The 66,187-nt window shown below is 35.3% G+C and overlaps 5 protein-coding genes, 1 long non-coding RNA gene and 1 other non-coding gene across 7 annotated transcripts in view; 6 read left to right on the top strand and 1 right to left on the bottom strand.

The window, feature by feature from the left end:
• Positions 1-20,122: 20,122 nt before the first annotated feature.
• On the top strand, positions 20,123-24,554 carry LOC116116812 (protein NRT1/ PTR FAMILY 8.3-like). Its single transcript, XM_031402865.1, has 5 exons — positions 20,123-20,277; positions 21,578-21,683; positions 21,758-21,975; positions 22,074-22,630; positions 23,535-24,554. The coding sequence occupies exons 1-5, from the start codon at positions 20,125-20,127 to the stop codon at positions 24,355-24,357; spliced, it is 1,857 nt and encodes a 618-aa protein (XP_031258725.1). The 5' UTR covers positions 20,123-20,124; the 3' UTR covers positions 24,358-24,554.
• Positions 24,555-31,700: 7,146 nt separating this feature from the next.
• LOC116116817 lies at positions 31,701-33,707 on the bottom strand. Its single transcript, XM_031402871.1, has 3 exons — positions 33,007-33,707; positions 32,313-32,652; positions 31,701-32,225 (listed from the first exon to the last, which is right to left on the bottom strand). Exons 1-3 carry the CDS (start codon positions 33,705-33,707, stop codon positions 31,701-31,703), a joined length of 1,566 nt encoding a protein of 521 aa, XP_031258731.1.
• A 2,608-nt stretch (positions 33,708-36,315) lies between these two features.
• Positions 36,316-36,422, top strand: LOC116116823. Its single transcript, XR_004125871.1, has one exon. It is a non-coding gene; the product is annotated as a small nucleolar RNA R71 (small nucleolar RNA).
• An 8,240-nt stretch (positions 36,423-44,662) lies between these two features.
• LOC116116809 lies at positions 44,663-44,946 on the top strand. The gene is made up of 3 exons (XR_004125869.1): positions 44,663-44,679; positions 44,765-44,824; positions 44,903-44,946. It is a non-coding gene; the product is annotated as an uncharacterized LOC116116809 (long non-coding RNA).
• Positions 44,947-56,157: 11,211 nt separating this feature from the next.
• Positions 56,158-60,636, top strand: LOC116116818 (eukaryotic translation initiation factor 3 subunit I-like). The gene is made up of 8 exons (XM_031402872.1): positions 56,158-56,468; positions 56,544-56,759; positions 57,280-57,407; positions 57,657-57,776; positions 57,914-58,003; positions 59,235-59,321; positions 59,461-59,540; positions 60,362-60,636. Exons 1-8 carry the CDS (start codon positions 56,285-56,287, stop codon positions 60,435-60,437), a joined length of 981 nt encoding a protein of 326 aa, XP_031258732.1. The 5' UTR covers positions 56,158-56,284; the 3' UTR covers positions 60,438-60,636.
• Positions 60,637-60,884: 248 nt separating this feature from the next.
• On the top strand, positions 60,885-64,360 carry LOC116116816 (eukaryotic translation initiation factor 3 subunit I-like). Its single transcript, XM_031402870.1, has 7 exons — positions 60,885-60,897; positions 61,017-61,144; positions 61,394-61,513; positions 61,651-61,740; positions 62,972-63,058; positions 63,198-63,277; positions 64,099-64,360. Exons 1-7 carry the CDS (start codon positions 60,885-60,887, stop codon positions 64,172-64,174), a joined length of 594 nt encoding a protein of 197 aa, XP_031258730.1. The 3' UTR covers positions 64,175-64,360.
• A 1,524-nt stretch (positions 64,361-65,884) lies between these two features.
• The window catches only part of LOC116116815 (cell division control protein 2 homolog), a 7,068-nt gene continuing 6,765 nt past the window's right edge, over positions 65,885-66,187 (top strand). Inside the window, exon 1 of the mRNA XM_031402869.1 lies at positions 65,885-66,187. This exon is cut by the window's right edge and continues 35 nt beyond it. Coding sequence (XP_031258729.1) covers positions 66,014-66,187 — 174 coding nt within the window. The 5' untranslated portion in view covers positions 65,885-66,013.

Here is a 66,187-nt window from a genome sequence, read left to right as displayed (position 1 = left end):
CTAAAATTTTAGATTAAATAAAACATATCATATTATTTAAGTATTTATATATTTTGAAAGAATTTAATCATATGTATTCTTATTTTTAAATGAATAATTCAACATATGAAACGGCATATATATATATATATATATGATAAGATTTTATTTAATATACATAGAGGTTGCGTGGTACATCAATCTCATATAAACTTTTATTCATAATTATAGTTTGTAATTATTTTTTTAGATGATAGGCATTCTAATTGGCATATTTATATTTTATGAAAGTAAAAATTAAAAATATTAAATGTTTTCTCTTGATTATTGCTCCTCCATAATTCCCAACTTTCTGGTCTTTGTCTTCTAGGCAATGAATTACTTCTTTTAATGAAACAAATACACCATTAGCTCCACTTGAGCACTAGATTTTTTTTAAAAGAAAAATCTTTCTGCAAATTAGTGTTAGAAATTAAAAATTAAATTTCTTTTAACGAACAAATAATTTACCAATTATATTTTATAAAAAAATGAAAATAAAATATAATGATTCTAAAAATGAATAATAAATGTATATAAGAGTTATTTTAACTTTATAAAAATAGGAAATAAAAAAAAAAATTACTCTAGTGTTAGAGTCAACTAAACTCTAATTTTTATTGTTAGAGTGTTTTTCCCTAAGGGTGCGTTTGGTTAGGGATAATCCTCATTACTCTAGTAATGTTATCTTATATTACTATTATTATCATGTTTAGTTGTTAAGTAATAAAAGATTTCAAGAATCCTCTAATAGTAATAGTAATCATTGTAGATCATATAGGGGTAATTTGAATACCACCCCTTTCTAGGTATTATAGAATTATTTAGTAATTTTAATTTTATTACAATTTTACCCTAATTAATAATATAATATAATATAATATAATAATAATTATCAACAATAATAATATTAAAAAGAAGGACAATTCAGTAAAAAACTTCTCCCATATTTTTTTTATTCCTCCTAACTAAATATATTATATTTATACCTACTAGTTTATTTCAATCTAACTAAACATATTTAATATAACATTCACAGCCTTCAAGGTAATTTATCTTCCCATTAATATAATATTTTCAATAATACAACGTTTTCTGAATCAAAGGCCCTCTAACTGTTAATGTATAGAGAGTAAAAGGGAAAAAAAAAATTAAGGGTCCTATCTACTAAGTCCATTAAGAAGAGATTATATTTCAAGTTGACCTCTAAGAAAAGTTTCTTGAATAATTATTTCATTTTTAAAATATCATGAGGATTTTTAAGTTTTAACAAATACTCCTAAATTTAAAATTACTTATATTTCTAAGAACCCAAATTAACTCTAAAAAAATTATATCAATAACATTAACTTTTGTTGATACGATTGTGATATATTAGTTTATGATGGTTTAGTTTTAGGCTTTTGTTGTGCCTAAAAAATCGTATTAATGTCAGCACCAACCAATCAGAGTTTAAGAAGACTTTATGTCATTTAGGAGCTGCCACATCGCCCCAAGACAGAAAGGATACGGCTGTCACCAACCCAGCAGATTCAAGTTTTGTCTATGAGTAGATGAGGACCGCACACCTGTCCTAACTTTATCAAAATAAAGTTGATAAAGATTAAAGAGTGGTCCCCACGCATTATGACAACTTGCAAAAGCACCTAAAAGGTGTATAAATGAACATCTCTCTTTACGAAAATGGGGGTTGGGCATATGAGAACTAGACATAGATTTGAGCTTCATTATTTATCTCTGTAAAGCAAAATATTTCTTCATCTTTGTATGCTTTACAGGCAATATCATAAAAAATAGTCAGAGAATAATAAAATAACTGTGGATGTAGGATTTGCTTTATGCATCCGAACCACTATAAAAACCTCTCTTGTCAATCTATTATTTATGTTTCTGCAACATATATAATCTCAGCTCCATATTCAAATCTCATGGATCCATTACGTGTAATTTCTAAGACTCTCTTAGCACTTTGCACGTGCGAGTCGTTGGTGTTGAAAATCAAGCATCAACAGTTTTCTTTCCACCTAATTTTGTAAAAGTCTAATTGGACCATGATCCATTTGAATCGTTCAAATTATTTACCTAACTATAGGTTAATTTGAAATCATAGAATTCCTTTTCACGCCCATTTCTTTAGAAAAGAATTATATCATTCAATTATCTCTTAAACAAAATTATTTCTACAAGTACAAAATGGATTAAAATATAATATAAAATTTCTTTTTGCACTCACCTACATACACCTTAGTTTAGTTTTAGTTATGATTGTTACAGAATTTATATTAAAGCAAAAATCATTTTTATGAAGCATATCTTTTTTTATGTATAAATAAGAATAAATATAAAATAATAAATACGAATTTGAATTATATTTTAACACATGATTTTTAGTTTTCCAAACAATTGTAATTTATTTTTGGTTTCTGTTTCAGTACAGCAATAGAGTCAACCCTTCATTTTTTTTTTTTTTTTTAAATTTAAAATTTATCAAATAAAATCTATGGAAATCATTTATCTAGGATTCCACGATATGGTGGTTGGAAAAACAAAAAAGAGAAGATTCGGTAGGCTCATTTGAACAAACAAAATTAGAAGGTTAGGTATGGCTCATTGGAGCCGGAAAAAAAAAAGGATCAACTCTCCTGTAGATTAATATAAATTTATGATAAATTTTCTCAACGACCGAACGCAATAGTTTAGAATGCATTGTGTTGCATAAGTGGAGCCCAAATTTCATGATATTTGTATTTCAGGTAGTTATTTTCTTTATATATTTTTCTTTTATAAATGAATTATATAACTTTCATTACTCTTGATTCATGATAATCTAATAGTTTAAAACTTGCATAGTTGACATTAAGAATAAAGGTTCATTTCATTTCCCCCTAATGAGATTACTTAGTAAACTTATCAATTTCGTTTGAAAAGTACTAAGAACACCCTTATTAGGAGGTTTTTTTTTATAATTTTGTAAGTGTTAAGAACATTTACTTTTCTAACGTCTCAGATTGTGACTGAGTGAGGAAGAGGGTGCAAAAAGTGAGTGTTACTAACACTCCTTATTTTGTAAAGAGGTTTTTAATATTTCTAAGGGGGGTGTTTTATAATAAAATGGGTGTTTTTAATACTTTCTGAACAAAGTGGATAAATTAAATATTGAAAAATCTCATAGGGGAAAAAATAAACCCTTAAAAATAACAAATACTAACTTTTCATCCAAATCTATTGGATTACATTGAATAAAAAGCTAAGATTTTGTGTCAAAAATTATGTTAGAATACCATATCCCTTTAATAGGAGAGAGCGTTGTTAAAAAAATATTATAAGCTAATAGGAGAGAGTGTTGTTAAAAAAATATTATAAGCTCCTTATTAATGTAGTATTTGATACATTTTCAAAGAGTTTTTATTTTTTTGTAAATTTAAGGGAATTTACAATAATAAAAAGTAAAAATCGATCTCAGTGGGAAAGGTGGAGCTATCGAGATGGCCATCCGCAATAGATTTTGGGAGTGTTTGTCTGAGTTTATGAAAATTAGCTTATAAACAACAAGTGATTATAAGCTAATTTTAGCTTATAAGCTTTTGAAATTTTAAGCAATTACGTGTTTGGTTAAAGTACTTATAAGTGACTAATAAGTAGTTGACGTGTTTGGTAAAATGTAGCTTATAAGTACATTTTATTATAAAATGACTAAAAACTGTACTAAATTAAATAAAGGTATACTATAGAATTTTAAAATTAAACAAGGATAAAATGGTAATATACTTAGTCAAACTAGTTTATAAGCCCCCAAAAAAAAGTACCTCCCCCCCAATTTTTTTTTTTTTTTCTTGGCTTATAAGCTTAACTTGTAAGCTCAAAAAAGTTATAAACAAACAGGGTAGCTTAATTTTAGAGTTTATAAGCTAGTTTGACCAGTTTATAAACTTAGACAAACACCCCCTTTATATCATTTTATTCATGAATAATTAGCTTTTTCCTTTCGGTCTTGCTCGTTCGTGGAACTTGACATGTTAGGCCCCCAAATCCAACTTCCTAGATTCATTTATTTATTTCCCCCTTCTATTTCATGGAACATTACTTTTAGCCCGCTAAAGGAAACTTTTTGGGTTCACTTCTACTTAGACCATCTCCCACCACAAACACCAAATTGGATCAAAATGGTACAAATTTCACACTATTTTACTTTTGCATCTCTAACTCATTACACCAAATATTACACCAAAAAGAACATTTTTATAATATCTCTTTCTTTTTCTTCAATGGGACACCAAATTGGTGTAAAACACCAAAATAGTGTCCAAATGTTAGGGCATCTCCAATGCAACACCATTTTTTTACACCAAAATGGTGTCCAAATTTTGCTCCAATGTAAGACCATCTCTAACCATAAACACCAAATTAGTGTAACTTTCGCACCAAATTGGAGTGGCTTTTGGTGTTATTTCACTTAGGGATGGGCACGGGGTGAGAACCCCTGTCTCCGGCTCCGGCTCGAAAGCCCAAGAGGATTCCCCGGTCTTGGCCCATAGCCCGAGCGGGAAATTCAAGAAATCTCCGAATTAGGCTCGATCCCCGAACGGGGAATTCGGGGAATCCTCGAAATCCCCATTTGAGGGTTTTGCATTATAATTTTTTTTTTAATTTATAATGATTAAAAAAATTATAATGATTTATTATAATGAATCAAAATATCAAAATTATAATTATGATACATTATACATATATATAAATATATTATATATTAGTGGAATAATATTATGTATTATTGTATTAAGTAACAAGTATTAACATATGAATATATGAAATTATGATTTCAGACAATAACATATTATATATAATGTATAATTTTTGTTTTATAGCATATTATATATAATGTATAATATATAACATATTAAAATAAATTCTAAATAAATTATACCATATATATTATAATGTCTCATTAATATTCTAAATAATATATAGCATCATACATAATGTATTACATATGATACATAATACATGTATATTATAATAAATTCTAAATAAATAACTATCATATATATTATAATAAATTCTAAATAAATAGCTATCATAATATAAAAAGGTTAATTAGGTAATAGAATTGAAATAATGATTAAATGAGGGAAAAAAATTTATAATGATCTATTTCTATTATAATCAATCAAAATATCAAATGATACATTATATGTATATTACAAATATTTATAATGATTTATTATATTTAAACTAGTTTTATATATAATGATTTATTATATTTAATCTAGTTTTATTTATTATTTATTTGTATATAGTTTCATAAAATACTCACACAATTATAATTTGTTCTTGTATAATTTATGGCTTCATTGATTGATTTCCAACTATTAAGATTAATAAAGGATTAAATGGTTAAAATTAATATATTACAAATATTTATAATGATTTATTATATTTAATTTAGTTTTATTTGTTACTTATTTGCATATGTTTCATAAAATACTCACACAATTATAATTTATTCTTGTATAATTTATGACTTCACTGATTGATTTTCAACTATTAAAATTAATAAAGGATTAAATGGTTAAAATTAAACCTTATTAAAAATATATGGATACATATTACATATGCCACCACATATATATATATATATATATTGTGTAGATATATATATATAGATATAGATATATATATTATATATATATATATATATATATATGGGGGCTGGGTTAGGGCGGGGTGGGTCCTCATGTGGGTAGGTATTATGCCCATCCATAATTTCATTATTGCATCTCCAACCTATTGCATAAAATATTATACCAAAAAGAATATTCTTTATAATATTTTCTTTCTTTTTTCTATTAATAATCAGCAATTAATTTATTTTACTAATTATTTTTATATATATTAATTAAATAGAGAAATGCTAGCTTTACAAAGAGAGGCATATAAAGACAAATCCTACCCTTAATCTTCATGATTCTCTCTCTCTCTCTCTCTCTATTTCCCTTCTTTTAAGGGCAGGATTTGTCTTTATATGCCCTTCTTTGTATTTCTCTTTGTAAGGCTAGCATTTCTCAATTAAATATTGGAAATGATATTTTTATTAAATAATAATAACTTTGAAAATTATACTAATTTAATAAAATTAAACATTTATTTAATCAAATAAACATTACATTTAATATAAAAAAATTATATCTGATATAAAATGCCACAAATAATAAAAAAAAAACGACACAAAAGTAAAATTCCATATTATTATTTTAGTTTATGTTGTATTTTCTGTTAATTTTAGTGTTTTTAAATTAGTGTTAATTTATTTTAAGTTATTGTAGTTTAATATTTGCATTGAATGAAGTTTTATTTTTAATTTTTCATCATTTTTTGAATGATATAATTATTATGAATTTATTATTATAAATATTAATATAAATAATAATCAAATTAGTATAAATACAAATTAAAAAAATAAATAACAAAAACAAATAAATAAAATATGTTTTGTAGTAGATGAATAGTGTCACACCAAATTGGTGTGGATAAATAGCGTTGCACCAAATTTGGTGTGATATTATTCATTTACACCAATTTGGTGTTAGGTTGGAGCAAAATTTTCACACCAACTTGGTATAAAACACCAAATTGGTATTGGGTTGGAGATGTTCTAACACATTGGTGTGGTTGAATAGTATCATACCAAATTCCAAATTTGGTGTGATACTATTTATCCACACCAATTTAGTGTGATACTATTCATCTACTACAAAACATGTTTTAGTTCTTTGTTTTTGTTATTTATTTATTTTAATTTGTATTTATGTTAATTTGATTATTATTTATATTATCATTTATAATAATAAATTCATAATAATTATATAATTAAAAAAATGATGAAAAATTAAGAATAAAACTTCATTCAATGTAAATATTAAACTACAATAACTCAAAATAAATTAACACTAATTTAAAAATATTAAAATTAATAAAAAATATAACATAAATTAAAATAACCAGTAAAAAAGCTTTTGAAGTATAGGATAAAGATAAACCCAAAGGAGGTAACCAAAATTAGACCTAAACCACATGGGTATTATCAGTATTTTTATATTTCATGATCATTATTTTTATATTTTTTGTGTACTTATTAAGTCACATCATAATATTACGGTTTTAGAAAGGAAGTGCAAAGGGCAATGTTCAACTTTACCCTAGAGTTACCAACCTTTGCTCGGCCTCAAGGTTGACTAAAGTGTCTTTGAGCATGATCCAAGGGTGAAAAATGCTCAGTAAGTTTAGTTGGATACCGTAGGGGTTTACAACAATTTCTTCCTCCAGGTTTGAGGAAAATACAAACACACCCAAAGTTTTTGGATAGTAATAAATACGAGTAATACTACACTTACAAAAAAATCTTACAAAGATCTTTATACAAGGTGATGTGATAAAAAATAAATAGAAGAATGCATATAATGAGTCTGACTTTTTATTTAATTCTTACATTCATTTTTTTTCATCTTATTTTATATGAAAATCTTTGTAAGTATAATATTATTAAATAAATATATAAAAAAAATGTACTACTTTACCAATAATGACTATAATACCTTTTGTCTAATTATATTTTTTTTCGAGTAATGCTACAGTCATTGACGGTAGTGTACCGAATGATGTGATAAAATCCCGATTGTTGATTAATATTAAGTTAAAATTAATAAACGATTAGGATTTTGTCACGTTATTCGGTGCATAAATTCGGTGCCCTACCATCAGTGGCTGTATTATTTTTATTTTTTTTCAATATTTATTTCTTCGGTTTTTATTTTAACTATATAAAATTGAAGAAAAAACCGAAAATAATATGAAATTTTGTTTTGAAAAAACTTTAGTATCTTTTATATCATTGTACTCCACCAAGCCCCAAGGGCAGAGCTACCTATAGGCTGACCTAGCTACAACTCGGGTCAACTTTTTGGAAAAAATAAAAATAAAAATAGGTTGAGTTTGTTATATTTTTTATGTGTTAATTAGAATATTTTATTACATAATTATCTGATAATCCTTAAAAATATAAAATCCATTCTTAATTTATTGATACAACTTTATTATTTCCCATATGTTAAGATACAATCAATTTCTGTTTATGTAAATTTATTTCTCTCACATTAATACTAAGTAAAATTTTCTCTTGTTCACTAATCCAAGTAAAAAAATAATTCATAATCCTTACATGACAAAACAATTATAATTTATATATTCTTTTTTTTTTTTCCATCAATCTTTATTAAAAATATTTGTTTTGTGTTTTTTTCTTCTTCTTATTAATGGTTATTGTTAGGGCCGAAAAATGTCTTCCGCCCAAATAGGATAATGCATCTGACAATGAGGAAAAGCCCAGGCCCAATCCCGATGCGGCCCAAGCCAGAATTCCTCGGATGAGGCCCATTCGGTATGAAGTACAATCGGTCTATACCATCTGGATCCAGGCCTCCTGATCCCAGTACACCTCTTGGGCCTATGGTCAAATTCAGAGCCCACAGTCACATACGAATCACACTCCTACTCGAACACTGATAAGGTAGTCCACTACTATCCCAATTCCTCCAAGGTCCGTGTTAGAATCATACTCGAACTCCCTTTCACGCTAGGATAAGGGGGCCAAAGGATACACCCCTGGAGGAAACAGATTACTATGAGAACTCCCAATCCCACCAGGATTGGGATACCAGACAATCACTATTTAAACAGAGGTTAGTCCTCTCACAAAGGAGATGACATTAAACCTTTAGACCTTGGAGTTCCCGCTTGATAACTTCACATTATAGCCGTAGTCACAGTCCCCAACTAGACTTCTAGTGCAGCAGATCGCTAGTGGCCTGAACGTCATGGGATCAGTCCCTCATTCCGTACAGGTAGATTTTTATGTCTATAGTTTGGCGCCCACCATGGGGCCTCTAGCAATCATTCAGCTCAACAAATCCTGCTACGTAAAGAAACCTTCCATGGCTGACAATGCTAACCCCGGCCTCGAGGCCAAACTGGAGGCTCTGACTGCCCTCATGCAATAGAACTCAAACAAGGTGGCCGCGCTGGAAGCTGAGAACACTGCCATCCAGACCAAAAACGCCTCTATTAGGGCTGAAAACCAATCTCTGAAAGAGAAGGTAAGTCAGTTTTATGATCTTGAGCTTCAGCCTTGTCAGGTACCACCTAATCAGTTCCGTGCCTCGGTTCCATCTATGCAATCTCTCTAATAGAGCACCAATCTGCAACCTCAGACAAAAGGTCACGTCAACTATGTTCGTCATTGGTCAAATATTCGGTCCTGATTCATGGAGAAAGGGATCTGCCAATGGAATCCTTTTCAGTCGATCCGCCTCAAGCACAAGATCAAGGCGTCCAAGTGATAGAAAACCCGCTACAACAAGAACCGCCCATCCTCGCCATCCCACCTTCACCTTCAGTTAACCATCCCTACACAAACTCTATTCGGCTTGGTTCACCGTCGCGGGCCGAACAGTCACCCAAAGCAAACCATCCCGCTCGAGTCCATCCATCCCAACGGGCCGAGCGAGTACCAAACAACCCCCCTAACCATTCATGTCGGATGAAACACCCAATCAGTTACAATGGGAGTCACCCAACCGGAGGGAATGAACAGGGATCTAGGCTACCAAGCGATACACGAAGGGATGATCCATCAGGCTACACCACGCGGATTGACCTAACAAAAGGCATTGAGTGCGAATCCTATGGCCGACCAAGTCAAACAGGATGACCTAGTGGTATTCGCCTCTCCCATGGAACATATATTGGCCAAGAGACCGGCCGACGCAGAGGCAGTGATGAGGCGCATACCAGGAATGTCAATCCCCACCAAAAAGAGCAAGCCTCACTGCTTTGCCGATTCGCCCTTCGTGGATGGGATCGCGCAAGCCGACATGCCCCACAAATTCACTATCCTTGGCATGAAGCCTTATGACGGCACAACCGACCCGGATGATCACATAGCCTCATACATGCAGCAAATGTTCACCATCTCGATACCCCAAACGCTAAGGGAAGCCTGCATGTGTAAGAGTTTTGGTTCAAACTTATCTGGTCCAGCTCTTCAGTGGTATACAAACCTCCCAAATGGTTCCATCAACTCATTTGCATAGCTCACTGACACCTTCGTAGAGCAATCCACCAGCAGCAAGAAACTTGAGAAACTATCGGCCGATCTGTATAGAGTATACCAGAGAAAGAGGGAGCCGCTGAGAGAGTACGTCAGCATATTCAACAAAGAAAAAATTTCCATCCGTTCCTGTAACCCCGAGACAGCCGTAGACGCCTTCAGGAAAGGTCTACTCCCAGATGGTGAATTACACAAAGAACTGACGAAGCTCGGTTGCACCACGATGGAAGACGCCTTGGCCAGAGCAGTGGTTCAAATAAGGTGGGAGAAAGATAAGATGAATCGGGCAAGTCATGCCAGGTATGACCCAAGGTGAAATGATAAAAGGCCAGAGTTCAGATCGATTGAACCCCATCACCAACCCCCTCCACGTAACCTGAACAAAGTCAGAAAGCCATATGACCGCCAGCCACCTAGAACCGACAACAAACCAACCGGACCGATCAAATACAAAATCCCAGAGTACAACCTCAACGTCGAACCGACCCAGGTCGTGGCAATCATGAAAGGAATGGGATCTAGCGTTAAGTGGCTAGGCAAGCTCAATGCCAAAGCAAGGAGGGATACGACCAAGTGGTGCGAGTTCCACGACGACCATGGACATAATACCGCGAACTACATTGCCTTGCGGTTAGAGGTCGTCGCGCTATTGAAGAGGGGATATTTCCGAGATCCGTTGACAGACAAAGGGAAGAATACCATCAGCCAGAAAAGCACAAAAGAAACATCTCCACCTCCGCGGGAACCTACGCCAAAAGGATTCTGCTCAATCATCTTAGAAGGGTCAGAGATCAGTAGGGTTAGTTACTCCTCAGCCAAACGCTACGCCAGAGCCAACAGCCACCATGAAATCCAATCCATCCATCCGTCTTCTCGGTCACACTCCCACCAAGTAATTCAGTTCGAAGATGACGAGCCAGTCACCTTGGTCGCCCCTCCTCACGATGCTCTAGTCATTTCCCTCCAGATCGCCAACATCCTGGTCAAGAGGGTATTTATAGATGGGGGATCCTCAGCAAACATTCTTTTCCTTGAAGCAGTGAAGGCTATGGGTCTAGAAGAAACAAACATCAGCAAACGACCGACCCTACTAGTCGGGTTCAGTTCCTAACAGAAATAGACCATCGAAGATATCGTCTTTCCTGTTTACGCTAGCGGAGTAAACAAGCAAACTGTTTTTCTAGTGATCGAATGTCCTTCACCATACAACGTCATCTTGGGCCGACCTTGGATCCATGACATGCGAGCAATTCCATCCACCTTCCACCAAACGATCAGGTTTCCTACTAAATGGGGAGTACGGGAAATCAAGGGCGACCCTAAGGCTTCCAAAGATTGTTACAAGAACGCCTTCAAAAACAAAGGTAATGCTTCATAGCAATTACAGTCTCATTCAACCCCTCCGACCGAGCCAGATCAACCATCTATGGAAGAGTTGGATGAAGTATAGATACATCCGGACGACCTCGAAAGAAAGACCCACATAGGTTCTCGCCTCAGGCCTGAGACAAGAGAGAAACTGATAGAAATCCTTAAACAAAACCAGGACTATTTCGCCTGGTCCCACACCGACATGACAGGGATAAGCCTAAAGGCAATGGTCCACCACCTCAAAGTAGATCCAGATCGCCCACCAGTGAAGCAAAAGAGAAGGAAATTCGCACCAGAGCGTAACCGGATTGTCAATAAAGAGATTGAAAAGTTACTGAGTAATGGTATGATCAGAGAGGTCCACTACCCCAACTGGCTGGCAAATGTCGTGGTCGTAAAGAAAAAGAACGGAAAGTGGAGGGTTTGCATTAACTTTACGGACTTAAACAAAGCATGTCCTAAGGACTCCTTCTTCTCCCACATATCGACATGATGGTTGATGCGACTGCAAGCCACGAGCTCTTAAGCTTCTGGATGCTTTCTCAGGGTACAACCAAATCTTGATACACCCTAACGACTAGGAGAAGACAACTTTCATCATAGAGAGGGGAAAGTACTGCTACAAGGTGATGCCATTCGGTCTTAAGAACGTCAGGGCTACCTATCAGTGGCTAGTGAACAGAATGTTTGTCAAACACCTCAGGGACACCATGGAGGTTTACATCGACGACATGCTCGTCAAGTCCTTGATAGCCGAGCAGTACCTTGACCACCTCAGCCAAGCGTTCGCCGTCCTAAGGAAGTATAACATGAAGCTAAATCCAGCCAAATGCTCATTTGGTGTCTCGTCAGGTAAATTCTTGGGATACATGGTAACTCAGCGAGGGATAGAAGCCAACCCCAACCAGATCAGAGCGATCCTCAATATACCATCTCCAACTTGCATCAAAGACATCCAGCGCCTTGCAGGACGAGTAGCTGCCTTGAGCCGCTTCATCTCCACATCCGTTGACAAGTGCCACCTCTTGTTCCACACACTCAAGAAATCCAAGAAGTTAGAATGGACCTCTTCCTGCGAGGAAGCCTTGCAACAATTGAAGAGATACTTGACCTCTTCTGTGCTCTTTTCTAAGCCTGTGGATGAGGAGAAGCTTTACACCTATCTGGCGGTCTCAAAGACAGCAATCTCAATAGTGTTAGTTCGGGAAGATGATACGAAGCAACTACTAGTTTACTATGTAAGCAAGTCACTCCTTGACTCGAAAACATGATACAGTCAGCCGGAGAAATCGGCCCTCGCCCTCATCCATGCATCCAAGAAACTCAGGCCATACTTTCAGTGCCACTCCATTGTCGTACTCACTTCTTCTCCACTCAAGAATATACTACACAAGCCAGAGCTATTGGGCTGACTCACTCAATGGGCGGTAGAGCTTAGTGAGTTCGACATATCTTTCCAGCCACGTATTGCCGTCAAGTCCCAAGCACTGGCAGACTTCATCACTGATTTCACCCCGAGCACGACCGTCAAAGCAGAAAGAGAGTTATTATGTATGAACAGTGGGTCGCCTTCTAAGTAGACTCTATCAGTGGATGGCTCAAGAAATGTGAATGGAAGCGGGCTCGGGCTAGTACTGATTACACCAGAGGGAGATTTCATCCAGCGAGCCATATGATGTGGTTTCAAGTGCACTAACAACAAAGCTGAATATGAAGCTCTCATCGCTGGACTTTCCCTAGCCAAAGAAATCGGAGTAAGGAGGCTGGAGGTGAAGTCCGACTCCCAACTCGTGGTCAACCAACTGTAAGACACTTACCAAGCACGCGACTCGAAGATGACGACCTACTAGTCAAAGAATTGTAGACCCAATTCGCACAAGTCAGAGACCGAGAGGTAAAACCTTTTATCTGGAAACATGTCATATACAGGTTCGGGATACCGAAGGAAATCGTCACCGATAATGGATCCCAATTTATCAGTTCAGGCTTCCGAGATTTCTACGACATGTTGAGGATCAAGCTAAGCTTTTCTACCCCCCGTAACCTCCAGTCCAACGGCTAGGGCGAGTCATCGAATAAAACCATCATGCAAACCTTAAAGAAGCGACTGTAGAAAGCGAAGGGTGCATGTGCAGATGAGCTACCCGAAGTCCTTTGGTCCTACAGAATTACATCTCGCTCATCCACGGGCGAGACTCCTTTGTCTATCACATACGGATCTGAAGCAGTCATCCCAACCGAAGTATCGGTTCCTTCCACCAGACTCCAATGGGCGGACGAGGAAACCAATAGCCAGAACCTTTGCCAGAACCTAGACAATGTCGATGAGCTATGCGAGTGGGCGAGCATCCGCAATGCAGTCTACCAATAGCAAGTCGCCCAGCATTACAACCGCAACATAAGGATCAAAACTTTCAAAATAGGCAATTGGGTCCTCCGCAAGGTCTTTCAAAATACCAGGGAGATCAACTTTGGCAAACTCGACCCTATTTGGGAGGGTCCTTACAAGATCACAAAGAAGCGAGAAAGGATGCCTATCGACTCCAGACTCCCGAAGGCAAAGACATTAGCAACAGTTGGAATGCAGTCCACCTCAAACGCTACTACTTTTAGGTGAACTCATTCGTCTACATGGTTGTTTTCTTTTTGTGATTTACACCTTCGGATCGGCCCTGCCCGATTCACAGATTTATACCTTCGGATCGGCCCTGCTCGATTCACGGATATACACCTTTGAATCGGCCCTGCCCGATTCGCGAGTTTACACCTTCGAATCGGCCCTGCCCGATTCACGAGTTTACACCTTCGGATCGACCTTGCCCGATCCACAGATTTACACCTTCGAATCGGTCCTGCTTGATCCAAGAGTTTACACCTTCGGATCGGCCCTACCCGATCCACAGATTTACACCTTCGAATCGGCCTTGCTCGATTCACGAGTTTACACCTTCGAATCGGCCCTACCCGATTCACGAGTTTGCACCTTCGGATCAGCCCTACCCGATCCACGAATTTACACCTTCGGATCAGCCTTGCCTGATTCACGGATATACACCTTCGAATCGGTCCTGCCTAATTCACAGATTTACATCTTCGATTAGCCCTGTCCGACTCATGAGTTTTCACACCTTCGATTAGCCTTGCTCGATTCATGAAGCTACACATTCAGTTGGCCCAGACCAATTGAAGGGTTCTTATACCTCAAAATTGACAAGTCATCGACCCAACCCAATAGAGAGTCCACACGACTCAACCACTGGGCCGCACCAAGATCATAACATAAGCATACGATTCAACCCCTAGTGCATCTACAAACAAAGAAGCAATTAACAACTTATTCACCCATCATAAAGAAAGCAGCAAAAACAGAATCACAAGCATAATATAGAAGAAGCCTCAATCGGCCAAGTTCAAAGTACAATATAAGGCACACACGCCAGGAAAGGGCATCGCAAGCCTCAAAATACATGAGCAAAAACAAAAATAAAACTAAGTATCATCGGTGCGAGTCGTCTCACCCATCTCCAACTCAATCATCCTATCATCAGCTTCGGCACTCATCCCTACAGCCCGGTCGCTCGCATCCTCGATAGTCGATGGCCCCGGCTGGCTAGCAAAGTCAAGTACCTGCTCATCAATCTACTCCTCTGTATGCCCAATCTCCTCCATCATCGCCCGTATGAGCTGGATGTCCTATCCGGGTTCCAGTGAGAGGTGTTCCCAGCCTTGTACTCAAGCATGACCTATCCCCGGGCCCTAATAATGGCATCATCAGTAATGCTCAGGCATTGCTTCTTAAGGAAATCAACCTCCGCAATCTTCTCAGCCAACTCTCTCCTCAACCTCTCCAATTCACCCTCGGCTTCCTTCAGACGCCGCTGGCTCTCCTGCTCAACCTTTTGGGCTGCCGCCTCTCTTTGGCGCAAACTGGTATTTGTCGTAGACACATCCTATATCCTCTTCTCCTGTGCCACGATGGACTTCCTCAGGTGTAGACTGCTCGTGAATGCCTATACAACAAAACAATTTGATCAGTAGACAACCACGATAAACACAGTAAAACAAAAACTTCTGCCCTACCTGGAAAGCACGGGATACCGCCCCAGTCAGCGACTGTGACTACACCCATCTAGTTCAAATGGGTCTCATCCGTCGGGAACAGGAATGAGTCAGCCAAGTCATAATAGGTTGACACGGAAGCCAGAATCTTGATGGTGATCATCTTAGTCTCTTCGTCCAAGATTGCGGTCTGGGATGACCTGGCTCCAGCGGCAGGCCGACGACTCAGTGGAGTCACTACCACATTTTCCGCTCTTCTCTCCTCTCTGGCCAAGGATTCCTTCTTCCTTTTTTCCTAACGCCTGGCGATAAACTTGCTCACATTGGGGACGGTCAGCTTCTTCATTAATCTTTCTGCAAGTGCAAACTCTCTAACAGTTAGTGGGTTCAGCTTAGACTTACCATAAGTAGTATGATTGCAATAGCAAGTTAGAAGCACATTCCAAGTTTGCTTCAACGAAGGGAAGGAGATACCTCGCTGAATAGCTTCTACTCCAGCCTAGAGATGGCTGGTCTTGAGGTTAGCTTCCTCCAACACCACTCGCCAATCCCTATGCGCCTTGGGAATGACTAGAACCTTTTGGGTCTGCACGTCCAAGCCGTCCCCACTCTGCCTGACCCGATTGAATTCAAGCTTTGCAAAAAAGAAACACAATAAGATTTAGTAATCAAAATATAAAACAAAGACAAGGTTTCTCACCAATGGCTCGCATTGCCCTGGCCTCTTTCCTCGAAGACTTCCTCACCCCTCACAAAGAAGTACCGATCCTTCCAGTTCTTGTCACTTGACAGAAGGTCGGTCACCAAGTGAGACCGATCATGCCTAAGATTGATCAGATGTCGACCATTCTCCTTGTCATTTTTCTTCAGGATATACGAATACAGTAGCTCGTGTAGCCTAATCATCACCTGGTTCCGCACGTAAAGGTCCTCCAGTGCCATCAGCAACCTTCAACCATTCGGCATGATCTGAGACGGGCCAATCATGAAATAGTTCAGCACCTCCCAAACGAGGCGAGGGATGGGAAACCTCAGCCCGTCGTGAAACCATTTCTCATAAATGCTCACCCAACCTTTTGCCTCCCAGTCAACCCATTCATACGACCGCGACGCCCTGATCTTGATCGAATCTGGAATGTGATACATTGTCCGGATTTGCCACACATCATTATCTTTAAGCACGGGCGGATAATCCCTGCTTAGAATCCCACTGCCTTGTTGACTCGGCTCGTTCTCAGAGCCACTTCCAAATGAGGATAGACTAACAACTCCTTCGGAGTCTTCCCCACTCCCCCTTTGCCTATCCGGATCACTCGGAATAGCAGCACTCATCCTTGGGGCAGCCACGTTCACACCAGTTGTTATACCGACCTGAACGCCCCCTTCGGGCAACATCACCATGGTCGGGGCACTCTCGTACTCGTTCCCGACATTTGCTTCAGCCACACCTGAACTACTTGACTCCAAATCAGACATTTTTAGCGTATCTACTCTACCCAATCGACCGACCGACTCAACTCCACAATCCTCCCCAATTACTAAGTATCGGGTTGCCACTCGCCCTGCACCACCGACCAGCCTATTCCAACCCACAAACTTGACTTCTCAAAACCTGGAGTCACCGTTCAACCTTCACCACCAATTGATCTATTTCAACACCCGCAAGCTCACCGATCGCCTCCCACAACCGACCGACTTAATCTCCGAAATCAGCAACTAATTTGTCCCGCTCGCCCCATGCCACCGATCAACTTACAAACTTAACCTAAGCTTAAAGATTCAATCGTCCTATACCACCGACTGACCAATAAAATCAAACCCTTCCAACTTCGTATTCGGTTTCTGACTCGACTCGGACAAGCACCTATCACCTGATCCTAGAGACTGACTGACCGACCCAGATGACCCCCAAATTTCAAAAGCCTAACCAAACACCGTGCTCGACTCGGTCAAGCAAGTCGGGATGAGCCGAACATAAAACTTCAAAAGTCGAACTTATCTTTTAAAACCCAGAAAACTCGGTCGCTGAAAAAATCCTCCCTATTCTCTGTTCAAGCAAAACTCGAACCTTTCCTAGAGAACTTTTCAAAAATCTCTCAAAATCAAGCAAAACAATCCCAGTTCGACCAGAAACTCACGAAAAGAGGAACAAAACACACAAAAAAATAGTGTAAAAAAGAGAGATTACCGTGAATAAGCCGAAATCCACTAGAGAAAACCACCGCCACTGAATAGAGTTGAAATGAAAGAAAAATCGAAGAAACTAAAGAAAGATGGACGAAACGCGAAAATGAAGAAGATCAGTCGGCTCTCTTGGTTTTATGGAAGAAGTCTGACAGAGTAAGACACGTGGCAGCCCGCAATTGGCCTAGGGACAGAGCGACTCTTCATTTTCCCGCCCAAAACGAAGACCGAATCACCACCGTACACGTGGAAGAGATCTGCGCCACCTAGGAAATCTCAACACCGTACGAAAGCCACGCTGAATCGCCCTTCCTACCCCACCGAGCTAGCACATTGAAACACGCTAGCCCCTGCAACGAAGCCGACACTCTTCTATGCTTCACCCGTCTAGGAGATTCTCCCAGCCGCGACGACTAGCCTGGAATAGTCTACCCCACCTTTTGCCTTGAAACGAATGAGGCAAAAAAGGGCCCAGCTAATCGGTCTTCTCTAATGGACGAGTGGGTACCTAAGCATATGTTAGCATTCACACGACCCTTGGCTTGGATTCGACCGCTCGACCCGAGCCTCCACAGCAACGTTGGGCCTAGTATAACCCATTCGGCCCAATGGCACCTAGTAAAGACGTCTTCGTGGGATCCCTTGCTTAGCCTCCATGTGCTCAGGCAAGTCGGACGAGTTGATTTCATCCACTCATTCGGTCTAATACATCAAGCGAATGCACCTTCAGTTGGTAGCTCGTTTACTCACTCACTCGACTTGACATACCGATGGAAGACACCTGTAATAGGTAACCTGTTCATTTTTGCACTCGGCCGGACACACCAAGTGAATACATGTACACCATATGGTTCACCCTTACCCCAGTCCGCTCGGCCCCGCACACTGATTGACCACATCCCCTTGAGTTGGTTGCACAACCTAACTCGGTGAAGGACATCGAGTGCCTCTTGACCACACGCCGTCTCCATCTGACCGATCAGTTGCATCGGAGACGCCACTAACTTCTAGCGCGATCGTGCCAGCAATCGGTCGACTGCGAAGGACGACTGGAGACGCCTCGGGCGATTCCTACTCTCCAAGTTAAGCACACCTTAACTCAGAGAGCGGGGGGCAAATTGTTAGGGCCAAAAAATGTCCTCGGCCCAAATAGGATAACGCATCTGACAGTGAGGAAAAGCTCATGCCCAGTCCCGATGTGGCCTAAGCCAGAATTCCCCGGATGAGGCCCATTCGGTATGAAGTATTGTCGGTCCATACCATCTGAACCCAGGCCTCCTGATCCCAATACACCTCTAGGGCCTATGGTCAAATTCAGAGCCCACAGTCACCTACGGATCACATTCCTACTCGAACACTGATAAGGTAGTCCATTACTATCCCAATTCCTCCAAGGTCCGTGTCAGAATCATACTCGGACTCCCTTTCACGCCAAGATAAGGGGGCTAAAGGATACACCCATGGAGGAAACAGATTACTATGAGAACTCTCAATCCCATCAGGATTGGGAGACTAGATGTCATTATTTAAACAGAGACCAACCCTTTCACAAAGGAGATGACATTACACCTTCAGACCCCGGAGTTCCCGCTTAAGAACTTCGCATTACAACTATAATCACAGTCCCTGATTAGACTTCTGGTGTAGCAGATCGCTAGTGGCCTCAACCTTACGGGATCAGTTTCTCATTCCGTACAGGTAGATTTTTACGTCTATAGTTATTAAAAAAAAAAAAAAAAAAAACTCAATGACTATATAACAAGTTAACTATCGTGAATATAAATAACTGGAAATGTACGTTTATTATGTCCCCATAATTGTATATATGAGTCTTCTTTCTATTAATAAAAAATTATTATACCAGTGTAGTTCATATAAAAAAAAAAAATTAAATTTTATTTAAAAAGATTTAACCCTCCCCAAAATAAAATCCTGGTTTCACCTTTATACTCCACCCTCCCATTTTTATCTTATTCATTTTTTATGCAATAAATTAAATTTAGGTTCTTTTGAACTTTATTTTATTGTTTAAAATTAAATAATTTAACTACTCATATATTTATTTTAATTATAATTTATTATATAAAATTGGTTAATAAATATTACTGTAGCTATAATTAAAATTGAAGAAATAAGAACCGAAAAGAATATAAAATTAGACAAAGAGTATTATGGTAAAGTAATGAATATTTTGGGTATACATATTACTATCCGGAAACCTTGGTGTTTTTTTTTTCTTCAAACCTAGAGGGGGAAACTGTTATAAACCCATTACCGTAGCTGGTCAGACACGGAAAGTATACTGTATAAGATTCCGTGGCCCATACTTTATGTCTTCCAAGTTAACGAAGTATCTTACATTTATCCATCAGCATAGCGTTTCAATTTTCAATTCCCAAAGTGATAAAACTTGCAGAACTCAGAAACTCCGTATGGGCTCCATTGACGAAGAAAGATTGCTCTTGGAACAAGGACGCACCCAGGTTTTCCGTTAATTTTCGAAACTTTTAATTTTGATTATATGAACAAAACCAAATTTTAGATGTTTTGCTTTTGCTGCAATCTTATTTAGAGATTTTGAATTCGTGGAAAAGTCAAAATCCAAAGCTTTTGTTGTGGAATTCGTTTTCTGATTGGCTGTGGATCTAGTTAATTTAATTTGGGTTATTGTCGATTGCATATGAAAGTATTTCTTAGACTTTGTAGACTTTGTTCGGGTAGTTGGAAATTAATTCAATTAGCTCAATGGCTAATGATATGCAGCTACTTTTCCTTTTCTTAAGTCTATATTTTTAGAGTTCTTTGATGTTTAGTTTGACCATATAGAAGCTTGAAGGCGTACTTGAACTATATGGTCGTATTTTGAATTTAGTTATAGGTTTGCTTTCGAATGGTTGAATATGGTCTTCGCATAATCGGATCATATGTGAATGTGTAAACTTCTTAAATTTTTGATTTTGGGGATGCATAGTAAATTATGTTTTCATTGTACGGCTTCCGTTCTTGGGGAATCAGAATCATTACTTGAATTCATCATACATCATACTCCCAATATCAATATATTGTTATAGCACCATCACGTTTCTCTTCTGTTATCATTCTTTTCTTCTTTTAAAATTCTTAGGCATAAGTTCCTAAGCGTATAAGAATTTTATGGAGTGACTCAGCATCTCATCATTGTTTGCTGAGTTGAATTCCTTGGGCCCATATTGGCTTGCTGTATCCAAAAGTAAATTTTCTGCACTTTGTGTACTTAGAGCAGTGTCAGGTTGTAGTGATTGAATGCTATAGGGTGGGTCTGTGTCATCTTAATGGGCTGCCATGAGAATCCAAGTGATTCCAATCAGGTTGAATTTGAAATTTATTGATGTAATATTCATATTGAAGTGCTCTTTTATATGTGTGTATAAGTTGTGTTATCTTATTCTTTTTGTGTATTCTACCAATTCTGTATTTTCTTTTGCTGGCATTTTTATGTGGTAATATGTCCTTTTCCTTTAATATTTAATGGTATATAGAATTGTGCACTTCAGATTGTTGGACCTGTCTCCATGTGTTTATGTTAGGGGATGACTGATTTTCCCTTGGGTAATTAAATATTTTTTACAATCATGGTTGGAAGATACTAAAAAGCCAAAGATAAGTTGTTAAATCTCTATTCTTAACGTTTGTGAAAATCCATGGATAAAAATTAAAAGCAACTAATTATTCTTATATTTTCATTGGAGTATGCCTTGTATTGTTTTATCTATCTTACTCTTGACTTCTTTTGCCTATCTTTAGAATGAGAGCAGTCAATTGTACACAGGAGATGGTTCCGTAGACATTAATGGGAAACCTGTTCTGAAGCAGAATACTGGAAATTGGAGAGCATGCCCTTTCATACTGGGTGATTTATCATTTTTCTTTATGGCACTTTTTCTTGAATATTTCTATTTCTGACGTTCTTAATCTAAAATACAGGTACTGAATGTTGTGAACGTTTGGCCTACTATGGAATTGCGACCAATCTTGTTTCTTATCTTACCAACAAACTACACGAAGGAAATGTTTCTGCTGCAAGAAATGTTACCACCTGGCAAGGCACTTGCTATCTTACACCTCTTATTGGAGCCATCTTAGCTGATGCTTATTGGGGAAGATATTGGACAATTGCTGCTTTCTCCACAATTTACTTTATTGTAATTCATCTCGCTTTAACTGCAGCTGTTTCTTTTGACTACATGTCTTTTGTAAAATTTTATGAAGTCTTTAGTAACATAAATTTGTTTTGGTGTAGGGAATGTGCACATTGACCCTTTCAGCATCAATTCCTGCACTAAAACCTGCTGAATGTGTGGGTTCTGCCTGCCCTTCAGCTACTCTGGCTCAGTATGCAGTATTCTTCTTTGGGCTTTATCTGATTGCGCTTGGTACTGGTGGTATTAAACCATGTGTTTCGTCCTTTGGGGCAGATCAGTTTGATGATACTGATCCTAAAGAAAGAGTAAAGAAGGGGTCCTTCTTCAACTGGTTTTATTTTTCTATCAATATAGGTGCTCTGATATCTAGTAGTTTCCTGGTGTGGATTCAAGACAATGCTGGGTGGGGTCTAGGATTTGGAATTCCTGCATTGTTTATGGGCGCTGCAATTGCAAGTTTCTTTTCAGGCACTCCCCTCTATAGATTTCAAAGACCAGGGGGAAGCCCAGTTACAAGAATGTGTCAGGTTTTGGTTGCTTCAATCCGTAAGTGGAATTTGGAGGTACCTATAGACAGTAGTCTCCTTTATGAAACTCAAGATAAAAACTCTGCCATTGAAGGAAGTCGAAAGATCGAGCATAGTGATGAACTTAAGTAAAATTTTTCTTCATCTCTCTGAGTTTCAACACTTTTATCCTTGCCAAAATATTTTTTTCCAATCTGTATGACTTTTTATTTTCATGTTACATATAGAAAGGTCATAATGGGGTGTGTATTGGACATCCACGAAAATTAGATTTTCTGTGTCTGTCTCTATCTGTCTTCCTTGTAATTTTTTAATTCAAATTTACAAATTTAGACCTTTTAACAAGTAGCCACCTAATTAGGCTCTCTCTCTTTGTGTCTCATTTTTCTTTTTTCAACTTCCAATTTAAATAGGTTCTCTCTCTCTCTCTCTCTCTCTCTCTGTCTCATCTTTTTTTTTTTTGAGCATTTGAACACAAGATAGACACGTTAAATAGGGATAGCTTAATGATATTGAAAATTAGGAATGTTGCCCTTAAAATCTTTAGATGAAATTATTTGATGTAGTTCTGAGAATAATGATAATATATGTTTTCAGTTATGTAGCACATTTCATGGAATTTCAGTATAATGATTTTACACAAGCTCTCAGTGCATCTGTAATTTAATTTAATTTGCTTGCTTTCAAATTTTGCAGGCACTTCTCACAATTGTTTTATAAAATTTGAGATTATATTCTGAATTTGTCTCTTCTAGTTTTAGATGTAAGATTGAGGAAAAATACATTGTAATGAAACTTCTAAGTAAAGCTATAATAAATCTGTTTTATTTCTCAGTATATTGTTTAATTTCTTTTTCCTCTTTTTTGCTTGCATGACTCTAATATAGTCTTTTTGTGTATGACATTGGGATAACTTCAGTGTGCTTGCATAGAAGTTTCAATTTAAGTTTTCTTGATTTCCTTAAAGCAGTAGAAATTTTCTCCCAGAAGTGAAAAAAAAAAAGAACGAATACCCACTTTTATTGCTTGCAGGTGCCTTGATAAAGCTGCTGTGCTTTCAGATACTGAGATCAAAAGTGGGGATTATTCCAATCCTTGGATGCTTTGCACTGTAACACAGGTGGAGGAATTGAAAATTTTAATCCGTATGTTTCCCATCTGGGCTACTGGAATTATATTTTCTGCTGTCTATGCCCAAATGTCTACAATGTTTGTGGAACAAGGGATGATGATGGACACATCAATTGGTTCTTTCACCATTCCTCCGGCCTCTCTTTCAAGTTTTGATGTTATCAGTGTTATTTTCTGGGTCCCCATCTATGATAAGTTCATTGTACCTATTGCAAGGAAGTTCACAGGCAAGGAGAGAGGCTTCTCAGAGTTGCAGCGAATGGGAATTGGCCTCTTTCTTTCAATTCTGTGCATGTCGGCAGCTGCATTGGTGGAGATTAACCGGCTACAGATTGCAAGAGAGCTTGGGCTGGTTGATGAAGATGTTGCCGTGCCATTAAGTATCTTTTGGCAAATTCCTCAATATTTCTTGTTGGGTGCTGCTGAGGTATGTACATTCATTGGGCAGCTTGAGTTTTTCTATGACCAATCTCCCGATGCCATGCGAAGCTTGTGCAGCGCATTGTCACTTCTGACAACGTCATTGGGCAATTACCTGAGCTCATTTATTTTGACAATGGTAACGTACTTCACAACTAAAGGTGGGAAAACTGGATGGATTCCGGATAACTTGAATGAGGGTCATCTTGATTACTTCTTCTGGCTTTTGGCTGGACTCAGCTTCTTTAACATGTTGGTGTATGTTGTTTGTGCCAAAAAGTACAAGAAGAAGAAGGCTTCTTAATTTTTTTACGGAACTTTAAATAGAAATGGTGTGTACATAAAATCTGCATGTTCTGCAATCAGTTGAAGGTTCAAAAGCTAATCTATTTTGCTTGTAATGGTGGACTGAAAAATGATGTACGTAAAATAATATCTAATCTATTCTGCTTGTAATAGCTACACGTATGTACTTTATGTTATTTGTTATTTGTTATTGATTCCATATTTTTTATGCGTGTTCCACATTACTGTTCTTATGATAAATATTACGAATTTGTTCATTTCCATTACTGATAATGGACTAGTATTATAGGTGATAACTTCACAAATTTATTTATTATTACATTAGAACTTCTCTATAGTCATAATCGTGGGATCAATTAAATTTATTATTATAAGGATTTTATAATTTAATAGAGGTGTAGTTACAAGAATTATTGTTTTGATTTCGTATTTTATAATTCATGTTTTAGTAGTATTAGGATTTTAATTCATTATTTTAATAACATTGGGATAGTACGGAAATAGATATCAAAGAGTTACAATAAAATTGAGTGATCAAATTTGACAACTTTACTATACTAATCAAATAGATATTAATTTCTTCCTCAATAATCCAAATGAGCAACAAGTCGTATATGTTTTAACTGAAATTTTTTTTTTACTAGAATTAGACAAGAAGAGGAAGAAGATAATCTTGAGGATAATAGTATGAAAATACAAAAATTTCATGACAAGAAGCTCTAAACATGCTTGAGAGCTAGAAATATTTTGGCTTCAACAAGAAAATATCCATGCTGATGGCTTATTATGTATCCGTAAGATAAAAGATGTGGTAACAACTCTAAAGCATAAATCATTGTCCCAAACAACTTTAGATAAATATTTTATTTCATCATAAACCTTTAATGTAAAATAACATATATTTCTTGCAATATACATATAATTATTATTATGTAAAGGCAAGTTCCTTAAGATGAGACCTAAAAAAATTATAATTTATTACAATGTGAAATTTATTCTTATTTATAACTGGCCCAAGTTGGGACCGAAAGTTTTTATGACTACATGAAAATTATTCTTATATGGAATATCACTATAGAGAGGTTTTACTGTATTATAAGTTCGATAGGTTAATTTTATTACCCTTGTGAAGGGTAGCTAAGCCGACCCATTATTTTAAAACGAAACCAAAAAATGTTATGATCCCTCACCTCCTCTAAGGTTTCTGACACTCCCATAAGTTTAAAATATTATCCCTCTCCTCCCTCATATTTTAAAAATTCTCTCAAACCTTTCCTCTACAATTGACTAAAATAATTCGTTGGGTTTATTTGGTATAAGATGAGTAGTACGAAAGGATCTTTATCATGATATACAGCTAGGAGTGGGCGGGTCCAAGTACTCGTCCAAATCCCATGGAACTGAAACCATAATGAAAACAGGCCGATTCTTGGGATTTGAACTGAAACCGGAATCACTCAGCTTTGGTTCTTAAATGCAAGGAATCGGAACCTGAAACACAGGTTTCTACTTTGGTTTAGGGTACCTAGGAAAATTACGAATACACTTATATTTTTCACAAAAATGACAAATATACTTTGTAAAAATTAAATAAACCCCTAATTGTTTACAAAAATTACAAATACACCCTATAGTTTGTTTACAAAAATTGTAATTTTTATCTTCTCCTCCTCTTCTTCTCCAAACCCTACCGCTAAAATTTTTAAACTTCAAAATGATTACGAGAGGGAGCAAATCAGAGAAGGTAAAGAGAAATTTTCAATAATTTGATTCATATTGCGATGGTGGCCTTAACAAAGAAATGGTTGCTTGATGTGTGATTTCACAAACATGTATATTTAGCAAGTGTACTAGTCGCAAAAAGTAATAAAGTGATGAATAGAGTATTGTTCCCATGAGGATTGAGTGCTAAGTATAGATTTTCCTAATTTTATAACTAAATGAAGAACACAAAAATTTGGATTTGTGAGAGCTACTAAAAACTAAATTAGAACAAAACAAAAGAGATAACTATATTTAACACAATAAAAGCAACTCAACAACGAAATTCAATTCAAGAAGAGAGGTTAGGGTTTCGATTTCACCAAGTTATTCTTATTCAACCTAATAATCCTATTATCTTCAAGTTCACATGCACGAATTACAAATCAGACTCCCTAGGTTGTAAAATATACATTTTTCAGGCTATAATTTACTACTTATCCCTATTAAACTTCCGCATCCAACAAATTGAAATTTAATAGTTCAAAGTCCCTTAAGCATGTGCAATCCTATAAAGATTTTATAGATTGCGTTTGTCTATCTCTAGTTTTTGCTCAATCTATGGTGTTTACCTTAAGAAGCTAACACATGAATCACTTATCAGTCTCATCATGCTCAACATTCATTTGATTCAAAAACCTAACAATCAAATGTAGTAAGAACAAAGATAAACAACTAATCCATGCAATAGAACCCAAAAACAACAAGATATTATAGATTAAATCATTATAAACAAAGATCCATCAAAACCCACCCTAACCCAAAAACGAGTTAGTTTATGTTCAAAATGGACATAAACATTAAATACATAACAAGATCAGAGTTCAACATCATAAAACAACAAAGGGAAAAGAAACTTCTCTAATTTGGAGACCCAAATTCTTCCAATCTTCTTCTCCTCTCCCCCATTTCCCAAAATGTCGATCTCCCTCTCAAAATAAGCTAACTTTTTTCTTAAATAGTCGCCTAAAACCCTAGACCTAATACTATATAAGAAAAACGCAACGTTTTAACAAAAACTTAAAATTGCAGTTTTCATCGTGGCGAAGAAAAAATCTTGCCGCGGCATCGACTTGAGTTTTATTGACCCACGATTCCAAAGGCTAGCTTGTCGCGGCGAAGAGAAAACCTTGTCATGGCGAACTTCTTATCTTCTTTGCTAAATTTATGGAGCTACCCTCTGCTTGCTTCTTCACTTGAATCTTTGATCTTCTTGATCTCCAATAGGAACAAACTCCGAAGGTGCTTCCAATCAGCATCATAATTTCTCAATCTTCTGAATTTCGCTTGATTTCGGGTCTGGAAACTCATTTTGCTTTGTTGTGTTCCAATTGCATGTTTTGGCCTGGAACATAAAATATGCAGAATTGAGTAACAATTCAGGCACAAAACTCGTAAGAAGTATCCAAAAATCCTACAAAATCATATAGAAAAATAGTATAATCCTAGGATTATCAAATACCCCCCAAACTTAAGGTATACTCGTCCTCGAGAATCAGGAACAAAGTGAAACAAACGAAAAACAACATAAAACTAAAATAGCAAGGGAAAATTAAAATTAAACACAAAAGAAATGCCTAGAATTGATTGCAAATGCAAGTCTCAAAAATTGTTGATACATTATCACAAGAAAATACTTAGCACTCCAAAAAGTCATAAATTGAGTTGACTGTCTTTCTCTATCGGTCTCCTAAGTAGGTAGTCCCCACTTCAATCCACCTTCCGTCCCAGATTATTTTATGCAGAAATGTAAAGTTTATCAAATGGTGGTAGACTCCATAAGCCTAAGTATAGAACCACTCTCTATTAATGTAGGCTAGATATTGCTAAGGATCAACAAGTCTTTGTAAGCTTGTAACGTTAAGCTTGGGTACGTGGCTAAAAAAAAAAGATACGAAAAAAAAGCAAGAGAACTCGGTTTTCCTCATGCAAACACAAAGAGCTACAATAGTCCCATTTTCCTTCTCAATCACCAACCAAAAGTATCAACCCTTTTTACAATCCAAACTTATGCACTTCTTATTTTTGTACTGGAAATGCATAAGTAAATCAAGAACTTTAATTGAAACTATATATAGAGTTTTTTTTTTTTTTTGGTTTAGAACCCCAAAAACAACAATGCAATCAGAATGGGGTTACTTGCCCCTTTTAATTTACAACCTCCAAACTTTAACTTTTTGATCCATCAGTTATTCACACACCTCCAAAGCTCTTTTATGTTATACACAAGGTCCTAAGTTCTCCTAAAGGATATGATAAAGTGTTTAGGGTAAAGGGGTTGGACAATTTAGTTGCACGAAAGAGAAATAAGGCAATATATATATATATTATCAAAAGGCTCAAACAGGTGACTAGGGACAATTCATTTATGGGTTGGCTAAGAAGGCTCAAATGTTCCAAAAAATTGCCTCAATCATTTCCTCAACAATGTCTAATCCTAGAATTTTGCCTCAAACACCTCTCAACTGGGTTCTAGAGTCTACCAACATTATCAAGACTTTACATAGCTACATAAGCATGCCAAAAGAATGAACATTGCGGTTAAACCACTCAACAAACCTTAGGCTAAATCAAGTCAACCAACATAAACTTGAAGAAATGCTTCGCATCTTCTATAAATAATATTCCAACAATCAAAATCTCTTCATGAACTTATGCAGTTAGTCTAGGCAACAAAAAATAACAACAAACACCCAAAATCAAAATACACAACTTCATGAACTTATGCAATTAGTCTAGGCAACAAAAAATAACAACAAACACCCAAAATCAAAATACACAACGCAAAAACCATAAAACACACAAAGATGAAAGTCAATTAAAACATGCAAAAATTTTCTAATTTTTCTCTACCCCCCAAACTCAAATGACATTGTCCTTAATGTCAACCGATAATGAACATAGGAATGGAAAAACAAGCTTAAGGTTATGAGATACTCCCCCGATTAATCCATGAAGATCGAAATGAGCACAAAATCTAGACATCGCTTCATAGTTTTCTTTATCAGCAAAATTTGTAAAAACACATAAAAACTCAAGGGTCCAAAATGTGTTAGAAAACCTCACAGATTATGGAAAAATTACATCTCATTCTCAAACCTTAGAAAACTAAACCCTAAAACCTAAGAATGCAAAAACAAAGTAAATATAAATACATGAAATAAAATGAGTTCTACTGTACAAAAATAAAACAAAAACAAAAATAAACGTGTCTCAGGTTTCATTCATCTTCATCCTCTCCCTCATCGTTGTCATCTTCATCCATGGCATCATCAGGAATTTGATCTTCATCTTCTTGCCAATCTTGCCATTGGAAGTTGAACACATTTATGCCCAGACTGGTGCAACACTTATACTGCATCTCGTACAAGATTCGGGTTTGATCTCCCAACCAGTCTTGGCATCTCTCCATTCTCTTCACCCTGGTTAGAATTTTTTGTAGTAGATCTTTTGTTGTGGGTGAGGGTGCAAGTGTAGTTGCAGTGGGAGTTGATCTTGGTCGTTTTGAGCTTAAGCTAACTCCTTCAACAGTAGGTTTATCTTTGAGTCTCTAGACATAAACTTGGTTGAGGATTGGGGCAGGATGAATAAGCAGTTTATCATCTCTTTTGAACTCCAACTTTCATACAAATCTCTGTGATGAGATGCAGGAAAGCATAGCTAGCTCTCACTGGTTTGGTTGCATGCCTTATATTTTCATTATAATCTCACCCACATCCATCTTCTTTCTAGTTGCAATGGCATAAAGTAAAATGGCTCTATCTGCATCCATTGAACTATAATGTGTCTCTGGACTCAGCCTCGCACAAATGAAGTATTGCCAAATTCTAGCTATAACTATCAAATCAGTCCCCTTCAACTTTCTCCTTCCCTTCTTAGTGATCTCCCAAGAAGTACTTGGCTTTGCTATTACCCTGATTATATCCTCAAAATTAATGTCCTTAGCCTTGAATTCCAAGTAACCATCATGTTATATTGGCCTAATTTCATAAAATTCATTGATGATCCGGGCACTAAATGGAACTTTGACACCCCTCACAAACACATGCCCAGGGTCACACTCAGGGAAGTTAGCATAAATTTCTCGTACAATGGGTGTTACGACTAGATGCTTAGGTTCTTCCAAAAAGGTTACCCAATTCCTTCTTGTTGCCCAATTTTCTGCAAAGGTACTAGTCATCCCTCTCACTGGAATAAAACCCTTGTCCTTTTTCTGAACGGCTACTTCATAACGCTATTTAGCCTTAAAATTTACAAACTTGTTGTCTACTTGCTTGCCCTTACCCTCGCAATGTTTTAAGTGACATTTTTCTCTCAACATAATTTAACAAAAATCTACCACTTTTCTTAACCCAATAGAACCCACACTCAATCAACACAAAATTTCAACAACAACTCACCAATTCAAGTACGCACACTTCTTGCAACCTAACAATCAAATTTTCTATTCAACCACAACAATTCGATATTCACAATCAACTCCCAAAATCCCAAACTTCCAAATGCAGTTTAACAAGTTCAATATCACAAACCCAACTTCCTCAACACAAATTAATTCAAAATCAACACTTCTCAAATCAAAATCACTCCACAATTTGCATCAATATCCACAACTCAAGCAATTCAATCAAATTCTCAAAATTAAAGCATCAAAAACCGAAATTTATCTAATTCAAGGCTAGAGAACTTGAAATCTTATCTCACCCACAAAGATTGCACCTTCAATTTCACCAATTTTTGCCCAAATCGCAAGATTCCTAATTTTTGGAAAACCTAGGGTTTCCAAAGTTTCTTCAAAATTGACCAAAATTGTTGCTAAGGAAGGTTGTTTGAATGTTTAGGGATGTAATGGAGTGGATCGGTGCACGAAAATTGAATGGAAAAGGTCGGAATTTGAAAAGGAAAATTTTTGGTTCTTGGAGGCTAGGTTGAGTTCTTGTGAAAATGGGAGAGAAAGGGTGAGTTTATATAGAAAATGGACTTTGTCGCAACAATGAGGAAATTTCGCTGCGGCAAAATTCTTCAATATCGCATCAGACTTGCTCGATGCCACGACGAAAATCTTTTTCTTGCTGCGGTGAAATTCTGGAAAATTTGCAATATCAATCATAGTGCGTACACTACTGCAACGAACTTCTTTTCTTGCCATGGCGAAAAATTAAAAACCTTAATGCACTACGATGGCAGTGTATATCTTGCCGCGACAAAAATTTCTCCTCGTTGTGGCAAAGTCTGGAAAATTTTATTTTCATGCTAAATTTCAAAATTTCACTTGAAACACAAAAAGAAAAACAAAAATTAATTACTTCCTAAGTCAAATAAAGCCAAAACAACATGTAAAACAAATAAAATCACACAAAATTGAAAAGGTTTGTGTTGCCTCCCAAGAAGCGTTTGTTTATAGTTGAAAGCTCGACTTTCTCCTTGGATCTCATTCTGGAATGTCAAGCTTGATGGGCAATGTCTTGCAACTCAAAGCTCCATTAATGTATGGCTTCGGTCTTTGCCCATTGACCTTAAAAGTACCTTTTTGCTCATGAAAAATCTCAACTACTTCATATGGATGAACTTTAGTAACTATCAAGGGTCCGGACCATCTTGACTTAAGTTTTCTGAGAAAAAGCCCATGTCTTGAGTTGTAGAGCAAAACTTTCTAACCACTTCAAAGTTCTTCTTCAATATATGCTTGTCATGCCACATTTTGGTTTTCTCCTTATAAATTCTTGCATTTTCATATGCTTGGTGGCGAAACTCATCCATTTCATTTAGTTGAAACATCTTTTCTTCTCCAACAGCTTGTAAATCCATATTCAACATTTTTACTGCCCAATAAGCTCTATGCTCCAATTCCACAGGCAAGTGGCACACTTTACCAAACACAAGACGACATGGGGACATTCCAATTGGTGTTTTAAATGCCGTCCGGTATGCCCACATTGCATCATCTAACTTCCATGACCAATCTTTCCTTGATGCATTTACCGTCTTCTCTAGAATTTTCTTCAATTCCCTGTTTGACAATTCAACTTGTCTACTTGTTTGAGGATGGTAAGGTGTAGCCACTTGATGTGTCACCCCATATTTTCCCAATAAAGCTTCAAATTGCTCGTTGCAAAAATGCGTCCCTCCATCACTTATAATAGCTCGTGGTACTCCAAATCAAGAGAAGATATTCTTCCTAACAAAGCTTACCACTACTTTAGCATTATTGGAAGGTAATGCAACTGCTTCTACCCACTTTGACATGTAGTCCTCCGTAACCAAAATGTAGGTGTTCCTGAATGAATTTGGGAAGGGAACATCAGAAAGTTCCACAACCAAAATATTGTTCAAGGGCATTTCATTCTTTCTTGAAAATTCTCGACATTGGTCACACTCTTGAGCAACTCTAAAGGCATCCTTAAAAAGATTCAACCAATAAAATCCAGATTGAAGGACTTTCACTGCAGTTCTTGTTCCTCTAAAGTGACCACCAACTTCCTTTTCATGACAATGCCACAATATGCTCTCCATTTCTTCTTCTGCCACACACCTGCATATGATTTGATCCACACAATGCTTATACAAAAAAGGTTCTTCCCAAAAATAGAACTTCAAATCAGAAAAGAACTTTTTCTTTTGTTGGTAAGTCATATCCATCAGAAGCACTCGAGATGACAAGTAGTTTGCAATATCAGCATACCATGGTGCTTATCCAATTTTCATCAATTGTTCATCCGGAAATGTGTCTTGAATTTGGACCTCTTTCTCATCCTTCTTTTCTGGTTACTCAAGTCTTGATAAGTGATCTGCCACTACATTCTCCGACCCTTTCTTATCTTAGATTTCCAAATCAAATTCTTGAAGGAGTAGAATCCATCAGATAAGTCTCGGTTTTGCTTCTTGCTTTGCCAAAAGATGCTTGAGCGTTGAATGATCCCTATAGATAATGACCTTGGCACCTATCAAATATGAGCTATATTTGTCAAATGCATAAACAACTGCCAAAAGCTCTTTTTCAGTGGTAGTGTAATTCAATTGTGCATCAATCAATGTTCTACTAGCATACTGTATCACATGCAAAACTTTATTCTTTCTTTGCCCTAAGGCTACCCCTATTGCATAATTACTAGCATCACATATTAATTCAAATGGAAGTTCCCAATCGGGAACCATAATAATATGCGCAGATACTAATAATTGCTTAAGAGTCTGAAAAGCATGCATACAATCATCATTAAAATCAAATAGTGCATCTTTAGGTAACAAATTGCACAGGGGTTTAGAAATCTTAGAGAAATCCTTGATAAATCTGCCGTAGAACCTTGCATGTCCCAAGAAACTCTGGATAAATTTGACATTTGTTGGAGGTGGCAACTTTTTAATCACTTCAGTTTTGGCTCGATCCACTTCAATTCCTTTCCTCAAAATCCGATGTCCAAGAACTATGCCCCCTTGAACCATAAAATGACACTTCTCCCAGTTTAGCACTAGGTTATTGTCTTGACATCGCTGCAAAACAAGAGAAAGGTTAGAAAGACAATCATCAAAAGAAGAGCCAAAAACGGAGAAATAGTCCATGAACACTTCAAGAAACCGTTCCACCATATCACTAAATATGGACATCATGCATCACTAAAAGGTGGTCGGTGCATTACACAACCCAAAGGGCATCCTTTTATACGCAAATGTACCATATGGACAAGTGAACATTGTCTTTTCTTGGTCTTCAGGAGTAATGGGATCTGTTTATACCTTGAGTACCCATTTAGGAAACAGTAATAGGCATGTCCTATTAGCCTCTCCAACATCTGATCAATGAATGATAGAGGAAAATGATCCTTCCTTGTTGCTTTATTCAGTTTCTTATAATCAATACACACCCTCCAGCTCATGACTGTCCTTGTTGGGATCAACTCATTGCTCTCATCTTTCATCACCATGATGCCTTCGTTCTTTGGAACTACTTGTACATGACTCACCCAATGACTATTTGAATGTGATAGATGATTCTTGCATCTAAGAGTTTTACCACCTTTTTCCTTACCACTTCCTTCATAGAAGGGTTCAATCGTCGTTGTGGTTGCACTCTTGGCTTGATATCATCTTCCATAAGGATCTTGTGCACGCAAAAAGATGGAGAAATGCCCTTTACTCTGAAATGCTCCATCCAATTGCAAACTTGTGCTCTCTCAATACCAGAATCAATTTCTCTTCCTCCAATTTACTCAAGTTTGCATTGATAATCACTAGAAAAGAATTAGATTCACCAAGATACACATACTTAAGATGAGATGGTAAAGGCTTCAATCCAAGCTTGGGAGGTTCTTCCAACTTTGCCTTATCCTTCTCCTTACTTATGTCCAAGTCTTCAAATTTTGAATCCTAGATGGTGTTCATTGGTTGAAGTGCTTCCAAATACTTAGCACACTCATTCTTCCTTGGCTCGTCTTCCTCGGTAGTTTTGGATTGGGAAATGCATGCTTCAAGAAGTAGTTGAGGATGGATCTCTTCAAATGTGTCTTTTACTATATCAACCACATCAACCCCAAAACATGACTCTATTTCCAATGGAAATTTCATGGCCTCAAACACATTAAAAGTTACCATTTCATCTCGGACCCTCAAAATCAATTTTCCTTCCTATACATTAATTAAAGTTCTTCCAGTATCAAGGAATGGTCTTCCCAAAATGAGCAGTATCTCTTTGTCTTCCTTTATATCCAATACAATAAAATATGCAAGAAATATAAATTTATTAACCTTGACTAACACATCTTCAATAATACCCTGTGGATGCTTGATCGATCGGTCGGCAAGCTGCAAAGAAACCATTGTAGGGTTTACTTCACCGATCCCCAATTTCTCGAAAACAGAAAAAGGCAATAGATTTATGTTAGCATCTAAGTCATAGAAAACTCTATCAAATGTAACATCTCCTATAACACAAGAGATAATGAAACTCTTTGGATCTTTGAGCTTTGGTGGTAACTTCTTCTGCAAAATGACGCTACATTCCTCTGTAAGCATCATTGTTTCTTCCTTTTCCAGCTTCCTCTTGTTTGAAAAAATTTCCTTCAAGAACTTAGCATAACTCGACATTTGCTGCAATGCATCTGCAAAAGAAATGTTAATATGCAGTTTTTTTGAAAACATCAAGAAATTTAATAAACTGCTTATCTTGATTTTGCTTCCTTAATCTCTAAGGGAAAGGAATTGGAGGAGTGTGGTGTGCCAACTCTAGCGGTATTTCAGGAAATGGCAATTTTTCCTTCCTTGACTTCTACACCTTGTCCTTCTTTGGTTCTTCTTTTTTGGGACTTGTTGGCTTCTCTTCAACAATGATCTCTTCATTGACTTCTTGCTCAGATTCTTCCTTCTTCTTTAGTGGGTCCTTATCCTTCCTTTTTGGTTCAACTTCCTCTAAGATTGTTCTACTTCTTAAAGTTATAACATTTGCTTGTTCACATGGATTTGTCACCGTATTACTTGGTAAGGAATCTTCAGCTCTCTAATTCAATTTTTTAGCAATTTGACCCATTTGCACCTCTAAGATTCAAATAGGCGCTCATTGATTTCTAAAATTTGACCGCGTCTCATTCATAAAACCTGTGGTTTCTTGCATGAATTTCCCAAACATATCCTCCAATTTTGACGCTCTCTGCTCAACTGGTTGATGGTTCACCCCTGATTGATGGCTTGGCATTGTCCTTTGATTTAATTGATTGTCCTACGACAAGTTTGAGTGATTTCTCCAACCAGGATTATAGGTGTTGGTTGGAGTTGGTTGGAGAATGGATTGTTCTGTTGTCTTTGATTCCGAGCCAAATAGTTGACTTGCTCTGATGATGGGGAGGATGAAGCAAATGTGTTCCCAACTTGGCAATCAATGCTCGCATGGTTACCTGCACAAAAGTTACATGTTACTTGAGGTGTTTGAATGTAATTAACATGCATACCTCCTATTTGTTTCTGAAGCGTGGCAAGTTGGGTTGAAATGGCTGTGTAAGTATCAACTTCATGAATACCCATAGACCTCTTCGGCACTATTCTATCATCCAATCCTTGGTAGTTGTTACTTGCTAAAACTTCAAGTAACTCTTGAGCTTCCACCAGTGTCTTGTTCTGTAAAGCTCTTCCAATTGTTGCATCTACTATTGTTCAAACATTTGGTAGCTAACCCAAATAGAACGTTTGGACTTGCATCCAAACAGACAAACAATAGTGTGGACACTTCCTCAACATTTCCTTGTATCTCTTCCATGCTTCATACAATGATTCATGATCACCTTGTACAAATGAAGTAATGTCATTTCTCATCTTTGTCGACAACGCTAATGGATAATACTTGTACAGGAACTTATATGCTAGATCATTTCACGTCGTGATGGTTCCAACGGGTAACGACATTAGCCATCCTTTTGCCTTATCTCTCAATAAGAATGGAAACAGTTGCAATCTAATAGCATCATTTGTCACCCTGTTGTGCTTGAATGTGTCATAGATTTCCAAGAAGATGGCTATGTGCATATTCGGATCTTCCTTTAGATCACCCCCAAATTGTATTGATTGTTGAATCATTTGAATTATAGCTGGCTTTATCTCAAAGTTATTCGCCTCAATAGGCGGTCTTGTTATGCTCAGACTACACCCATCAACTTGTGGAAGTGAAAACTCCCTCAAAGTTCTATTTTCAACCATCATCATTCTCGCCTCTCTTTCTCTTTTCTCTCTAATGAGTCTTCTCGCAGTTCTTTCAATTTCTGGATTAATAGGAACCACTGGATGATTTCTTGCTTTTAGCATAAACTACTAAGAAAAAGAGCGTAAAATCACAAGCAAACAAAAATTAAACTAAAACAATTAAAACTGAAAATTAAACTCCAATTTAGCAAAAACTAGAAAACTTCAATATTAACACAAAATCAATCCTCAGCAACGGCGCCAAAAACTTGATGCGTGATTCACAAACATGCATATTTAGCAATTGCACTAGTCGCAAAAAGTAATAAAGTGATGAATAGAGTATCGTTCCCACGAGGATTGAGTGCTAAGTACCAATTTTCCTAATTTTATAACTAATTGAAGAACACAAAAAATTGGATTTGCGAGAGCTACTAAAAACTAAATTAGAACAAAACAAAAGAGACAACTAAATTTAACACCATAAAATCAACTCAACAACGAAATTCAATACAGGAAGAGAGGTTAGGGTTTCGATTTCACTAAGTTACTCCTATTCAACCTAATAATCCTATTATCTTCAAGTTCACATGCATGAATAACAAATCGGACTCCCTAGGTTGTAAAATATACCTTTTTCAGGCTATAATTTACTACTTATCCCTATCAAACTTCCGCACCCAACAAATTGAAATTTAATAGTTCAAAGTCCCTTAAGCTTGTGGAATCCTATAAAGATTTCATAGATTGCGTTTGTCTATCTCTAGTTTTCGCTCAATCTATGGTGTTTACCTTAAAAAGCTAATACATGAATCACTTATTAGTCTCATCATGCTCAACATTCATTTGATTCAAAAACCCAACAATCAAATGCATTAAGAACAAAGATAAACACTTAATCCATGCAATAGAACCCAAAAACAACAAGATATTATAGATTAAATCATTATAAACAAAGATCCATCAAAACCGACCCTAACCCAAAAACAAGTTAGTTCATGTTCAAAATGGAAATAAACATTAAATACATAACAAAATCAGAGTTCAACATCATAAAACAAGAAAGGGAAAAGAAGCTTCTCTAATTTGGAGACCCAAATTCTTCCAATCTTCTTCTCCTCTCCCCCATTTCCCAAAATGTCGACCTCTCTCTCAAAATGAGCTAACTTTTTCTTAAATAGTCACCTAAAACCCTAGGACCTAATAATATATAAGAAAAACGCAACGTTTTAACAAAAACTTAAAATTGCAGTTTTCGTCGCAACGAAGAAAAAATCTCACTGCGGCATCAACTTGAGTTTTGCTGACCTAGGATTCCAGAGGCTAGCTTGTCGTGGCGAAGAGAAAACCTTGCCACGATGAACTTCTGATCTTCTTTGCTGAATTTATGGAATTGCCCTCTGCTTGCTTCTTCACTTGAATCTTTAATCCTTTTTATCTCCAATAGGAACAAACTTCAAGGGTGCTTCCAATTAGCATCTGAATTTCTCGATCTTTTGAATTTTGCTCAATTCTGGGTCCAGAAACATAAAATATGCAGAATTAAATAACAATTCAGGCACAAAGCTCGAAAGAAGTATTAAAAAATCCTACAAAAATCGTATAGAAAAATAGTATAATCCTAGGATTATCATTGCTTTAATGGTGGCCATAAACCCTATAGTTAAATTCAGCGACAAACAAATCAACACCATCCTAGACGAAGTGTTCCATACTTATGGCGAATTCATTGATGGTGAAAAAGGCTTAACCTTTGATGGTCTATTACACACCTACGATGATGGTGTTGGTGACGTGGATGGAGACTTCAATGCGTTCAGGTTGGAGCTGAAGAAAGCAAAGGTGTTTTAATGGTATCTGAAGCTTCTTCGTTGTCAATTGTTAATGAAATGGGAAATTTGAATAGAGGAGAATAGCAACAACTAATTCAAATAAGGGAAGAATGAAGCAAACTAATTCCAATTTTTTCCCCAATTTGCAAATCATAATTTCTTATTCAATAACTATAATTATATAATAACCCCCATTATTTTATGAAATATCATTTAACTCTGAGTTCCAAGCCGATTCTCATCTGGGTACTCAGATCCTAGTTTCGGTTCCAGTTCTAGGGTCAGTTCTGGTTCCTAACATCGGTGGAACTGGCACCAAAATCACATAGTATTGCCCCCATGTAATTTATATATTTATGTTCTCTAAAGGATGAATAGAGCTTGTTCTATCTTACTGCTTTGCAGGATGTGTCCAAAGTGTAGGTATGCTTCGTGGCTCCTAACTGCATCACTTTAGAATGAAATCGATAAGTGAAATTATGAAGGGGCTCAAGGTTACCTTGGTATAAGTCGAGTAATAGGGAAGGACTTTTTTTTTTTTTTTGTTTACCAGAACTGATTTGTTAGTTTCATGCAGAGTTAGTCAAACATTTGATGTTGTGCGGTGGTAGGCTATTATACCAAGTTTGGGCTACTCCTTCAAAAGTCAAAAGAAGAGTCTTGCACATAGCATCTCAGAATATGTCTTGAATGTTAGTAAGTTCCTTGAAAAGGCAAACATGCTTGACAAGGTCAGCTTGGTCGGTGTACATTGCGATATAGGCATAACAAAATGCATTGGTAGTCAAGTTTCTTGGATGTAGGTGGACAAGAGAGACTCTAAATCCTAGAGTTCTTCTACTTAACCCTTGGTATCCGTGTGAGATATTTTTAGTTGGAGTAATTCTATTTCCATAGCTCAGATCATGTCAGCCTATTGATTATCTTTAGGGCTTTCCTTGACTTTGGTATATGCCTTAGGGTCTCTCCCTCTATATAGCATCAAACGTGTGCCTTGCATCTCTTTCGTGAGGTCTGATTGATCCCTTCTCGAATGGATTATGTGGCTTGTAGTCATAGACCTTGGTGATTGGGAAAGTATTTGCCTCTACTATTGGTGCTCTAGTGCATCAAAGTCTCATTGGTTAACCTACTCCTTAATGTTGATAGTTCTTTTACACTTCCTCCTTGCTCCTTGCTCTTGGTGATCTTCATGATTAGAATTGACCTTAGATCACTCAAGACCTTCTTAAGGGCTACTAAGGTTTTTGTTTTTAAGGGCAACGATGTGTCCATTGTTGAGATTTCTTGGCAATGCCTTTATTGCGTTTTCTTGGGAATTAAACATATTGCGGATCTCGTTTCCCAACTCTGTGAGTAACTCTTGGGGTAATTCTACCCTCAACGACTCAAATGTACCAATCTTAGGGTTATAATTGACGATTCTTCGGTTGTTGTGACCAAAATGCCAATGGGGTTGCCACTGCCACCTTGGACGATATCACCAATGTTGGTAGTGGTTGCTGTGGAGTTCAAGGCACTTTTGTTCCCAATTTACTTTCCTTTGGAAAAGTGTGTGGTCACCGTGTTTTTATTACAACTTTCTATTTGCTTCCCCACTGGCCATGTTAGTTGTTTTGCCAAAATTTGCACCAAAGATGAAATTACAGTCTTGCCTTTTGGACCACGTTGACTTTCTCACATTGCCCTCGAATTGGCTTCCTTCTTGTCATTAAGAATTACAGTGCTGCTCTTGCAAAACTAACAAGATTCCAACGAGATTGTAGGATTAGAGAAAGGTGAGAGGCTAATAAAGTTGCAGTCAAGTTTCTATTGGAATGCTCAAGTAAAGGGCTTTTCCATTATGAATTATCGTAATCATCCCATGTCATTAGCCTCATTTTATAGTGAAGTGGAGAGAGGTTTAAGAGAATATTTCCCTTGGTGGAGTAAGAAATCAAGTATGATGATGAGAGTGGGTATCTATATTCTATATATATCTATAATCCTAAAGCATGGGTTGTTTGATTGACACATAGGATTTTCAAAGCTCTAGAATTGCTCATTTTTGTCATCCAAAAGCTATATAATTGCTCTATCTTAATCTTTTGGATTTGTTCTTGACATGTGGTTGTATGTGATTGGTGATGATGTTGTGTTTGATATTTTTTAGTATAAATTAATAGCATATATTGGACATCCAAAGGTCTAATTAAAGCTTGATTAATTTCACACAAACACAGATGCTTCACATTCACATTCACATACAAACGCTTCAAATTGGCTAAAAGAGGAGTCGCCATTGTTTCTACCTTTGCTTCTCAATATCTAAACTGAATTAGAGTGTCATAAGTTTTCTCAATTTCTCTTTGCTTTTTTCTTATTTTTCTTGGTTTTTATTCATATTGAAAGCTAGGGTATCTTTGATGAATGAGTTGATCAAATTGAATTGGACGTGTAGTTATCGCAACGAGGATGGAGAGCCGGCAACATAAAATCAAGTTGGGAGCCATCTCTTGAGTATTTGTTTATTTGTGTTTTTTCGTGCATTTTTGGGGTTAATTTTTGGTACAAAATCATAGTCAAAGTACAATGGAAGGCAAGAGACTGAGCTGGAACTTGGCAATTTCTTTTCTTTTATTCTATTTTCGTTTGCATTTTGTTTATTAGTGTTTGGATGGCGACAAACTTGAGGAAAAATTTGACATTGTGTGTGTTGTGTTGTGGGGTTTTACTGATTTTTATTTTATTTTTTTTAAATTATTTGAAAAGATCAAACGGATTTGATTTGATAAATCTTTTATCTGTTGGAAGGTTATTCAAGGAAAGGAGCTGCTAAGCCCTCAAACTGACAAAATGGTTTTCAATTAGTGCTATACAACATCTATTTTAATGGACTGCTATTGTACCGAAATATGCATTTTAGAATAGCATGTGGAGGGTAGAAACTTAGGAATATAATGTTGGATGGTAATATTGATTTGTATGGATCATATGTAAGTTTTTGTCTCTCATTAATGCAAATATGTTTTCTTCATAGTTTTCATTGAAATTTACTAAATATAGTTTCATTTATGTGCTCATTTTTTTCGGGCTAGACCTTGCTGAATTGTGGGGGAGGAGGAACCTATTCCATAGGTTTTACCTTTGGTTTCCTATATCTATATTTCACACGTTTGGCTATTTCTAATTTTCATTAATATTGAATTGTATGGACCATAGGTAAGTTTATGTCTCTGATTTATGTAAATATGCTTTCTTCATAGTTTTCATTGAAATTTACATAATATATCTTCATTTATGTGCTCATTTTTTCAGGCTAGACCTTTGCTAAATTGTGGGGGAAGAGAATCTGTTCCGTAGGTTTTACCTTTGGTTTCCTATATCTATATTTCATATGTTTGGCCATTTCTAATTTTCATATGAATTTATATCTCATTTTTTTTAATATCTATATGATTTCTCAAGTTGTTCAACTAACTGTGACCATATGTTTTACAAGTCTATGAATGGTAATGCTGTAAACCTGACTGATAAAAGTGACCATGTTGTAAACTTGGTTGAAAAAAGTTAACATGCTAAAGTGAGGAGACTTTGAGGTTGTTTAACAAATATTATCTTCATTTGTTTCAGGTTGGTTTTACCATCTGATGCATTTGCACTAAAACATGAGTGAGTTGATCTAGCTTCAATCATAAACATCATAACAACACAATACAAGTTCGGTTCTCCACAAACAATATCAACCAACAATGACTCCAAAACTCCAATACAAGCTAATCTAACCGAACTTAACAAACCAAAGAGCAAGTAAATAACAAAGTGAAAGTAACAGCCAACCTCAAGGCTTAAAGGCAAAGCCACTCACCAAGAGATCCAAACGTAAAGGGTGAGCCATCGGTTTGGATTTTCCACCACCAAGTTTAGCCAAAGCTTGGATAAAGGATTGAAGAAAACTCTCTCAAGAGCTCGATTTCTCATTCATAAAAGCTAACCCATTACAAAGTATAGTTTGACTTTATATAGCCTTATAAAATAGTGCCCACAAAATAATAAAAACATAAAATATAAAAATTACACATAGAAAGGGTCAAATGTGGCGCCCTTAGGAAGAGAAAGCTAAACACAAAATACAAGGGCAAATGGGTTACATAAAAGTTGGACTAGGTCTTCCTTAAACTAAACAGAAGTGAAATGATGGATTCTTTGACTTTTGGAAAGTGGAAAGGGGACAAACAGCCGTCGGAATGTCATGGAGTGTTCTTTCCCGAAATGGATAGTCTTGAGTTGGCATTGTCATAGCTTGTCTCTTTGACTTTTTGATCCCATGTGCTTGCACCTTCCCCTATATTTAAACTTTCCCCCCATTTGACTCAATGGTTCCCATGAGATTAAATTGTAGCCAAATATTGGATTAGGGTTTAGGAATTGGGCTTGGCTTGCCTTGGGCCACATGGGCTCATCTTGTATGGCCATTTCGACTTGGGCCAAATGGTATTGCTCATCTTGCATGGCCTTTTTGACTTGGGCCGAATTGTCTTGAGATGCTATGATTGTTCTCTTGACTTGGGTCGAATTGCCTTGGACTAATTACCCCTTGGATTTGTCTTGATCTGTATGACGGTTAGTGGGCATATTTGCATCACAATCTCAACACTATATATAATTTTTTTTTTGGTTTGGTTTTGGTTTGATTTAACACTTATTATTTATGGCTTTAGTTGGAGCAAGCAAGATGTAGAAAAGAAGAAGTGGAAAGAAAGCTTCCAAAAGGTCAAAATTCAAGGTTAGCATGAATTTTAACTGTTTGTATTTGATATTTGTTTGAGTTTTTTTTTTAATTTTTAATTTTATTAAAGCTTGGTTACTTATAGTTGATTTATGAGTTGAAATGATAGTAGACTGAAAAATTATTATTGATTGAAATGGACAAAAATGTTTTTTGACGGTTTTACTTATTACTTAGGAATTCGGGTTGAGGAGGTTAACTACGCATTTGTTCTTCTATTATGACGGTTTTACTTATTATTTATAGGGATTCAGGCTGAGGAGGGTATCTACGAATTTGTTCTTATATTATCCCCTTGATGCTACTGTGTTTTTGTTTGAGTATTTTTATGATATATTTTCTTAAGTTCTTTGTTTAGGTTTCTTTGATTATAATGAAAACATTGGTGATGTCCTGGCATAATAAATGGTTTTTGTTATTGGCAAAGATGTCCATGTAGAATTTTGAGGTTGTTTAACAAACATTATCTTCATTTTGTTCAGGTTGGTTGGATAAGAAAGCTTCCAAAAAGTCAAAATTCAAGGTTAGCATGAACTTTAACTGTTTGTATTTGATATTGGTTTGAGTTTTTTTTCTTAATTTTTAATTTTATTAAATCTTGGTTCCTTACAGTTGATTTATGAGTTGAAATGATAATAGACTAAAAAATTATTATTGATTGAAGGGGAAAGGTGTGTACCCTTCTAAATTATCAAGAGTACCGGACAAGACATAAATCTTCTGCAGGTTTTACCTTTGGGTTCCTATATCTATATTTCACATGTTTGGCTATTTCTAATTTTCATATGAATTTATATTCTAATTTTTGAATATCTATATGATTTCTCAAGTTGTTTAAGTAACTGTTACCATATGGTTTACAAATCTGTGAATGGTAATGCTGCAAACCTGGCTGATAAAAGTGACCATGCTGTAAACTTGGTTGAAAAAAGTGACCATGCTAAAGTGAAACTTTGCTTCACTATTTGTATTTAGCTGGCATGAAATCATATAAGTTCTTCAAATACCCTATTCTTTCTTTGAAGTCTAAATTTTTTTTATTTATTAACCTGACCTCATGAATCATATAGGGTGGGTTGAAGTAGTTGGCTACATTAAGTGCAAAGAAGCAGCAAACTAGGAAGTGTTACCTGAAAGGGTGAGCTACCCACTTTCCTGATCATTTTGTTACCTGGTTTATCAGCTTCATGTCATCTTGCAATCTCCACGACTATGTTGACTAATTGATACCATTTTTCCATTGTAGGTGAGGCTAGAAGCACAAATAGGTTTTTGTTGGTTTTGTGAAAATCCTCAGGTTAGTACTTTCACCCTGCTGTAAGTTACCATTCAACAATTACTAAAAAATTTTGATGAAGAGTTTCTGATGCAAGTAAATGTAGAAATTGTTAGTTCCATTTGAGATGAGAGGATATCAAGGTGTTTATAACTTGGAAAAGAAGGTACATATGATTCAACAAGTTGGTACTTTCATTTTCTATTCGTGTCTGAATTGGGACTGACTTCTGCACCCATCACAGATATATGAAGCTGCAATTAGGGGTCTTACTCTAATTAAAAGTCCACTGCTAGTAAGATTTCCGCTTCCGGATCCACAAGATCTTTTTTCCTCGAAACCAGGTTCTATTTCTACATAAGTCCCTGAAAAGGAATCATCTATGGTCGAAAAATCATCAAATCTTATTGTGGCCATTGCTGGTGCAGGAGCACAGTTGTGTTGTTTTTGTGACTTTTCTTTATGGCTTATTATGCTTTTATTGTTTCGTTATTTTCTAAATTGATTGGTTGATTTGTCGCATGATTAGGCTTCAAATTTTTATTATTGTTGGGTTTGTTCTTCACTTCTTCTCCAGAATCTATGTTTACATTTCGTATCTTTCTTTCTTAGTTTAAATTGTTGGATGTTGACTGCCTAACTGGCTTCTTCTTTTTTTTTTTTTTTTTTTTCAGTAGGACCTTCTTTATTTTTTGCATTCTGGATTTTGTATGATCGGTGTTAATTTGGGGATAGGTAAACTGAAAAGAAAGAATTAGGAGAGAGTCATAAGAAGTGTGGAAAAATGAATTCTTATTCATAGAAGAGTTTGTTACATTGCTGTATATACACAAAAATAAACTTATAACTATCAACTAACAACTTTAACTAATTACAACTTAGCATAACAAATTCTTAACTAACTAAACTACCTCTTGTGTACCAACTTGATTCTTAACACTCCCCCTCAAGCTGGCATCTTATGAATATTTTTCAAGCATAGGTTGGACAAAAGTTTTTCATGTTGTAACCTTCCCAAGCCTTTTGTCATTACATCTGCTAATTGCTCTCTAGTAGGTATGTACTTTGTAACTATCAAGCCACTATGAATTTTCTCCCTTATGAAGTGGCAATCTATCTCTATGTGTTTTGTTCTTTCATGAAACATGGGGTTTGCTGCAATTTGCAAAGCTGATTTGTTATCACAGTAAAGTAACGCTAGAATTTTGGCTTCAACATCAAGCTCTTTAAGTAAACTAGTTAACCAAATCAACTCTGCAACAGTTCCAGCCATACTTCTATACTCTGCTTCTGCAGATGATCTTGCTATGGTATTTTGCTTATTGGATTTCCAAGACAAAAGGGAATCTCCCATCTTAATACAGTAACCTAATACTAACTTTCTAGTAACAGCACAAGAGGCCCAATCTGAATCACAGAATGCAACCAATTCTTTTGTACTTTTTGCAGACATAAGCAACCTAATAGCTGGTTCCTTATTCACATATCCTATAACTCTCAATGCTGCTTTGAGATGTGATTGTTTAGGAGTTTGCATATGTTGACTTAAAGTCTGGACAACAAACGAAATATCAGGCCTAGTCATTGTTAGATACAACAGCCTTTCCACCATTCTCCTAAACATGCTAGGATATGTCAGCAACTCATCCTTTTCATCTGGTGGAAACTTTTGATCAAACTCATATGAAGTCAGTTTTAAATTCTGCTCAAGAGGGGTGTCAGCAAGCTTCGTAGTAGATAATCCAACCTCCGAAATCAACTCAAGTGCATACTTTCTTTGGTTAAAAACAATCCCTTCAGAGGACCTAGCAACCTCAATTCCAAGAAAATATCTAAGATAACCAAGATCCTTGATTTTAAAATTATCTTGCAGATTAACCTTCAACTGATCTATCATTTTAATGCAACTTCCTTTTATCAAAATGTCATCAACATAGACAAGCATAATGACTGTGTTACTTCCTTCTCGTTTGGTGAATAATGAGTAATCATATTTACTCTACAAGTAGCCATTTTTTATCAAAGCTTTAGTAAGTTTGTGATTCCATTGTCTACTTGCTTGCTTCAATCCATACAAGGATTTGAGCAATCTTTAGACCATGTGATTCTCCCCCTGAGTGCCAAATCCTTGAGGTAAAGACATATAAACCTCTTCATGAAGATCTCCTTGCAAGAAAGCATTAAACACATCAAGTTGGAAGAGTGGCCAAGCATGAATCGAAGCTAATGTAAGAACTTATCTGACTGTGACCATTTTTGCCACCAGGGAAAAGGTCTCTGTGTAATCAATGCCAGCTTGTTGGTTGTAGCCTTTGGCCACAAGCCTGGCTTTGTATCTTTCTAAAGTCCCGTCAGAATTATATTTGACTTTGTAGACCCATTTGCAGCCAATAGGCTGTTTGCCTGTTGGGAGAGGAACAAGCTGCCAAGTCTTGTTAGCTTCTAATGCATTGATCTTTGTTTGCATAGCATTAATCTAGTTAAGATCCTGAGAAGCTTCAGCAAAGGAAGCAGGTTCTTTGATTCGAGAGATGGAAGATAAGAAACACTTGTAATAAGGAGAGGGATGATCATAGAGAATAGCATCTGAAATAGAGTAATGAGTTGAAGGTGTAACATAATCCTGCAACCAAATTGGAGGTTTGTGTGATCTAGTAGACCTTTTGATATTTGAAGGAGCAGGCACTAGAGTTAGGGATGATGTTGATGTAGGGTCAATTAAAGGAGCATCAGGATCATGATCAGCAAAAGGATCATGATTGAAATGTGAATCTGGTGATGGTGGAGCATAAGTTTCAAGATTGATAGAAGCAGAATGTAAGTCATCAGAAAATGTGGTAGTGAAAGGATCATTTGGAAATAATGGAACATGAGAATGTTGCTAGAACTAAAAGGGAAATTTGTGCTCAATAAATCTAACATCTCGATTGACAAAGAAGCTGAAATCTTGTAGGTTTAGTAACTTGTAACCCTTTTGTGTTGAAGAATATCCCATAAAAACTGATGGCATAGCCTTGAATCCAAATTTATCTCTGGAGCTCACATTAGAAGCATATACTAAACACCCAAACACCTTGAAGTGATCAATAGAAGGAGGAGAACCAAATAGAATTTCATAAGGTGAACTGCCCTGGAGCACATCAGTAGGAAGTCTATTTAGGATATAGCAGGCTGTGAGTATGCATTCTCCCCAATATCTAATTGGAATGGAGACCTGAAATCTCAAGGCTCTAGCAATGCTAAACAAATGCCTATGCTTCCTTTCTAATGCCTATGCTTCCTTTCCACTACCCCATTCTGTTGGGGAGTGTAGACACAAGTATTTTGGTGAATAATCCCAAGTGAAATGAAGAGTGCAGTGCATTGAGAGTTGAGAAACTCTAAGCCATTATCTGTTCGAATATACTTAACACAAGCTGAAAACCGATTCTTAGTAAGAGTAAGAAGCTCTTAAGATGAACTATAACTTCATGCTTATGTGTCATGAGAAAAACCCAAGAAATCCGGGAGTGATCATCACCTATTGTAAGAAAGAATTTATTATGATTATGTGTAGGAGTATGATAGGGTCCCCATACATCCATATGTAGCAGATGAAAACATGCAGGAGCTCTTATGGTACTAATAGGAAAAGGCTTTCTTACATGTTTGGCAAGATGACAAATATCACAATGAGAATCAACATCATCATAACTAAAGGTTTTTATTCCAGAAAAGTATTTTAGTTTTGCATATGGCACATGGCCAAGTTTATGCCAAAGCTGGCTTACAGAAACTGAACAAGAAACAGGTAAAGTTTTATTCAAAGCATAAGTACTAGCCATTGATGCATAAGAAGGCATGAAGAAGTAGAGACCCTCTGATTCTTTACCAATCCCCAGTATTTTGCCAATGGAGAGGCCCTGAAATATGCAGAAATCAGGATAGAAACTGACAAAGCAAGATAAGTCTTTGGTGAGCTTTGATATAGAGATCAAATTAAACTTGAAATCTGGAACAAATAACACATTAGTCAGTTTCTGATCTAGACCAATGTTACAAGATCCAACATGTGTTACAATTGAATGATGTCCATTAGGTAGTCTAATTGTAGAAGGAGAAACTGTCCCAACCAATTTGTTTAGAGTGTTTAAAGAAGCTGTCATATGGTGACCAGCACCTGTGTCTAATATCCAACAGACTCCATGATTTAAGGATGAAAAATAAGAGTGAATACCTGCCATATTGACATGTGCATCATTTGAAGGTAATGAAGGTTCCTTTTGAAGCAATTTCAATATCTCTGCGTACTGCTCTTTAGAGAAGATTGGAGCTGCTTGAGTACTATTTGGAGTGACTGCAGAACTACTGTGATCAGATGACTTAGTAGTGGTAACATTATTTGCTGAAGACTGAGTAAAATTCTTTCTTCTGGTGAATTTAAAATCAGCAAGGTAGCCAATGAGCCTGTAACAATTATCCTTTTTGTGTCCCTTCACATGACAATGTTCACAAGTTATATTCCAATTCTTCTTAGATTTAGCTGATTGCTGGTTTGATGATGAATAAAGTACTGTTGGCTCAGATGAGGATTCAATAGTAGCAGCAGTGGTTGAATTCCTCTGGCTTTCTTCAATAGTGAGCACAGAATAGGCTTGGTTTATTGATGGTAAGGGTTGCATCATGAGAATTTGGCTTCTAGCATGCAAGTAAGATTCATTTAAACCCATCAAAAATTGGAGCAACTTTTGATTCTGCATGTGATCTACAGAAACCTTTGACATAGAACACTCACATGAAGGGAGTTGGACAATATACGAATATTCATCCCATAACAATTTCAGTTTAGAGAAATAAGTGGAAATAGATGAAGTTCCTTGCACTAAGGTGACAATTTCTCTATGCAACTTGAAAACTCTAGATCCATTCACTTTATCAGATCTTTCTTTTAAGTATTTCCATACTAAATGTGCACTTGAAGCATAAACAATGCCACTTAGAAGCTCTTTTGTAACTGAATTCGTGATCCAGGAGAGAACTATAGCATTACACCTATCCCACTGATTGTGCAAGCTAGCTGGAAAACTATCCTTTGTGCAAGTTCCATCAATAAATCCAATTTTATTTTTAGCTAATAGTGTTATTCTCATAGATCTACTCCATAACGAGTAATTATCCACACCAATCAATTGAAAAGAAACAATAACAGCACCTGGAGTGTCAGAAGGATGCAGGTAAAGTTGATGACTAAAGTCGATTGATGAACTTGATTGATCATTTGTATTATTCAAAGAAGACTGCATTTCTCCATCTGTACTAGTAGCTGCCATTTTGATCGAAGGAAGATGATAATTTCTTGATCGAAGAAAGGGAGATCAGAAAAAAAAATCTTCGAGTAAACGAAATCCAGAAGAGAAGAAGCTGACGAAACAGAGTAGAAGAAACTGATGAACAGACTGAAAATTATTGGCGAACAAAGTGAAGTTTTCTGGGAATTTTCAGAATCTTTAGGCCCTGAAATCGTGCTCTGATACCATGTTAATTTGGGGACAAGTAAACTGAAAAGAAAGAATCAGGAGAGAGTCCTAAGAAGTGTGGAAAAATGAATTCTTATTCATAGAAGAGTCTGTTACATTGTTGTATATACACAAAAATAAACTTATAACTGTCAACTAACAACTTTAACTAATTACAGCTTAGCATAACAAATTGTTAACTAACTAAGCTATCTCTTGTGTACCAACTTGATTCTTAATAATCAGATTTTGATCTGATCCGAATTTCTGGATAGGATCAGAAAAGTACAAAACCGAATACCAAATCAAATCAAAAAAGGTTGGTTTTTGGTTCAACATTGAGCCCATGATCCATTTAATTATATTTATCTTTTGGGCATTATCAGCAAAATTATAACTTGAGTGGTTCTATTGACTCTTCTCTTGAAATAAAAGAACCTCACTTCTTAAGACACTCTAGTTTAAAGTTTTAAAATTAATTTGTTTTTTCTTACGACACCCCAAAAATTTCATAAACACCCTTCATTTCATTTTTCTTTTTAAAATGGCAAACATTGTATTCTTCATTTATGCTATTTGCCCACCATTATTATTCCTAAAACTCAATTTTAAATATTCAAATAAAATTTTAAAAAATAATTAAAAATAAAGATCGAATCTACCAACTAAACAGTACAAACAATTATTGATATTTTAATAACTAACAATAATTTGAAGGAAAAGAAAACAATAAATTTATATGTGATTGAAAAAACAATAAAATATAATTTGAATTAAAAAGAAAATTGAGAAGCAACTAAAAACCTATAATTTTATATTGTTTGTAATATGATAAATCTCATTCCAAAACTTTTTTTCCTTCATTAAACTATCCTTTAGTTTTAAAAACTAATTTAACTTTATATTTGAATAAGCATAAAAAGATTTAGGATTTACGAAGTGAGGTGTCAAAAGCAATGTAATGAATAAAGAATTGATGCTAAGATATAGAGATAAATATGTAATTATAAAAATTATTATAAAATGGAGTTTCTTTAGCATAACAATATATTGAATATTCAAAGTTATTAGCAATATAACAATAAATTGTATTTTCAAACCAATGTCTTGGAACATGCAACAAAGAAAATGGAAATATTATACACTGGGATACAATATATAAATATAAATGAAATACAATTCACTTCAAAATCTAATAAATCAAATATTTCAAAATTATATTTCAAATTAATGATTTACTGATTGCCAAATATTCAATTGACTAATTAATTTTGTATAACACACTCAATTTTGCTTTGACAAATACAATAGCAACCATTGGCATTTTTCCATTAGTTTCACTAGACCCCTATGAGATAAATAGTATTTTCTATGCAATTCAAAATGTAAAGTAAATCTTCCGATATTATTGGTAAACTTGAATACTTGAAAGACAAGTAATAAATGGAAAATAATACAGTCATAGAAAGTAGGGCACTGAATTCATGCACCGAATGACGTGACGCAATCCTGAACGTCGATTAATTATAAATTAATATTAATCGACGGTCAAGATTATGCCATGTTATTCGGTACATGAATTCGGTGCACTACTTTCGGTGACTGTAACATTACTTGTAATAAATATACCAGTGCGGTGCATGGGCTTTCACATTCAAGCGTTCTCCATAACTATCAACTACAAAAACCATTTATGGCTTTAAGAATTTTAGTGCTATGACTTCCGTGCATAGAAAAACATTACTTTTATCTGCTACTGAATATCAAATTTTCAAATACTACAATGAATTTTCCAAAACTATGAAACCTTAATCACATACTTAATCTCTACTCTCCAAACGCAATGCCGATCAAACAAAACTATACAATATCATTAACCACAGCTTAAGAATAAATTTTACAAACAATCAACGAAAATTGTTTAGGAAAAGCCAAACAAAAGAGATCCATTTACCTTGCAACCCTAAGTTAAGAGTGCTCCCTTCAAACCAAAAGGAAACTCAGGAAAGCTGTCAAGCCAAAGCAGTACTTATTCCTTCACTGGCAAGAGTTGTAGATGAAATAACTAGACCTGGCAAATCGACGGGTATATCCGCGGGTTAACGGGTATTCGTATCCAACGAGCGGGGTATGGATAACACATATTTTGACCCGTGAGAATCTAACCCGTACCCGATCCGCTGGTGACTTTTGCGGATAGACCGGGTACTACCCACGGGTACCCGTGGACCTGCAAATTTGAAATTTAAAAAAAATATATATATATCAACAATTGTTGGATTTCACGCCTCCATTTCTTCTCAGTTCTCAAACCAACCCATTGTTGAATTTGTTCATGGTGTTCTTCATTTCGTTAAGTAATTACCAAAGTAGATATCAACAACTGAAAATATTAAAAAGATAAAAATAATGAAAGCAAAGGGAGATCTTCTCATTTTGATATTGATGATAAAAAAACAACTACAACACAGGAACTTAGCTAAAAAGCCCAGTTAAATTTTGACATCCGTGACCTTCTGGCATCTTTTAACACATTTTTCGGGGGCTTCACGGCAGGTGAAGGCGGCGGCTGCGATGGAGCGAGAGGAGCACGAATCTGAAACGACGGCTGGGCATGATTGGACGGTGGAGATGAAGGCTTATCTCTGTGAAGAAAATAAATGAATAAAATAAAAAAGAGGAAAGAACAGTGGTTATGCACTTATGCTTAATTGCTTATACTCATACGTTACAGGTGTCCAATACTGCCCCAATAATATCTTCTCTCAACTGAAAAAGACAGCAATTTTTTAATGAGATAATCATCAACAGTGAATCTTCTATTATTCGGTATTCCAGATCTTTCCACAACCTTCATCTCTTCCTGTGGGCTACCTTATATCTCCTTTCCAATTCTCTCCCCACAATTCCATTATTCACTTATTCAGTTTTGTCTCCACGCTTTCTTCATTTCTCTGATCTTTCGCTTGCTGCCATGGCCTCTGAAGCTGAAACTCCTGAGATTTCTTCTTTGTTTGAGCGACTCTTAAGGCACAGAGATATGTCTTTGTTTCTACCCTTTATTTTCACGGGTGACCCGTAACCGCACGGATGGATACAGATCATGAAAATGTCAACACGTGAGATTTTTCACCTGTTTCACCCGCAACCCGTTGCTATCCGGACTATACCCACCCAACCCATCCGTTTGCCAGGTCTAGAAATAACAGTGGTTATGCGGACAATTCCCCTTATCTTATTTATTCCTTATCGGATTCCATTCTAATAAACGAAAAAAGAAACCCGGTTTTTGCACAAAACCAGTTGCCTTGGTGGTTCGGCACACTGACATGGGTCCAAACAGTATTAATCACAATATTTAATATTATTATTGGATTAAATCGGTATACATTTAATTCTGTGTAATTATTTAAATATATATATTTTACAGATGTAATGTTTATATCAAATAGCTATTCTCAATTGCTATATTATTTTTTGCTTTAATTATTATTTCAACATTAAATTAAATACTATCACAAATATTTTCTAATTTATTATTTTTATTAGTCTTAGAATATTCTTTATATTGTGCAATCTTCTAATTATATTAATATATTGTGTAATCTATAACTAATATAAGTAGGAGATTCAATGGATCATTTTCTATCTACATAACGCTTGTAACTCTGTATTAGATATCAATCAATTCAAATATTCAATTCTTCAAATAAAAATGGTATCAAAGCCACTTGCATAAACAACAATATATTATATACAAACAGCCATAATTTAAATACAAGCAAACAACTAACTTGTGCAAGGCGGGGGCCTTCCACCTAGTTTGCTTGCTTGGGGTGCAAGTAGTTAAATTACATTTTAGCCCTTTGGAAATTTTGGCACTACAAGTTTCATCTTGAAAATCATTGGATTTTTTAAGATGTTTAAATAAACTTGAAAATTTAACATAGTAGGTTTAGAAATGAGATTCAATAAGATTAAAAATAGCGATTAAATAGCATCACTCATAAATTAATTAATTAAAGTGATATTATTTAATCCCCATCTAAACTCTTTGTAAGCCGTAAAATCAATTTGAAAAAAAAAAATATATTAATTTATTCCAAGTTTATCCTTTTTCTAATCCTTCTTTAACTTCTCTTCTTTTCTAAATCCTTTTAACTTCTCTTTTAATTAGTCATGATTAAGAAACAATAAAGTAAACACTATGGACTTCTTCAAGGTAAGAATTGAATGTTGTGCTAAATCAAATAATTTATCCTAAAATTATTAATAATTTAATGAAATGAGAAAAACAAGTTCTAGTTGTTTACTTCTAGCCAAAAACAAAGGTAAAAGGGTTTTGAAGCTGTCTCTTAAAAGTTCAAAATTCTAGAAAGTCCATAGAATTGAATTAGTAAATAAACCGGAAAAGGAAAAAATATAATTAAATTAAATAAATAGATTCTGACCTTAGAATCACAAGATTTAAAAAAAAAAAAAAAAAAAAAAAACTGGTCGAAGGTTTGATAGAAACAGTTCTTCTGGTAATTTGCATATATAGTATGTTTTTAAATTAAAAAAATTGATGATGGAGCTTAAAAAACGTTTTGGTGGAGCTTGAATAACAATACTCATTAATTATGTGGGAAGTGCATCTAATTGATCAGTATCTGTATCCCCCACTTGTTTTTCTTTTTTGTTTTGACATAATGAAAATTTATGAGAAATAACATTATAAATTCCAAGTGTATCCCTATTATATTTTACATTTTTTATTTTAGTTTTTAACCTTTAATTCTTTTATAAACCATAACTCTGAATTCTCATACTCATTGGAATCTTTTGTTTTTATTTTAATTATTTGTTTATTTGATGAAAATATATTACTAAAACTCTGAATGTATTACACAATGAGATAAATCTTAACTAAAGAAAAGAAGTATAGAAAAAAAATAAGTTTCAAATTTAAAATTGGAAAAAGGGCTGTAACAAAAAACTTAATTAAGTTTGAAATTGGGGAAAAAAAAAACAAATTAGGTTTAAAAATTGGGGGAAAAGGGTGGAAAAAAACAAACCTAATTAAGTTCAAAATTGGGGGGAAATGGGATAAACAAATACCTAATTAAGTTTAAAGAGTTATTTTGGGTATTAAACAAGATTTAAAGAAATTTATTTTAAATATAATAGAGACGTATCAGTAATATTGATCAATTATATGAGGTTAAAAGTCACTTCCCTAATTTTATATATAAATTTTAGAGTAGTGATTTTTAGCCCCCACCTTTTTTCAATAGGCTCTACTTTTTAATATATTTTTCTTGACAAGTTTAACCTTAAATAAAATTATTATTGAGGACATCATAAATTCTAGGTAAACTCCTACTTTATTTTATATTTTCTTATTATTTAGTCTTTTTTTTAACATTTAAAACTCATACTTTATCCTTTTATATTGCATTAAAGAAATAATCACTTTTCATATCTCAATTGTATTTATTTATTTTTTTCTTTTATATAAAAAAAGGTCAAAACTGATTAGATTATCACTTACCGTGGAGTTATTTTAGGAATACAAAACTTTGTGCTTAACAATTGCTGGTTGATGGAAGGAGTATAGAAAATCTATTTATTAATTATGAAGACAAAAGGAGAATTAAAAAGAAAAATAAATTTAAATATATAGATATTTACCATCTTATATTATGATTGCCACATTTCAATTATTAGACAAAATAAAATAGAAGATAATCCAAATCTCAAAAAATCAAGAAACACGGGTAAAGAAAAAACTTATTTAAGTCCAAAAAAATAATTTTAGTATTAAATTGGGTTTTAAAAGAGATGTTAAAATATAAATAGGGTGCACCTAATAACGGAAAATACTGATCAATTATATCATATAGTGCCGAAAATCCTTTTCTTAAATTTTATTAAAAATTGGCGTAGAAAGCCCAAAATAGGTGGGCTCCCTTAGGCCCAGATTGGACGATTACTGAACTTCTTACATTACATACCTTTCCTCCATTAAAAACCCTAATCTTGCTGTTGCTGTCTTCTTCTCCTCCTCTTCGGCTTATTGTTGAGTGAGAGAAATCGATATCTAAAATCAAAATCAAAGCCGAAGCAAAGAAAAAGAAGAAGAAACAAGCATGAGGCCGATATTGATGAAAGGCCATGAAAGGCCTTTAACTTATCTTAAATACAACAAAGACGGTGATCTTCTCTTCTCTTGCGCCAAGGATCACAATCCCACCGTCTGGTTCGCCGACAACGGCGAGCGTCTCGGCACCTACCGTGGCCACAATGGTGCCGTTTGGTGCTGCGATATCACAAGCAAGTTCCTCTCTCTAAGTTCTTCTAACTTGAGTTTGTGGTGTTTTTTTTGGTTGAATTAATGTTGAACTGCAGGAGATTCGATGCGGCTTATTACTGGGAGTGCGGACCAGACGGCGAAGCTGTGGAATGTGCAAACAGGGGCTCAGTTATTCACTTTCAATTTCGATTCTCCGGCGAGGTCGGTGGACTTCGCTGTTGGTGATAAGCTTGCTGTCATCACCACTGATCCTTTCATGGAATTGACCTCCGCTATTCATGTCAAACGCATTTCTAGAGACCCCTCTGAACGTATGTTTAATGTTTAGCTTTGTTTTCTGTTCAATTTTTATGTTAAGGGATTGTTTGTTGAATTATATTCTCAGCATCCTTTTATATGTTCGATTATATATAATCTAGGGTGATAATAGTAATCAGAAAAAAAATGCTTTACTATGTAGTGTGTATGTAATAGTGATTTAGGAACCGGGATTGTTATGAACATGCCAGGGCGGGATGCTAAACCTGGCTTTTTATTATTGATTAATGTTTTATTTGTTCTAGTAGCATAATAAGTATTTTTTTTGAAAGTTTAAGCTTATCTGCTTATTATCGTATATTACTTAACTATGGTATAGCGTCTACTTTGGGTTATAGTGTCTGTTTGGTTATTATTATATTGTAAGTGTTTGATCTGTCAATGTTCTGGTGTCGTGATATGAACCTTATTAGGGTCATGAGATATGCATCTGGGCTTTTTATTAGAAGGATGCTTTAATTTTACAATTGAGCGTTGTGTAAAGTTAATTCTGCCTATGTTGTTGATTTACAGAGACTGGGGAATCTGTGCTTATTTTAAAAGGCCCTCAAGGGAGAATCAATAGAGCTGTTTGGGGACCACTTAACAAGACTATCATAAGCTGTGGAGAAGATGCTATAATTCGTATTTGGGATTCTGAGGTACTAGCTGTATTATATACAGAATTGCATTGACTAATTCTTGGTCAAAAGTGTTGCATTTGTAACCTGACTGAAACCGAGCTTTGCAAAATGTGTCTTAACTTCAGGTTCTTGTTGAAAGACATTTACTTTAGTTCATAAGTTGTCATTGCAACTGTTTCTCATAGTTTTGTGCTTCATTCTTGAATTTTGTTGATCGATTGAGTTGAGGCGTAAGTTTTAGCTGTACTTTCTCTTTCAAACTTGCAGACAGGAAAACTTCTTAAAGAGTCAGACAAGGAATCTGGTCATAAGAAGACAATAACATCTCTTGCTAAAGCTGCAGATGGATCACACTTTCTCACTGGTTCCCTTGATAAATCTGCTAAGGTAGTCTTTGGTGTGAATACTTGCAATGTTAAGGAATTCTTTTTATTTTTATGTTCTTTTTTTAAGATTATTTCTTCTGTTACTCTCAGCTAACCTGTTGCTTCATTTGACATGAGATTTTTTGTTTTTGTTTTTAGCTTTGGGATTCGAGAACATTGACTCTTATCAAGGCCTATGTGACAGAGCGCCCAGTCAATGCTGTTGCCATGTCTCCACTTCTTGATCATGTATGTATTGATGGAATGCTAATAGCTGAACTCATGCTATCAGTCTATAGTATTAGCTTTGCTAGTTATGTTGCAATTTCTTTTCAAGAACAAAAGAATATGGTGCAATTTCTTGAGTCACTGTGCTCATCCTTTTCTTCTTTTGATAGGAAAAACTTGTATTATTAACAAAAGAGTCTAAAAAGTTATATATGAAGGGCTGTCCAGAAAAGGATGAAAGAGAAAACCTGTAGGCTACCAAAGACTCTAGGTGCAAAATGGTCTAACTAGAGGCTGTAGAACTAATTACAAAAGCGGCCCTTTAATAATTAACCCCAATGGAAAGAAATCTGTCGGTTTAGGAGAATGCGGATTTTTAACTAAAATGAATTAAGACAAAAGGAATATCTCAAAATTCTGAAGAAACAGTAGCCCATAAGGAGGCCCAAAATTTAATTTTGTCCCATATCAGAGGAGGATCTTCCCCTCTATGATCTTCAAAACATCTTTTGTTTTTTCAATTGAAATGACTTAAAGGACCACCAAAACACTGCCATTCCCCAAGTGACATTAGTTCTAGTTAAGTTTGCTATACCTCCAATTAAATAAATGTAAGTGGTACTTTAATCTTTTTTGGCAAATGGAAGTCAGCTTCAGTACATGGAGATTTTATTCTACTGAGTGCTTAAATGTAGTTTATAACATGTAATGCTAAGTATATTTTACATCAATTGCCGCTGATTTGGAGAGGCCAATCCACTCACTCTGGGTCTGCTTGTATTTTTGCAATGCAATCTTCATCTTTACGAGTTTCTCACAGCAATGCTTTAAAATTGCATACAGCTTGGATTTCTTTTGTATGCATTTTACTGTTTTACTTACATTGCTGCCCATTTAGTGTGGCCAGTTCAGTCACTGTGGGTGTGCTTGTATGCTTGCATCATGCTTCAGTATGATTGATTGACTCTGTTTTATATTTGTTCTTTCCATGAGTTTGCATGTTGCTTCTTATCGCCAAAATTGAAAGTACTATAAGATAAATGGTACATAAAATAAAGAAATAGAAAACGAAGTTTTTACACCAATGGAGCTTAAGGGAAACAGATTTTTTAATAATGGCAATTCAGAGCATTTTCATTATGTTGGGAATTTTAACCTGCCTCATTACTGAAGTTTTGGTGTACTTTTTTTCTGTGTAAAGAATTTTATCAACTGATGATTAAGTCCACTTTAACATTGTTGTACTTTCCAGGTGGTGCTTGGAGGTGGTCAGGATGCTTCAGCTGTCACGACAACTGATCATCGTGCTGGGAAGTTTGAAGCCAAATTCTATGACAAGGTTAAATTAGTTTCATTGGAGCTGAACTTATTAATAGTCCTACTATAAATATTACTTTCACTTCCATTGATGGTTACTTATTTTGAACTGTGGTGCTGCAGTTTTCTGTTTTTTATGTGCTTTGATTTTGCGTTTGTAGCTTCTTCTAGAAGAAATTGGAGGCGTGAAAGGGCACTTTGGACCTATAAATGCTCTAGCTTTCAATCCTGATGGTAAAAGGTATAGCCTTCTTTTGTTGCAGTTAATTATTCTTTACAAATCAGTTATGGAAAGGCTTGTAAACTTCTGATTTCTGTCAAGTCTCCCTTGTTTCTTATATTACTTTTGAAGCTCAAATGCTCATTGTGATGTTTTTTTCTGGTGTGTAAGATATATCCTTTGTAGAGCTAATATGGTTGTTCATGATTTGTGTATAGATTAAGTTAAACGATTGGTGTCTCAAATAAAAGCTCTGATTTGTGTGTTAAGAAGGGAGTCGTTGGGTTTTGGTTTAATTTAAAACTGTTATGGCCATAAATTACTGTATGCTCTCTTCTTCAATCAACTCACCTTAACCTGAGTGTAATTCTTGTGTTTGATCTCATTCTGCTGGTTGCTATATCCGATGAATATACTATTTGATAATATTTTCCTTTTTTCCCCAAAGAGATTCTGATACATGAAACATTGAGTAACTGTATTCTTCGACATTTTATTGAAATCATTAGAATGAAGTTTTAACAGTTTCCAACTTCGTCAAATACAAGTTTTATGTGAATCAGATTCCTGCGCAAGTCCAGCTATGTTTTTGTTTCATCAGTCTACAACTAAAAAAGTACTCCCGTATTTCTATTTAGGAGATTGTTGTTACGTGACAGTATCCTTCTACACTAGTGGAAAAAGTTAAGCCTTGTACGCGATAACTTGTCAAACCTGATGGACATTACTGAATTTTAATAATTTAGACTTATTTTCCTTTTGCAGTGAAAATGTTGAATCTTTTAATGACAGATTAGAATTGTAATTAAATGGTATTGACTGAAATTTGTTTTATAATTCAGTTTCTCGAGTGGAGGTGAAGATGGTTATGTTAGGTTACATCACTTCGACCCAGAATATTTCAACATCAAAATCTAAATTTTGGAGCATTTGTATAAGAATCAAGCCTTGCAACGACTGGAAGAAATATTGTTGTTTTGTCTGTGGGAGGAGCACAGTTTTGTAGAAGTTTATATTAATGCACATAAATCAGGCGTTTAATGTTGCTTGTTCTGAGAATTGCATTTGGAATTTAGTATATTATTATGAGGTGATTCTAATTCATTGTTAGTTGTTTAATTTTGATAGCTTAATTTGATGTGAAAGATTGATGAGTGAGGTGATTCTCATTTGTGCTTCAGTTTACTGTCTTTTATGCTCTTTCATAAATGTATTTTTACTATTCAAATCTGGAAAATAACAATTAAGAAAATAATTCTAGTATTTGTTGTCTTTTATCGTATATTACTTAACTATGGTATAGCGTCTACTTTGGGTTATAGTGTCTGTTTGGTTTTTATTATATTGTAAGTGTTTGATCTGTCAATGTTCTGGTGTCGTGATGTGAACCTTATTAGGGTCATGAGATATGCACCTGGGCTTTTTGTTAGAAGGATGCTTTAGTTTTACAATTGAGCGTTGTGTAAAGTTAATTCTGCCTATGTTGTTGATTTACAGAGACTGGGGAATCTGTGCTTATTTTAAAAGGCCCTCAAGGGAGAATCAATAGAGCTGTTTGGGGACCACTTAACAAGACTATCATAAGCTGTGGAGAAGATGCTATAATTCGTATTTGGGATTCTGAGGTACTAGCTGTATTATATACAGAATTGCATTGACTAATTCTTGGTCAAAAGTGTTGCATTTGTAACCTGACTGAAACCGAGCTTTGCAAAATGTGTCTTAACTTCAGGTTCTTGTTGAAAGACATTTACTTTAGTTCATAAGTTGTCATTGCAACCGTTTCTCATAGTTTTGTGCTTCATTCTTGAATTTTGTTGATCGATTGAGTTGAGGCGTAAGTTTTAGCTGTACTTTCTCTTTCAAACTTGCAGACAGGAAAACTTCTTAAAGAGTCAGACAAGGAATCTGGTCATAAGAAGACAATAACATCTCTTGCTAAAGCTGCAGATGGATCACACTTTCTCACTGGTTCCCTTGATAAATCTGCTAAGGTAGTCTTTGGTGTGAATACTTGCAATGTTAAGGAATTCTTTTTATTTTTATGTTCTTTTTTTAAGATTATTTCTTCTGTTACTCTCAGCTAACCTGTTGCTTCATTTGACATGAGATTTTTTGTTTTTGTTTTTAGCTTTGGGATTCGAGAACATTGACTCTTATCAAGGCCTATGTGACAGAGCGCCCAGTCAATGCTGTTGCTATGTCTCCACTTCTTGATCATGTATGTATTGATGGAATGCTAATAGCTGAACTGATGCTATCAGTCTATAGTATTAGCTTTGCTAGTTATGTTGCAATTTATTTTCAAGAACAAAAGAATATGGTGCAATTTCTTGAGTCACTGTGCTCATCCTTTTCTTCTTTTGATAGGAAAAACTTGTATTATTAACAAAAGAGTCTAAAAAGTTATATATGAAGGGCTGTCCAGAAAAGGATGAAAGAGAAACCTTGTAGGCTACCAAAGACACTAGGTGCAAAATGGTCTGACTAGAGGCTGTAGAACTAATTACAAAAGCAGCCCTTTAGCAATTAACCCCAATGAAAAGAAATCTGCTGGTTTAGGAGAATGCAGATTTTTAACTAAAATGAATTAAGACAAAAGGAATATCTCAAAATTCTGAAGAAACAGTAGCCCATAAGGAGGCCCAAAATTTAATTTTGTCCCATATCAGAGGAGGATCTTCCCCTCTATGATCTTCAAAACATCTTTTGTTTTTTCAATTGAAATGACTTAAAGGACCGCCAAAACACTGCCATTCCCCAAGTAACATTGGTTCTAGTTAAGTTTGCCATACCTCCAATTAAATAAATGTAAGTGGTACTTTAATCTTTTCTGGCAAATGGAAGTCAGCTTCAGTACATGGAGATTTTATTCTACTGAGTGCTTAAATGTAGTTTATAACATGTAATGCTAAGTATATTTTACATCAATTGCCGCTGATTTGGAGAGGCCAATCCACTCACTCTGGGTCTGCTTGTATTTTTGCAATGCAATCTTCATCTTTACGAGTTTCTCACAGCAATGCTTTAAAATTGCATACAGCTTGGATTTCTTTTGTATGCATTTTACTGTTTTACTTACATTGCTGCCCATTTAGTGTGGCCAGTTCAGTCACTGTGGGTGTGCTTGTATGCTTGCATCATGCTTCAGTATGATTGATTGACTCTGTTTTATATTTGTTCTTTCCATGAGTTTGCATGTTGCTTCTTATCGCCAAAATTGAAAGTACTATAAGATAAATGGTACATAAAATAAAGAAATAGAAAACGAAGTTTTTACACCAATGGAGCTTAAGGGAAACAGATTTTTTAATAATGGCAATTCAGAGCATTTTCATTATGTTGGGAATTTTAACCTGCCTCATTACTGAAGTTTTGGTGTACTTTTTTTCTGTGTAAAGAATTTTATCAACTGATGATTAAGTCCACTTTAACATTGTTGTACTTTCCAGGTGGTGCTTGGAGGTGGTCAGGATGCTTCAGCTGTCACGACAACTGATCATCGTGCTGGGAAGTTTGAAGCCAAATTCTATGACAAGGTTAAATTAGTTTCATTGGAGCTGAACTTATTAATAGTCCTACTATAAATATTACTTTCACTTCCATTGATGGTTACTTATTTTGAACTGTGGTGCTGCAGTTTTCTGTTTTTTATGTGCTTTGATTTTGCGTTTGTAGCTTCTTCTAGAAGAAATTGGAGGCGTGAAAGGGCACTTTGGACCTATAAATGCTCTAGCTTTCAATCCTGATGGTAAAAGGTATAGCCTTCTTTTGTTGCAGTTAATTATTCTTTACAAATCAGTTATGGAAAGGCTTGTAAACTTCTGATTTCTGTCAAGTCTCCCTTGTTTCTTATATTACTTTTGAAGCTCAAATGCTCATTGTGATGTTTTTTTCTGGTGTGTAAGATATATCCTTTGTAGAGCTAATATGGTTGTTCATGATTTGTGTATAGATTAAGTTAAACGATTGGTGTCTCAAATAAAAGCTCTGATTTGTGTGTTAAGAAGGGAGTCGTTGGGTTTTGGTTTAATTTAAAACTGTTATGGCCATAAATTACTGTATGCTCTCTTCTTCAATCAACTCACCTTAACCTGAGTGTAATTCTTGTGTTTGATCTCATTCTGCTGGTTGCTATATCCGATGAATATACTATTTGATAATATTTTCCTTTTTTCCCCAAAGAGATTCTGATACATGAAACATTGAGTAACTGTATTCTTCGACATTTTATTGAAATCATTAGAATGAAGTTTTAACAGTTTCCAACTTCGTCAAATACAAGTTTTATGTGAATCAGATTCCTGCGCAAGTCCAGCTATGTTTTTGTTTCATCAGTCTACAACTAAAAAAGTACTCCCGTATTTCTATTTAGGAGATTGTTGTTACGTGACAGTATCCTTCTACACTAGTGGAAAAAGTTAAGCCTTGTACGCGATAACTTGTCAAACCTGATGGACATTACTGAATTTTAATAATTTAGACTTATTTTCCTTTTGCAGTGAAAATGTTGAATCTTTTAATGACAGATTAGAATTGTAATTAAATGGTATTGACTGAAATTTGTTTTATAATTCAGTTTCTCGAGTGGAGGTGAAGATGGTTATGTTAGGTTACATCACTTCGACCCAGAATATTTCAACATCAAAATCTAAATTTTGGAGCATTTGTATAAGAATCAAGCCTTGCAACGACTGGAAGAAATATTGTTGTTTTGTCTGTGGGAGGAGCACAGTTTTGTAGAAGTTTATATTAATGCACATAAATCAGGCGTTTAATGTTGCTTGTTCTGAGAATTGCATTTGGAATTTAGTATATTATTATGAGGTGATTCTAATTCATTGGTAGTTGTTTAATTTTGATATCTTAATTTGATGTGAAAGATTGACAAGTGAGGTGATTCTCATTTGTGCTTCAGTTTACTGTCTTTTATGCTCTTTCATAAATGTATTTTTACTATTCAAATCTGGAAAATAACAATTAAGAAAATAATTCTAGTATTTGCCAGATTCTAGATTTTATTACAAAATGAGTGGTTTTACTGACCCCATATATTAATATTATTTTGCTCATTTCTGTTGTAATTACATGTTTATCCTTTAAAAAAAAATTAAAAATTACACCTTCAGAATAAATCATTGTGTTATAATTCCAAAATTTTATATTTCCTTTGTTCTTCATAATTATATTTAGAAATTTGATTTTTTTGTATATATATATCTAAACTCTTAAGAGCATCTCAAAGACTCTTTATTATAAAGAGTCTATCCATAAAAACAAGAGTTTAATATATTCTTTATCTTTAAAATATAAATTAGAGAGTGAGTTTGACTCTTTAAATACTCTCCACATTTAGAGAGTCAAATTTTATTTTCTATCCTAATTTTAATTAATAAATTACAAGTTTCTATATATTTTATTTATTATTTTTCTTTTTTTTTAAAATAAAGATTATTTTTATTAAATTTAAAGAGTATTGGATTTGAATAAAAATTGTGTTTTTTATATTTAAAAATTAATAAAGATGTTCTTTATTTATATAAAAATTTTTTTTTTTATATGAAAGATGCTCTTAAAAATAAAGAGTACCATTGTAAATGCTTTAATATATTATAAATGGGTTTAATAAGAAAAAAAGAAGGAAGGGGGTGGACAACCATAAAAATAAAGAAAATGCCCACGATAAAAATGTTGAAAACAAGTAAATAATGAATACTTGAACAAGAGTATTTTATCAAATAAAAATGTTTTCAGTTAATCACAACTATCAGAGTATTAGTATGCCTAGCTATTTCTTTAAATAAGAAAAAAAAAAAAAAAACTTAAAATTGATTATTTAATTAATACCACACTCATTAAGAAAGTACACAAAATCTGGGGGCAAAAACTTGTATTACTTTCATTTCTATATACCATTAAATTTTATTGACCCCTTCTAGTTTTTCTGAAATAATTAAAAGCCCAACAACGGTATAAAATTTATATATTTAAAAAAATATATATTCACGGTAATTTTACAATAACATTCAAATAAAATGTTTTCGATAAAGTATAAACGTTAATCTCTATAAAACTACTTTAGTCATCATCAGATTTACATTCCTTTTATAAAATTACTTAATGAATAATGATATAGATGTAGGAGTGGGAAAGCGTTTGCTGATTTATTTATTTTGAATGTTTATAACATTTTATTATTGAATTTCAAAAGTTATAGTTAAAATTTTCATTATTTATTTTTATAGAAGGACAAAAATGCCCTTACATGATTTAAATGAATATAACGGCTAACAGGGGATTGAAGTGGCTTTTTCTGATTAACAGGACCTAAGTAATTCTTTGCTATTTCTTGAGTTCAGGAACTCTCTTCCTTTATTAGTTCGAATTGAATCTTGATTCAATCTTTAATTAGCAGTTTGGTTCTTTGTAATTCTAGTACTTGTTCTTCAACTTAATGAGTGAATTGATTAAAAAGAGAGTTTTGATCAGATAAAATGGAGAATGTAAAACAATGGGAATACAAGGTAATTAAGAAGATAGGAAAAGGGGAATATGGGGAGGTGTACCGTTGCCGTCATCGGAAAACTAAGGAATGGGTGGCAATTAAGATGTTAACTATCACCAATATAGTTGAAGGTGTCCCAAGCCAAATAATCAGAGGAATCTCT

The sequence above is a fragment of the Pistacia vera genome, unplaced genomic scaffold, assembly GCF_008641045.1.
Source record: "Pistacia vera cultivar Batoury unplaced genomic scaffold, PisVer_v2 Contig784, whole genome shotgun sequence".
In the NCBI taxonomy this organism is placed as follows: domain Eukaryota; kingdom Viridiplantae; phylum Streptophyta; class Magnoliopsida; order Sapindales; family Anacardiaceae; genus Pistacia; species Pistacia vera.
This window is presented reverse-complemented; position numbering and strand designations above follow the sequence as displayed.

Coding starts and splice junctions, on each gene's coding strand:
- LOC116116812 (XM_031402865.1), top strand. CDS start 20,125: ATGTCTTCCAAGTTAACGAAGTATCTTACATTTATCCATCAGCATAGC. Junction 20,278..21,577: donor TGGAACAAGGACGCACCCAG/GTTTTCCGTTAA, acceptor GCCTATCTTTAG/AATGAGAGCAGTCAATTGTA. Junction 22,631..23,534: donor GAGCATAGTGATGAACTTAA/GTAAAATTTTTC, acceptor TATTGCTTGCAG/GTGCCTTGATAAAGCTGCTG.
- LOC116116817 (XM_031402871.1), bottom strand. CDS start 33,707: ATGGTGGAACGGTTTCTTGAAGTGTTCATGGACTATTTCTCCGTTTTT. Junction 32,653..33,006: donor CTCAAGCATCTTTTGGCAAA/GCAAGAAGCAAA, acceptor AATCATATGCAG/GTGTGTGGCAGAAGAAGAAA. Junction 32,226..32,312: donor CCAATAATGCTAAAGTAGTG/GTAAGCTTTGTT, acceptor TTTTGCAACGAG/CAATTTGAAGCTTTATTGGG.
- LOC116116818 (XM_031402872.1), top strand. CDS start 56,285: ATGAGGCCGATATTGATGAAAGGCCATGAAAGGCCTTTAACTTATCTT. Junction 56,469..56,543: donor TTGGTGCTGCGATATCACAA/GCAAGTTCCTCT, acceptor GTTGAACTGCAG/GAGATTCGATGCGGCTTATT. Junction 56,760..57,279: donor TTCTAGAGACCCCTCTGAAC/GTATGTTTAATG, acceptor GTTGATTTACAG/AGACTGGGGAATCTGTGCTT.
- LOC116116816 (XM_031402870.1), top strand. Junction 61,145..61,393: donor TTCGTATTTGGGATTCTGAG/GTACTAGCTGTA, acceptor TCAAACTTGCAG/ACAGGAAAACTTCTTAAAGA. Junction 63,278..64,098: donor TTCAATCCTGATGGTAAAAG/GTATAGCCTTCT, acceptor TTTATAATTCAG/TTTCTCGAGTGGAGGTGAAG.